General features: G+C 44.6%; 1 protein-coding gene across 5 annotated transcripts; it reads right to left on the reverse strand.

The window, feature by feature from the left end:
* Positions 1-4939: 4939 nt before the first annotated feature.
* On the reverse strand, positions 4940-38819 carry LOC147632928 (uncharacterized). 5 transcript variants are annotated; one of them, XR_015267066.1, is made up of 4 exons: positions 37925-38817; positions 36915-37184; positions 5374-5504; positions 4940-5120 (listed from the first exon to the last, which is right to left on the reverse strand). XR_015267066.1 is itself a non-coding variant. In XM_086805923.1 (3 exons), exons 1-3 carry the CDS (start codon positions 38723-38725, stop codon positions 5499-5501), a joined length of 1077 nt encoding a protein of 358 aa, XP_086662049.1. In that variant the 5' UTR covers positions 38726-38817; the 3' UTR covers positions 4940-5498. The 5 variants fall into 5 exon arrangements, 3 of the variants coding, with proteins under 3 accessions (XP_086662049.1, XP_086662050.1, XP_086662048.1); XR_015267067.1 differs by having other exon boundaries at positions 37052-37184; positions 37925-38816; XM_086805923.1 differs by having other exon boundaries at positions 4940-5504.
* Positions 38820-72089: the final 33270 nt, after the last annotated feature.

Below are 72089 nucleotides of genomic sequence, written 5' to 3' on the forward strand. Positions count from 1 at the left end.
GGACACTGCAAAAACAAGCTCGGACACAAGGAAGAAGAATGTAGACTGAAGAACCAGGAGGGGTGGAGACTTCATCAAGCAAAGAGAATTCTTCGACAAGCATCTCTTCTAAACCAAAGCTACAAAGACAAGCCTCACCACCTTAGCCCATGATTGTTAAAGGTCATTGATGAGAGTAGACCTAGTTCTTTGTATTGTGTTCTCTTATCACACCTGACCACCTGAGAGTAGCAATTTATGCACCCAGGGGGGGTGATGGCATCTTGCATTACCACACTTCACCACCTTGAGTAGCATGTTACACTAAGGGGAAGTGATGGATCTTTTGTAATTCACATCCAACCACCTTGCAGTAGCCTATACATCATGGCACCAAGGGGGGGGGGGGGGGTGTTGAAACTTGTGGTGCCATTGAGGGCAAGGTATGAGAAGAGGACCAAGATCAGGAGCATGCAGCCACATCACACTTGGACATTAGCCCACATGAGCCGCACATATGATAACGTTTCCTGCTCAAACGTTGGGTTTGAGAATGAAGTTGCAATGATTTGGCCCGAGCGTGAATGCATGTCAAGTGCATTCATTATAATTCTAATGCTCATGGACATGCTTATCCTCATCAACAGTAGATATATGGTCAAGATAAGAGGCAGAATATGGTTCGATTTGAGCAGTCTTGGCAACCCAAACGGTTGGGGCACAAGCACCAAAACACGACTTTTTGGACAAAGTTTTGAGGGCTAAAAAGGCAAAATTGACTAAATTACAAATTTCTATCTTTCCCCTATAAGTAGGATCATTAGGCATTCATTAGAAAATATCAAGAGGATCCATTTGCCAGAGTTTGCAAGGCAAAGGACACAGTGGTGGATCAATAGCAAGAGCTTCTCTTGTTCAATTGCAAGTAGAGGACTGCAGGTATCTTTGGTATACATCATGAAGCTGTGAATCAGCAAGATCATTTGCACGAAGCTATGAATCAACAAGATCATTGTATATATAGCATGTTTTGGTAATATACAATAGATTAGGTCTATCTCTCCTCTTCTATGTATCTTCTAAACATAAGATTAGCATTAATCTTCTTTGCTTAGTGTAATCAAGAACACGCTTCCACGATGCATGTCACATTCAGAAGCTCTAGGAGTCTTGATGCAAGAACAATCAACATAGAGAGAGAGAGAGAGAGAGAGAGAGAGAGAGGTGGCTGTGTATTCAGTGTATTCATATAGTACAAAAAGGTACATGTATTGTGGCCCTTGGCCTTCCCAAAAAGGAAACATAATACCTAAATCTAGACTTGCTAACAATGAAGGTACATGTATTGTGGCCCTTGGCCTTCCCAAAAAGGAAACATAATACCTAAATCTAGACTTGCTAACAATGAACAAGGCCAATGCCTTTTATAGGCTCCTGGAACACATAATAACCTGGCCGCCAACTACTACTGGTCAGCCAGGTCCTTTGGACAAATATTGCTAAAAGCTACCGACCACCAGTAAAAGGCTCTCCACACCTGGCTGACTTTATACCTATCCACCTGGATCGGTTTCAGTGCCTGATAAGACTGTAATCATGTCTAAAATTGTGTTTATCTATTGCCCAAATCATGGATTAGCCTAGGGTTAAGCATATCCATGTGCATTCACATGGCATCCCCTTCTGCTAAACTTGATGGCGGTATCCCAACCTTTAACCTTGGATGATTGTCATCATCCCCTGTCTCTACATATGGTCTCCCACATTCGTCATCCTTCCCTTCCTAGTGGCAACCTTTTCACTTAAAACCTTGCCTTAGGTCTCTAAATCCACTCCAAATCTAATGTAGAGATCTGTGCTTCAATTCCACTTTGTCCCCTTGCCTTCTTGCCCTATCTCTGAACATAAACATAAATCCTATTTCTTGAAATTGATCTGGCACCCTTGGCTCCACCCCTTGGATGAACTTCATCCCTTGGAGTGCTCCATAAAAGCTTCTGGGGATCCCGCAACTAACTACCAACTCTCCTGAAACCCTCCCCTTGGGTGTGCCTGACATCAACCAGCTTCTGGGGGTCTTGACACATGCTAAGTTTCTCTCCTTGGACTTGTGCACTTCTTTTGGGACACCAACATCACTTAGCATAGATAAGCCTGATGATGTTGATACAATGTTGCATGGTAACCACACCACCAAAAGATCAAGACCATGGTGATGGTTCCATCCATGCGCGATGCAATAGGGTTGGTGGGACATGGGCAGCAACACTACCTTAGGATCAGCCTCCTGAAGATTTGATACCAATGTCACATACGTCGCAAAGGGTGTTTTTGATTAACACGTGATTCAGAAGATCTAGAGACCGAGCTAGAGAACTTGAAGACCAAATCAGAGAGCTTGGGGAGGATCGATCCAGAAGTGGAGTCTTCAATTCGACCAGAACGAAATCGAGACAAAGGTCTATGAATTACGCCAATGCTCCAAGCTTACTGGGAGGGGATGTCATGCGCATCCGTTTATCCCAATGCTCATGGAAATGCTTATCCTCATCAGCAAATATATGGGCAAGATAAGCGGCAAACTATGGTCCGATTTGAGTAGTCTTGGCAGCACAAATGACGCCCAAAAGTGCCCAAGACATAGCCCAATAGTTGGGACACAAGTTAGACACACTATAAACACAAAATATGACTTTTTTAGATAAAGTTTTGTGGGCTAAAAAGGCAAAATTGACTCAATTACAAATTCCTATTGTTTCCCTATAAATAGATTCACTAGAATCATCATTCAAACATCAAGAGGATCCATTTGTCAGTGTCTACAAGGCAGCAAGGACATAGTGGTGAATCAGCACAAGTGTCTCTTGTCCGATTGTTGCAAGTTGAGGGCTGCCACACACTTAATGTCCCCATGGATTATATCTTGATTTATGAGAATGTATTGCACTTTCACAATTGAACCTAGATGTAGCACATACGACTTTCTTTCACAATTTTGACAATGATCGCTTAGCTTTAGTTTAGTTCTTGTTTCATTTTTAGTTTGTTATTCTATGATTCAATTACTCATGGATTCATTGTAACTTTTGGCCTCATAGACCCTTGCGGTCTATTGCAAACGTTAGTATCTCTCTCTCTCATCAATCTCGAATTCATGAGATCATGGGCTGCCATCGAGGAGCCTCATCCTCACATCAAATTATCGACTTCTCTAGCCATCTTATATCAACCATGATGGGCATCCTGGATGAGCCCTTGCCTAACATACAAGGTTGATTGAGTATTTTTATTAAGGTCTCCCATATGCCATCACTTATTGTACCCTATACCTGGCATAGTCGAATCTAGATTTTTTATCTTGTATAATCTCAATGTCTGAGATCTCAGCTTTTCGTTTTCAAATTTAGCTAACCGTTGCTTTTCTTATTTCATCCATAACAAGACTTCATGGACGCTATGTACACATCATTTTGGTCTCATAGACCTTTGGGGCTTTTGAAGACGCGAATATAACTCTCTCTCTCTCTCTCTCTCTCTCTCTCTCTCTCTCTCTCTCGATACGCGCACACATATATATGTATGTAGGTTTATAATGTATGTGGTTGTGTGTATTTATAGAGAGATCTATTAACATCTACAAAAGACGCGAAGGGCCTATCAAACCATGAATAGTACGACGCCATGGGTATACAGTGCCATTGAAAAACTAAAAAAGAACGTGGATGCTAAAAGTTGACACATGGCTCTACGTGCCTTTTGATGGGAGATGCGACTATGGTGAGAGCATGTCATGTCGTTGAAAAAGCTCATGGATCTATCTATGTCGATGCTCTGGGTCGAGTACATCTAGCACATAAGATGTAGTAGGCTTGCCCACTTAGGACTCCTCTAAGATGCAAATATGGCCCATGTGTATGACTGGTAAGAGCTGATCTTTGATGCGACAGTGTCAGCACAACTAACTGATGTGGATGCTCGTGCCATGAAGAAACCAATGACTGATCTCTCGACGTCTTCTATGAGCTAGCATTGTCTCTCATCCTCTCCATACTACGACCCTATATCCTTTGAGTTCTATCAAGTACATCCCAATACATCTCTAGTCCTCATTCTGGAGATCACATATGTTAGTGGTCTGAAATGCTCTTGAAAGAGTGAGTGAAATATCCCCTATATCTCATAATACGCAAGACATGAACATATAGTGAGCCTCGTCCTCTACCTCCCCTCTGGTGCACACTTTGTGTATCCACCCCCCCTCGCGCGATGTTCTTAGCTCTCCCAATCTCTACTTGGAGGCGATGGGAGGATACTCTGAACTGACCAATCGCGATGTGCATAGCATGTGATGTGGATCTGCATGTACCTCAAAATCTCAAAAGAATCCATCCCTAGTAAGTCTCAAAAAATGCTCCCTATAGAACTCACACTTTGTCTATATCTCTAATGATGGCACACAAGTTTGATGTATGTGTAGGCCGAGTAGATCCAACCAAATGATCATGTTGATCTATTGTGAGAGGTCGTCTGAGGTGTGGGGGGCTTAGGTTGTAATGAAATGGGAAGAGATTATCCATATGCAAACCATCAATAAAATGTTTAGGCGAAATCATTTTTCTCAAAGGGTGTTTAGAAATGTTTCACACATTTCATAGGCTCGAAACGCAATTTTTGTCTCTATGGTCATAGTCAGTGCCATGTCTACAATATAGACTCAGCTCATAAAGATGAACTTGAAACTACGTTAGCATTTATCCAATCTCCACTCCCACGACCATCCGAGCTCATCTTGGGCCCCATTTGGGCCCAGCTATGTCAAGGCAAGGTGTCCAAAAGTTAAGTCTACCTACTCCATTAAGTGTCCAAAACAGTCCATTGCACATCCCATATAAACGTGGGATGATGGGCATGCTGCTCAAACCCTATTTCCCAACCCCCCCCCCCCCCCCAAACAACCTCAAACAAATAACAAGAACTGCTTCAGAACTAGAGATTCTGTTTTCAAACTTCCCACAACTCCAAAGTTCAAAGTCTTAATTGTCAGAGCCACTTCAAAATTTGTTTGATAACCATACTGTATAAGCTTGTGCTCTGTGTGCAACTCTTGTTTAGAAGGCTTTTCTAAGCTTTCAATGTGTCAGCTGTAAAAACATAAACCCCAACCACCTACTCAGTTTCACAAGCAAAAAGCTCAGCTTTTTCAGCAGCCAACCCACCTGTCTACACGTGCAGGCATGCATCCATGTTTACACACATTTGTAAATGAGCACATCCGCACTTATGTATTAGGTACCTAGGCATGTTGTGGGTAGACCAAACTATTTCATGTTTACTCACATCTACCAAACAAATTTGTGCCAAAACCAATGCAAAGCTTCAAACTACCATCCCTACTTGATGGTTGAAAAGCCTTGTGAAGGCTCATCTTCACATGGCTTTAAGATTAAAGCCTGTCCTGCTGACTTCTGTTGTTCAGCCACCTCCCCAAGACCGACAAGTACAATGGTCCTTGAATTACCTCATAGCTGAAAGTATCATGAACAAAATACAAGAGATGAGGACACACACCAACCAATGCTACACAAATGAGATCATGTCTACATTAAATGCATATCACACATGACTTTGAGATCTCAACAATTTTTCTATGAATTTGATATTTCACTTCAAAGTTCTGACATTAAATGAGCAAATTGATGCAGCTATGTCTCACTCCTAGAAGCTCCATTTAAAAAAACTGCCTATGAAGATGGTTGAAGATATAGATAAAGTTGTGAAACCACGCGTGGGTGCCGATGAGACTGTGGCAAACTGAACATCCTTTCAAAGGCAGAACTTTTTTTTTCCTCAGGAAAGAGATCTCCTTCTCCTCCGCCTCTCTTCTCTCCCCCGCCACCTCTCCCCCCTCCGCCTTCTCCTCCGCAGCGCGTCTCTTCCCCTCCGCCTTCTCCCTCTCCTCCCCTTCCGTCTCGCCCCTCCCCCCACCGCTAGCTCCCCCCCGCCTCAGCTCCCCCCTCCCCCCCCCCCCCCCCCCCCCCCCCCCCCCCCCCGCCCCCGCTATCCTGTAGCCCTCCGCCTCTCCTTTTCCTCGCAGGGCTGTGTCCCTCCCGTTGGTGACCCCGGTTTCTGGCCTTTTCCCTCTGGAGGACTCCATGGAAGCCGCTCCGACTACCCCTGCCGATTCCGGTCTCCGTCTGGAGTTCACAGCTGAAGATCTTCAGTTGTTTGTTTCCACAGTATCCGCTCTTGAGGCCTCCTCCTTGGTCTGCAAGATAGTGGGTAGCCGTCCGATGCGGAGAGAGCTTCGCAACCTTCTGCAAGGCAGCCTTGTTGGCGTGCCCGCCAAGATCGTCAGCGTAGATTTTTTGGGACGTGGCTACTACCAGGTGGATTTCGAGTCCCCCCAGGCAGCTCAGATGGTGCTGGCTCGGAGCCCCATTGCCCTCCGCTCATCCCGGGCGTTCCTGGCGCGATGGACTCATGGTTTCGACCCCGCTTCTGACCCGCTAGCAGGCGCGACAGGTTTCCCCGTCACTATCTGCTTTCCTTGACTCCGTAGGGAGTACTTGCCCCTCTTGTCATCCATTGGCAAGGCGTTCGGGCAGGTGGTGGAGACGCCTCAGTCAGCGGCTTCAGTGATTGCTCGGGCAGCAGGACTCCCGGCCATTCGTGTTGTGGTTCCGTCACCGGAGTCCCTCCCGAAGACGATCCTCCTCCCTTGTCTTTCTGGAGGACATCTGATACAGCGCGTGGAGTATTCAGGCCTCCCCGGCCAGTGTTACACATGTCGGGAGATGGGCCATCTCGCACGCGCCTGTCCCCACAAGGGGGCTCTTCCTTCACGCTATGCCGCCTCTGGACCCCCTGCAGGAGACCCAAGGGGTGGCCATCCACCTCAGAGACCGGACATCCCTGGCTCGCCACAGCAGGCGCCATCATCTGACGAGCAGGTCCCGGCGGAGGATGCCGCGCAGACCCAGGAGGCTGGCGGATGGCAGGAGGTTCGCCGGCGGAAACGCCCGGCCCGCAGGGACCGTCGCAGACGCCAGCAGGCAGCACAGGCTGGCGGACAGGCGACTCCGGCTAGCGTACAGGCACCTACCCGCCAGCAGGTCCCACCCCGATGGACGAGGATTCAGACTCGGTGCCCGTTGAGGCCGCTGGTGGAGCCTCCCACGTGGAGACCCCGCTCCCGCCTCCCCCCGCGGGGGCCCCGCCCCCTCCTTGGAGCAGATTCCTGAGGATCCCGGGCCGCACTCTGCGACCCCCGGCTCCCCTTCCCCTCACCCGGAGAGCACTCCTTCCACCCCCCCCTCCCCCCCCAGCCCCCCCCCTCCCGCCTCCCCCGGCGGCCCCCCCTGACACCTATCCTCTGGCAGATGCCTCTCCATCCTCTCCTCGCTCTCCCCCCTCCTCGCCGCGAGCCCCCATCCCTCCCTCGGCCTCTCCAGGATACTTCGCCAGACCACCCTCTGCCCCGGGGCAGCGCAGCTGGGTAGGCCAGAGTTCAGTCCAGCGGCTGTTCCACCGCCACTTCGGGCCGGTGGAGACGGCGATCCTAGCTTCGCTCGCCACAGAGTTCTCTCCAGCCTCCCCTGGGGGGCCCCCGCGAGTGATGGGGCTACCAGTGGATTACGGTTTTTTCAGGTGTCTCCAGCTGGATGCTGGCCCGTTCGAGACACTGGTCGCGCCCTTGCAAGTTTGCGTGGTGTGCCATCCCTCTCGTTCTCCTTCAGTGGTGAGCAGCATGGTGGCCTTCTCCGTTCCTCTCAGTGTTGCCCCAGACAGAGCATGGGATTGCAACTCTATAGAGGAAGTTTTGAGTGATCAGATACTGGAGTTTTCTCACCACTTCAGTGACTTGGGGCTCACGGACCTATTGCGGACCCGATTACACTCAGCCCGCATGAGCTTGTTTGGTATAGGAGACTGGCGGGCGGATCCGGTCCACACCTCAATTGAGGCGGTGCTACTGATTCTCCTCCATGCCGCCCCGAGGGTGCAGCCTACCTTTAGATACATATATGCAGAGGATTGGTCTCACGCCTATGCCCTGGACAGGGCCAAGGCGGAGTGGGGCTGGACACAGAGACAGGTCACCCTCTTTTTGGAGAGACTCCGCACCCAGACAGACAGTGACTATTCTCCCTCCAAGCCGGCGCCCAAGACTCACAGAGTGGAGGGCAGATCATCCGGGCCGGCTGAGAGGGGTGAGCCAGTGGCGGCTGCTTCACTTGCCATAGCTCATCCATGAGGATCCTCTCATGGAACATCCAGGGTCTCGGGACATCGCTGCTACATTGGTCGGGGCAGACTTCGCCAGGAGATCCAGAGGGCTCTCGTTGGAGGACCCATAGATATCCTTTTCATCCAATAGCACCACCTTTCTGCCGGGCGTACCCGCACCTGCGGGAAGATCTTGCCAGGCAGGAGTCACACTTTTTGGTCACCGGCATATGGCTCCCAGGGGAACCAGGGTGGAGTATGCATCTCAGTCAGCGAGCAGCTTCTATCCGAGGTTGTGGACTCTGGCACGCTGGTCCAGGGTCGAGCGCAGTGGATCATCCTTCGGGTTGGGGAAGACCGCATTGGCTTCCTCAACTTCTACGCCCCTAATGGGGCGACCAGGAGAGCCGAGTTCTGGAGCACCATTAGGCAGTCCCTCCCCTTGGCAGACCACTGGTGCCTAGGAGGGGATTGCAACATGCTAGAGGATGCAGAGGACAAGATGGGGGGCAGCCAGGAGACCATTCATGGGCCGGAGCTCGCTGCCTGGGAGGAACTAGTGCTGCAGGTGAGAGGCCAGGATCCGTGGACTCTCCCAGAGTTTGGCAGGTTGCAGGGGAGTCTATCTTTCTCGCGCTCGGATAGACGGGCCACAGGAGTTAACCTTTCCCGCATCGACAGGTTTTACATTGATGAGTGGGCTTGTGATAGAGGTGGCACTGTGGGCATACTTGCAGGCTTCTCGTTTTCAGACCACTTTCCAGTGCTTCTCCAGATCGAGGACCCTACAAGAGGAGAGCGGGGCCAGAGCGTCCGGATTCCAGATTGTCTCATAGAGGAGCCCGAGATTGCGATCAGAGTTGAGCAGGTCTGGCAGGAGCTGCAGTTCAGGAGAGGATCGGCAGCCAGCGATCTTGCCAGTGGCTTGCAGGAGATCAGTCGGATGCTCAGACAGGCTGCCTTGGACCGTCTGGAGGCCTTCAGAGAGCAGGAGAGGAGCCTACGGAGGAGCCTAGCGTCCCTCCAGAGACTCCAGGAGAGGGATCCTACGAGCCCTTGGATCTCAGAGCAGATGGAGTCAGCTCGCACTGAGATCAGATCCATCGAGGAGAGGAGGGTGGAGTTCCGATTCCATGCTCGGGCTTCTTTTTGGACACAGGCTGGAGATAGAGTGACTCGAGATTTCTTTGAGGCGACAGGGCCTCGCTTCAGACGAGAGGGTCTCAGGCGTCTTCGGCAGGCTGATGGCCAGGTTGTGGTGGATCCCCCCAGGGTTCGGGCGATAGCCACAGATTTTTACAGGGATCTTCTCTCTGCTGAGCCAGCAGATGACAGGGTGAGAGGCTCGGGAGGCAGTCTGGAGCTTCACGAGACCGGTTGTGCCGGCCCATTTGCAGCACTCCCTTCTCTCCCCCTTCTCGGATACGGAACTGGAGGAGGCTCTTCAGGCATTACCTCGGGGCAAATGCCCAAGAGAGGACGGTCTCTCGGTGGCTTTCTTATAGAGGTACTGGGGCCTCTTACATAGGGGCTTCAGATTGGCATTCCAGGAGATTATGGAGTCAGGAGTCATGCCGGACAGCATGGCAGAGGGGTTGATTCACTTGATCCCCAAAGAGGGAGGAGACAGACTGGAGATTAGACAGTGGAGACCGATCACCTTGCTAGGCACGGCCTACAAGGTCCTAGCTAAGGCGATCAGCAAGCGGCTTCAGCCTCACCTTCCGGACATCATCCACTCCACGCAGACAGGCTTCATCCAGGATAGGAGCATTCTGGATAACATCTTCTCTTTCTGGGAGGCTACGGCTTTGGCTAGATTTCGGCAGGAGGATCTGGCAGTGCTCCTCGACTTCGAGAAGGCATATGATCGGGTAGACTGGGCCTTCTTGGAAGGCACTATGGAGAGGATGGGCTTCCCCCTTCAGTGGATCCGTGGGGTCTCTGCACTCTACACATCGGCTCATAGTCAGGTGCTGATACAGGGCGTGCGCGGAGAGAGGTTCCAGCTCTCGCGCTCGGTGCGGCAGGGATGCCCCTTGGCGCCCTTTCTTTTTCTTTTTGTGGCGGAGGCCATGAGCACTTTTTTGACGGCGCAGGATACAGGTTTGCGGGGCCTCCAGCTTCCCATCCGCACCTCGGAGGAGCTCCTAGACTCGGAGTTTGCGGATGACACTGTTGTCTATCTTCAGGGAGGTGAGGAGAACCTCCGCCGCTTCGCCTCAGCCATGGACAGGTTTTGCAAAGCTTCGGGCGCTTTGATCAACTGGCACAAGTCGTGTGGGTTGTGGGTCAGTTCTATGCCCCCCCCGACTTGGAGGCCAATTGATGGTTTTCAGTGGCTGCCCCCCGACACTACAGTGCGTTATTTGGGATGCTATGTGGGCATTGACATATCTCCGGAGCAGCAGATAGCCCCCCTTCTTCTGAGCATTCGGAAGAAGCTTCTGTATTGGAGTACCGCTCGTTTATCTCTGGCTGGCCGAGTAGTTGTGGCCAACCAGGTTCTGCTTGCTACCATGTGGTACATCACTTCTTGCTGGGCCTTCTCTCGGGCGTGCATTGGCCAGGTGCAGAGGCTCATCAGGAACTTTCTTTGGTCCGGTGGCGACGGGCGGCCCGCCAGGGCCAAGGTGGCATGGGCTGTGATCACTCAGCCGAGGGAGAGAGGCAGCCTGGGCATTGTTGATCCTATTTGCCAAAGCCGAGCCTTGCTTGGCAAGTTGGTAGTTCGTGGCCTCCTGCCAGGCGCTGAGCCGTGGAAGGAGTTTCTCGTTTCCAGGATGCTTAGCCGCACTCCTTCTCTTAGCGGCCCTTGGACCCCCAGCATCAGGTGGATCTTTACAGAGCAGCGATCCAGAGGAGTGGGCCTTGGCTTCGAGGAGCGTTTTGCAGCTAGCCTTCTGAGGGCCTGGGCGCATCTGAGGCCGTCACTCTTCCAGACTCCCCCGGGCACTGATGAGGAGCGCCTGAGGCAGCCATTGATCTGGAACCCCTTGATTCAACTTCGCAGTGGCCATATGGTTGGATCGCGGTCTCACGTGTCGTGGGGCCCGTTGAGCTCCGGCCCAGCCCAGTCCCTAGACGACTGGATATGTTTTCAGCAGCTGCCTCTAGAGGCTCAGGAGAGGAGACTCAGTGGGATGAGGGGCAGAGAGTTGATGAGACAGGACATTGAGGCGGCCATCTCCCGGGAGTGGCGGACCCCAGTACAGGACCCTCCACCTCCACAGTGGATGGGTGTCTTTACTCGGCATGAGATCCTTCTAGCGGTCTGCGGCACAGCGGAGAGAGTCGCCCCACTCACTTTTGAGGTGGGAGAGGGTGGCCAGCTTCAGAGGACACGACTAGATTTGGATGGGCTCCAGGGTTGTATTCTTCAGAGGGTGCGGGTGGTCGGCTTTCATCAGAGACAGTGGCATGTAGACCCCTCACCGGCCTCGATAGGGGAGGACTGTTCTTGGAGATTATGGGCTTGGGACAGCAGGCCTCTTATTCGCCTTCAGTGGGATCCAGGTGAGTGGTTTTGGCGAGATCCCTACTCGGCCTCTACCAGCCCAGGCATCCCCTTTTTTCAGTACACAGCGAGGCTGGGGCGGTGGATTCAGAGGCACAGGATAGCGAGCACCCCGGCGGCGGCCGAGCATTGGCGGCAACAGGGGCTCTCCCCTGCCTCTCTTAGGGACTTCTGCAGCGCCTTTGGGCCAGCTTCCAGCCCCGGAAGGTGACGCTTTTTCTCTGGCTCACAGCGCATAGAGGACTGGCTGTGGGGGCTTGGCTAGCTTTTGGCAGACACCCAGCGTCCTGCCCTCGGTGCGGCCATGCACAGGAGTCGCAGCGGCACTGCTTATGGGATTGCCCACAGGCACAGCAGGTCTGGTAGCGCGCTCTCAGGATGGTTTTTGCAGGCTCACCAGGTGAGATGCTAGTGACGTGGGGTGCGGTGGCTTGGGCCACGGACAGCGGCCCGGCCCTTGGATATGAGGTCCCTGGCAGTGCGACCATCCAGGTCTCTGACAGGGCGATGGCGGTGGTTCCGACGCCAGACTTCTCTTCGGCAGCCCCTCAGGAGGGGGTCGGCGGGCACAGATGGGAGATGATCAGCAGCATGACGGCTTGGCACATATGGAGAGCCCGATGCAGGGAGGCCATTGACCGCCAGGCGACTCCACCGGCGGAGGTCATACAGGCCCTCTGGGTGGACATCATTCACACCTTGAGAGGACACTGGGGGAAACTCCAGGGCGACTCAGATCGCATGAGAGGGCGCCGCAAGGCTTTCCTCCGCACTTGGCAGCCTGGCCCTTTCCTCACCGCGAGGGGCGAGGATGTCACTTGGCACTATAGGCCTCCAGTTTGGCTTTTCTCACCTCCCACATGTACTACTAGGTAGCCCCCCCCCAGAGAGCGGCCAGCCACGGAGGTAGAGCTCCGGTGTTCACTGTGTTTTTTTCCCTCCTTGCGAGGTGAGCTTTGTAGCCTTATGGCATTTTCTCATTAACTAATAGAAGGATCGTTTTTCCGGGAAAAAAAGAAAACAGCCATGCTGGCTAAATACAAACTCAGCTCCATAATAGAGATAATCAAGAAAACTGAGAAAAAAGGGGGAAGGATGCTCTTCTCCCCCAGGTGGTCGCTATAGGTGGAGAAGGCTCCTCCCCCGGGTGGGTGATCTGGGAGGAGAAGGCTACCTCATACAATGTTGGGGGGGGGGGGGGGGGGACAACCACATAGGTGGTCTATAATGCCAAGTGGGCTCACCACCACTCTTACAGAGAAAGGCCTATAATCCGCAGGAAGGCCTCATAGCGCATCTACATGCGATCGGAGCCACCCTGAAGCTTTTCCCCCAATGTCCACGGAGCCAGATACTCCATATGGACTCCGCTGGCGGGGTGAGGGTGCCCTCAATGGCCTCACAACACCAGGTTCTCCAAATATGCCAAGCAGCAATACTCCTGCAAACCTCCCATCTCTCGTAAGAATCAGGAGTCCAATGATTAGAAGAGGGATCACAACACCAGGTTCTCCAAATATGCCACCGAACAATACTCCTGCAAACCTCCCATCTCTGGTAAGAATCAGGAGTCCAATGATTAGAAGAGGGATCTAGAACTGGAACTACAGAGAGACGGAGATGAGAGACCTACAGGGCAAGGCCCCCACCGTCGTCCTCATATGCCATGGCGGCCTCGGCCTCAATGACCCAAGTAATTGTGCGTGGGGCGCGTGCAGGTGTGGGGGGGGGGGGGTGAAAATGTAGAGAATCCTATGACAAACCTACTGAGCCTTCGGGCAATCCCAAAGGCAATGTCACTGGGACTCCAAAACACGGCCACACCTCGAACAAACTGTTGGCCTACCCAAGCTCCAATGTGCCAACTGTCATAGAAACAGAGCGATCTTTCGTGGCCGAAAATTATCCCATAGCCTCTTCCAAAAATCTGAGAGAAACTGAGGGAAGCCCTGAGACTGCCAGTGCTCCGCTACTCTTGGAGTGCCCTTGATCATGGGCATCTGCACCCTGCAGCCCAACCGTGCAGTGTAAGCAAAGAAAGGGGTGCCGGGAGCCTCCTCTCTATCAAAGGGATCGTGCCATGGCTACTGAAGGGTCGGCCTGAGGTGATCCCAAGCTCGCAGGAGGCTAGCTGCAAATGTGTCCTGAAATGCAGGACTAAAGCCACGAGCCCGCATCTCCGTGAAAATCACTCTCGTACTCTAGGGCAGGGACCTCCCAAAATGAAGGTGCAGGGAGAGATCTGGGCTAGGAAAAAGTCCTTCCAGGGCTCAATATCCGAAAGTAGTCCATGAGCTATCAACTTGGCCAAAAGGGCATGGCTCTAAATAGAGGGGTCGATGATGCCCAAGCCCCTCTGTGTCATGGCTGGATTATCACTCACTAGCCACAACTTGGCTGTCTGTTCAGCGATTGCTCGCATCATCTGCTGGAACATGTCTGTGACACTCAAGCCCGGTGCCTAGCTGGGCTGCCTGGTGCACTCTAGTCCCATGGTTCTTGGTCTCTCTCGTCGTCGAAGCTCGCCATAGCAAGAAAATGCAATTCCTTTCCGGAACGCAATCTGACCATCCACTTTCTGTGTGGGAGACGTCCAGAGGCTTCTAGAAGCTGAAAACCAACCATCCTTCGAGGGACAGGAGTCACTCCGAAAGGGGTAGTCCACCGGCGTCTAAAAACCAACCACACGAGCGAGAAAAAATTCTAGTTTCTTTGCTAAATCCTTGTACTTGAAGTAGGCTCTGATACCACTGTAACATGCGGAAGCTTCGGAGAAGAATCGGTAACTTCAATACTCAGAAATCAACACTCTTTTCGCGACGGATATTAACGCACAAACTAAAAGGAGAAGTGCAGAAAGTAGAGAGAGAAAGAAAGAAAGAAAGAAAGAAAGAAAGATTTTATTAACGTCTTCCAAAAGACCGAACTCGGCCTATGAGACAAATCGGAGTACTTGTATGGGGTATCCTCTGTCATCCCAACAAAATGAAAAAGTATTGAATAAAAAAGCTGAATCTGGGTGTGCAGGGGATGGAGCTCTATTACTAGGAGAATGCAAAGCTATATGCATGGAGTATACAATCATGATATGCAACCTAGCTAGCTCCATCCTGTACCATACTGGGGGTATAAAATGGTATACATGAGTGAAGGGGGTGTCCACAGCTCCCTGAAGAACATGCCTGGGTGTGCTCTGAAGCGAGCCAGTCGCTCCACACTGTCTCTGGTATAGGCGTGGTGTCCGAAAGCCAGGTGTCCTCTGTCTCCTGCGGGCTCTGAGTGTCTCTGCTCTCTGGAGAGTAATTCCCTGCCGTGTAGGGGCTGGGAGGGGTATGGATCTCTGAAAAAAATGTAGTAATCTGTGTCTGTCGCCCCCCCTCTGGAGCTGTCTGAGCCTGTAATAATGTCTCTCTGTGGTGCTGTATGTCTAGAATGTATCTCCCCAGTATGCGCTGGTCTGCTGTCTCAAAGATCTGGCGTAGGGAATGTGGCTCTCTGAATAAAATGGGATATCTCTCTCTGATGGCTATATATGCTCTGCATCTGCATACATAATGCTCCTCACTCTCCACCTCCTCTCTGCACAATCTGCATACCCTCTCCTCTCGGGGGATCCGTGCTGCTCTGCCAGTCTCAATCTCCAATCGGTGTGATGAAACTTTGAGCTGACCAATAGCCACTCGGGAGCCGTGTGGTAAAAAGCCCTCCATGTATCTAGGCCTCTCTATAAATCCATCATCAGTGATACTCATGAAGTGATCTCTGTAGTATAGCATCTTCGGTGGAAGAGGCTGTGTAGGCGATATCCATGTCTCTCGTGTATAGAGCTGCCATAGACCCTTTCTCAATACTCTGTTCCTCTCACTATGAGAGAGACGGATATGTGGTGCATCCCTGTCATACTGGAATGGTGGTAGATGATCCATGTCTAGGCCATGCTGTGAGAACCAATGTGTGACCTGTGCATACCATGATCCTCTGTCTCCTGCCTCAGCCAACTGTCTAGATGCCTGAAAAGCTCTGTATGATAATCTGTCCTGTGGCATCTCTCTGAATCTGTCTAGCAGGCATATAGTCTGAAATATGGCCTCTACCATCATAGGAGGCGCAACAAACTCTGCTCGTATAATGTCATGAGGTACTGACGGTTTGCTGCGTATCATGCGTGCCATCATGAGGGCCTGTGGTCTCTCTATCTGTGTCCACCAATGGGTAGCAAGGCCTGGCGCCCATACTGCTGCTCCATACATCAATGCCGGTGTGACTAATGTGTCAAATAGCCACCCCTTCGTCCGGGGCTCCTGAAAATGCGCCTGGTGGCACTGTCTCTCTAGCATAGCCAATGCTGCATATCCCCGTGTCAATCTAGCTATGGCTGCTGAACCCATGGTAAAGCGTGTGGCTGCTGCAAAGAAGGTAACCCCTAGGTACACGTATGATGTCACCACCTCCACCTGGCATCCTGCGGGAGTGAATATCAGCTGACTCCTGCCCTGTCTCGATGTATGAAAGACCATAACCTTGGTTTTCCGAAGGTTCACAGTAAGACCCCTCTGTGTGCAGAAATCATCGAGTGCATGTAGATGCTGCTGTAGACCACCTGGAGACTCAGACACTAATACAATATCATCAGCATAAAGCATAATATGTACTGAGGTACCTGCTAAATCAACTCCATCTCCGCCTCCCCGTGTAATGAAGTCAGCCACCTCATCAATGTATAACCCAAATAGCGTGGGGGAAAGTGAGCATCCTTGCTTCACACCAATGGTGCTAGCAATAGTCTCGGACATACCTGCTGGACATCTGACTTGCCCAAAAACCTGGTCATATAATGCATAGATCATATCTGTTGGTATGCCAAGAGACTGCAGGCGCTGAAAGAGCCTCTCTCGTGGTACTGTGTCAAATGCCTTGCGGAAATCCACAAAGCAGCAATAGAGCTTTCTCTTCCTCACTCTGGCCTGATCAATCATACATCTCAAAGTGAATACATGGTCAGTGGTAGAGAAAGCTCTCTTGAAGCCTGCCTGCCCTGATGAGCGTAAACCTGCTCGCTCAGCATATAAGCTAAGCTCTTGCTCCAACACTGCACCATAGAGTTTGGCCAGCACGTGGCCAACCATAACCGTCCTGTAGTTGCTCGGATCGAGCATATCCCCTGTTTTGTGAATCGGCACAATGGTGTGCATCGTCCACTCCGCAGGCAAACCCTCTGCTAGTGCCCTGTTAAACAGGTGTGCAAGAAAAGGAGCCAAAGAATCTACTGCATATATGAGATGCTCACCCTGCATGCCCATATGGTCGGCGGCCCGTCCATGCTGTAGGCGGCAGATAGCTTCCTGTACCGAAATACTTCCCCTAGTGTAGAATAATGCATAATCTCCTCTGACAGACAAGTGTATGGCGAGGCTCCTGTCTCCTCCGCCTATGGCATGTCCTCTGTAATGACATAGGAGGATCCTGATGGAGAAAAGTAACATAGAGCTATGTATATAACCTTGTCCTGTGAGAGCTGTAAGCTGATCCACATGTATCTGGCCTCTGGATCCTATGCTACCACTCTCAGTCTCCCCTGTAGCTCCCGTCTGAATAGAACTGCTACTCCCCGCGACCCTCTCGAGGTACCCTGGCGTGTGGTCCTCCTCTATGCTGACTCCCACTGGAATCCCTCTACCCGAGGTAGTCCTCTCTGGGCTCTGATGTGTCTCTGTCAGAAGTATGATGTCTCTCCCCACCATAACATGCTCCAGTCGTCCAGGCTGCACCCATAGTGAACCATTACAGTTCCATACTGCCATGTGTATCTCTGTTAGTGGCTTCGTCTGTGTCCCACAATATTGAGTCCCAATTACCCTCTGTAGGGCCCCCACCACGGATGGTGTATTTGCTTTATTAGAATGATGTGAATCTAAAAAGAAAATACAAATTTCTTGACCTTTCTTGGCTGGGAAATCCATTCCCTTGACCTTCGGTACTCCACCCCTTTAATAAGCAACTCCCTTGGCTTGTCTAGTCCTTGATTTGCTTGAGCTCTTGGTGAATAATGAGATGAAGTAATGGGATTGTGGCCTCCACTATTTATACTACTTCCCAACAGCAGTCGGCCAGTAGATAAACAGGCGGCCAGTTCTAAATGTCTCCCACGACTGAGATAACAGCATTAAATGCTGAAAAAATCACCTAGAATGCTGCACATTATTCCCTAGATGGCTGGGCATCATGCGCCTGCTTCTAGAGTGCTGGGCACAGCCTTTGCCCACATTCCAAGGGCTGGGCTGTCACATGCACTTTGCACTCAGTGCATGGTGACAAGATGGCTCATCATCAGAAGTGCAACATTTGTACAGTATTAGAGCCCAGTAGGATGATATTTGTCCTACGTCGTGACCCCATTGTACATCCTCAGTCCAGGATAAGTCAAGCACGAGCTACGTAGGTCATTCCTCAGCCTTAGCGGGTCAGTCAGTCAGTCAAGTCCCTTAACCCACTTGGAGAGAATCATTCATGCATAAAGAGATAGTAGAAGCCTTAGGGTTTGCATCAGAAAGCACTCTGCATCCTGCATAATATGCATTCATATGCCTGTGCATCATTTAGAACATCCCAGAAGTCTTAGGGAATTTACTAGGATTTATCTCGTATTTTTTCCATATTTTATAGTATTTATTTAGCATTTATTGTCTTTTATAAATATAAACTTTATTAAATGACCAGCCAACTTGACCAACCTCTAGTTAGTATAAATAGGCTTGCATAGGGCTTAGTTTATCATTCAGTCTTCAGTGTGCTAAGAGCTTTCCTCCTCAACCCTAGGAGTTCCCTTGCTTTCAGCACTAGACTAGTCTCATCCAGCCCTTGGAGTGCTTGAGGTTGCTTCAGCCAGCCTTGTTCATCCAACACCTGCAGTTCAGCAGTCCCTACAGCCCTAGGCGCCTGCAACCAGCATCAGTTCAGTCCCTGTACCAGCATACAGCCTGCGTTTTCTGCATGTGAACCAGCCGTACAGTCATCTGCGTTTACAGTTCAGTTCAGCAGCCGTACAGTCACCTGTGTTTCTGTCCAGCAGCAGCACACCTGCGTTTCAGTCCAGCATCATCCCTACAGGTCTGCGTTTCAGTCTACAACAGTTCTCAGCCCTGAATCATCAGTTTACATCAGTATCCAGCCTTCTGTGCATCATCCATACATGCAACAGTCATCTAGTGAAGGTAACACAACATTCATAAGCATTTACAGCATTCTAACATAGTGTAGAACAGTCCACCATCTTCTTTTCTCAGCCTCAGGTGTGCAGCCCTTCCTCATGCCCTTGGGAAGAGTGCATAGGCTCGAGATCAAGTCATCGAGGTGTTTCTACAGCCGTGTACAGTTTAGCCAATCTTCGATATTCCGAGATCTTGCGTTTGGCTTTATCTACAGTCCACAGTCATTCTCTCTAAAGAAATAAAGCAAATACTATCTCGTTATCGGGATAAGGGGCCCTTCAGTGGGTAATTCGAGACCCAATCTGGTGTACAGTTCTCATATCTCTCTCTCATATCTCTTTAAAGTTTGAAGTACTAAAGTGGATTGCTAAACTCACGAAACTCAGGATACAGAAGACGGTGTGAGCATTTGTGTGACAGGATCTTCCAATACAAAGACTTCCGCTGCATATCACATTGGTATCAGATTCAGATTGTCCACACACACCGTATCCACAACTCTGCAGCAGACATAAGCCAATGGAAAGAAAGAAAAATGGACAAGTTCAGAGCTTACCGAATCACCACGTGGTTCTGCACTCGTGAGGCTAATCGTACCAGTTTGTACTTGCAAGAAACTGTCTGTACTTGCCTCCCTGCAACCACTTGACTGATGTACCAACTAAACTCTGGTAAAGCACTGCCTGCAACTGCTACAGCAGGAGATGCACCACCTGCAGTCTGTTCAGGACTGAACGGAAGCCGGTACCTGTCCGTACAGGTCAGCGTATTGTACCTGTCCGTACTATCTCTGCGCCTGCAGCTGATTCCACATGTACCTGCTGGACAGAACCGTACTTGACAGCCTGCACCTATCCGTACAGGTCTGCGCTGTCTATGTCAGCCTGTACCTGTCCGTACAGGTGTCTGTGCTGTCCTGTCAGCTGCGCTTGTACCAGCAGCACAACCTGCAGCACGTACTGTACCTGCTTTCAGCTTCTGTCAGCGCCGCCTGAACCTGCAGCAGTCCGTACATCTATACTTGCTGTCGTACAGCTCTGTACGGCCTGTCTAAACAGCTTGCTCTTCTCACACACAGCAGCAAAACAGTCGACAGTTGTCTTCTCTTCTCTATGCATGAAGCTTGCTTGCACGTATTCCCAAAAAGCTAGAGAGAGAGAGAGAGAGAGATGAGAAAGGCGTGTAACTCCAAAAGTGGAGTGGCCTCTCTCCAAAATTGTCCTAGGGCCCCAACTTTAATATTTATTAAAGTTCCCTAGGGGCCACTAAGGCCTAGGGGCCACCCCAAGGTTAGAACATTAAAAATGTTAATGTTCTTGGTCCCCCTTCACACCTGAGGGTGTCCACACATCATTCTCTTTGTCCGGGCACCCCAAATGTGAATCATTTAATATTTTTGCTCAGCAACCACCATGCCCACACTTGTGCTGTTCCATTTTCACAAGGTCATGACACTAGACAGCGTCACCTCTTCCAACAAGTTGGAGGAATGATTAAGTACATCCCTAGTCAGTATAACCTAGTAGCAGATGTTCTTAGTAGAAAGACCAGCATCCCGACCAGTCAGGAGTCTACCATTCTCAACATCTCTGGAAAAGACTTAGAAGATCAGTATGTCGATTCCGCAGAGTTTTGTACTCAACCCAGTTTGGCCCTCAATTTTGAGCCTGGCCATCATTCAGTTCACAGACAGGCATGTAAGTTTAGACGAGATATCCACTTCAAGGAAGGGGATTGGGTCTCTCAGTGTATCATGAAACAAAGATTGAAACAAGTGGGCAAACATTGTCCCAAGCTTTCATTCCGTAGTTTTGGCCCTTTTCCAATAGTCAAAAAGTTAAGTGATGTCTCCATGAAGTTAAAATTGCCTACCAGTTGAACCATGCATGATGTTTTCCATGTTTCTTGGCTAAAACCATATGTTGGTCCAGAAGTGTTTGATGTTTCAGATGAATAGCAGCCAGACGTGGTAGATGAAGCAGAAGTTATTGAGCTTGAGCAGATCCTTCTTCATCGATGGAAGCATGGTTCCAGTCGACAGATACGTCAGTTCTATACAAAATTCCGAGATCGAGGCACCCACGAAGCCGTATGGTTACACGAGGAGTTCTTCCAGGAGTACCCCCAGTTATTGGCGGACTACTTGGAAGCCATGAACCTGCCGCCAAGCTAAGCAGGAGGGAATGTCACATGCACTCTGCACTCAGTGCATGGTGACAAGATGGCTCATCATCAGAATTGCAACATTTGTACAGTATTAGAACCCAATAGGATGATATTTGTCGTACGCCGTGACCCCATTGTACATCCTCAGTCCAGGATAAGTCAGGCACACGAGCTACGTAGGTCATTCCTCAGCCTTAGCAGGTCAGTCAGTCAGTCAAGTCCCTTAACCCACTTGGAGAGAATCATTCATGAATGTAGAGTCAGTAGAAGCCTTAGGGTTTGCATCAGAAAGCACTCTGCATCTTGCATAATATGCATTCATATGCCTGTGCATCATTTAGAACATCCCAGAAGTCTTAGGGAATTTACTAGGATTTATCTGGTATTTTTTCCAGTATTTATTTAGCATTTATTGTCTTTTATAAATATAAACATTATTAAATGACCAGCCAACTTGACCAACCTCTAGTTAGTATAAATAGGCTTGCATAGAGCTTAGTTTATCATTCAGTCTTCAGTGTGCTAAGAGCTTTCCTCCTCAACCCTAGGAGTTCCCTTGCCTTCAGCACTAGACTAGTCTCATCCAGCCCTTGGAGTGCTTGAGGTTGCTTCAGCCAGCCTTGTTCATCCAACACCTGCAGTTCAGCAGTCCCTACAGCCCTAGGCGCCTACAACCAGCATCAGCTCAGTCCCTGTACCAGCATACAGCTTGCGTTTTCTGCATGTGAACCAACCGTGCAGTCAGCTGCGTTTACACTTCAGTTCAACAGCCGTACAGTCACCTACCTTTCTGTCCAGCAGCAATTTCTGTCCAGCAGCAGCACACCTGCGTTTCAGTCCAGCATCATCCCTACAAGGCTGAGTTTCAGTCTACAGCAGTTCTCAGCCCTGAATCATCAGTTTACATCAGTATCCAGCCTTCTGTGCATCATCCATACATGCAACAGTCATCTGGTGAAGGTAACACAGCATTCATAAGCATTTACAGCATTCTAACATAGTGTAGAACAGTCCACCATCTTCTTTTCTCAACCTCAGGTGTGCATTCATAAGCATTTACAGCATCATCCCTACAAGTTTGCGTTTCAGTCTACAGCGGTTCTCAGCCCTGAATCATCAGTTTACATTAGTATCCAGCCTTCTGTGCATCATCCATACATGCAACAGTCATCTAGTGAAGGTAACACAACATTCATAAGCATTTACAGCATTCTAACATAGTGTAGAACAGTCCACCATCTTCTTTTCTCAGCCTCAGGTGTGCAGCCCTTCTTCATGCCCTTGGGAAGAGTGCATAGGCTCGAGATCAGGTCATCGAGGTGTTTCTACAGCCGTGTATAGTTCAGCCAATCTTCGATCTTCCGAGATCTTGCGTTTGGCTTATCTACAGTCCACAATCATTCTCTCTAAAGAAATAAAGCAAATACTATCTCGTTATCGGGATAAGGGGACCTTCAGTGGGTAATTCGGGACCCAATCTGGTGTACAGTTCTCATCTCTCTCTCTCACATCTCTTTAAAGTTTGAAGTACTAAAGTGGATTGCTAAACTCACGATACTCAGGATACAGAAGACAGGATCTTCCAATACAAAGACTTCCGCTGCATATCACATGGGCAGCCTGTATGGGCTGCCCCATACTTGCCCTACAGCCATGTAAAGGCTGTAAACTCCTGGAATTTGCCTTATTCTTGCCCTAGGGCTGTCCTAGGGCCCCTCCATGGCTGGTGGGTTCAGCCTAGGCCTTCCTGGCCCTCATGGGGATGGTTCCACACCATTCCCATGCCCACACTAAGATCCAGGGTAACCCTATGGGCTGGCCCCTTGTCCTAGACACTAACTACTCAGTGATCTAGCATCCGGTACCATACCCGATACACAGAATCACTGACATCATTCTAGAGGGAGACTCACAGCGCGGACTGGCACTGTTTCATGTGCAGGTTAGTGCACACCTGACCTTAGACTTCTATGCAGGACAATGCACACCTGACCTCGGACAACTGAGATGGATCCCTAGCTGACTCGTCCCGGACTGGGCTCACATGGGACCAGTTCATCCCAGGTCCTGCACCTTCTGTACAGAAATGTCTACGTGGTATCCAAGTGCGGGATGCAAGTGACAGCCGGGATGGCTTGGGTTTTATCCACTACCAGTCGAAAAGCTGAAACATACTCGGGAGCGCATTACCCACCTTACGGATGATGTCGGACCCAAAGTTGATGGGTGCTCCATGCCTTTACCAAACGATGACCGTGGAGTTGTCAAGTAGTTCCAAGAGGCTCGTGATACGTGGGATTCACGTACGAATCCGCACACACATTGGTGGATCCAAGAATGGCTCGATAGTCTCGACAAGATAAATGCATGATGTTTTTTTAAAGCATGGCATGACTTTTTGAACAAAAATGGACTTTTTTTTAGAAAAGCATGGGACCGTTTTTACATGTTTTTCTTTTATGGTGTACTTTGTGGTTGTATACGAGACCTTGTGGTGTACTTGCGAGTTTCGGATGCACGTGTTTCATTCTCAGTTATTAAACTAGCGTGTTATGAGATATGTGTTTATTTTTCTCATGCAAGGAACATGCAAGATAGGGTTTAACACTAAAACAACAGTGTTGTACTGTGTTATGCAAGTACACGTGTTTGTTCTGGAGTACACATGGGAGTTTTTACTCCAAGAACTTTATACACACATACAAGAGTTAGTCATGGCCTTGTACCATGCACATAGTCACATGAAAACGCGTTTCTGGAGTGAGAAACCCCGAAATCCCGAAACGCAAAAAACATTTCGAAACGTTTCAGAAACTCCTGATTTTTTTGGTTTCTCAAAAAAAAATTGTTTCTCAAAATGTTAAAAGTTCCTATCGTTTGGAACTTTAGCAATGCAAAACTATATAGAAAAAAATCCAAAACCTTTGCGTTTCTTAGCCGAAAGCCGAAACGTTTTGCCCCGAAACCTCAAAAACCCCGAAACGTTTCTGGTGACTATGAGGTCCATGCAAGACATAGACCTAATACCCTACAAATATTGGAATGACCATTGTTTTCGTTGTTGGGTTGATAGGCAAGGCTTATCTACACATGTAGGATTGAGGAATAGTTGACTACACATTGACATTGTGGCTACACGGATATTTGATAGAGGGCATCTAGATTAAGTTTACAAGTTGGGATTCGTTGTCAGATTGCATGACAAGACGGTTATGAAATACCCAATATGTACCTTTTTAGCCTTACAGTCCTTAAGGTTTTGATGGTCCTCTAGTTTTATGTCCATATAGCAGGAGTGTGTACAGATATTCACGCTATTCCAAGTATACCCGCCTATTCTTATACCAAGACTATTGAATCATGGTTATTCAATTGCGCTATGCGCATAAGTTTTTGGAAGCAAGTTTTGGTTTCCAAGATTTTCTGGGTTTAGACAGATACCTTGACTGCGATGCTGGTCAAGGTTGTTCTTCTTTGTGTACACAGATATTGTCTAATCTCTGGACCGAATTATGATCACTAGTCTCGTTCGAAGTTCTTCCTTTCGAGAACTTGTTTCAGTTTGTGGCACATGGTCAGCCATTGGCATTTATTGTTTTTGATAAATCGCGACAGATCCACAAACTGGTGTTTTGTAGTAATCATACCACGAGTATGGGGTGTATCATGGTGGTATGGGACGCCATGATCCATCGCATGTTACGGGGCTATGCCAGATTGTGAAGGCTTCTGTGATATGCAGCGGAAGTCTTTGTATTTTGGGTCCCGAATTACCCACTGAGGGGCCCCCTATCCCGATAACGGGATAGTATTTGCTTTATTTCTTTAGAGAGAATGACTGTGGACTATAGATAAACCAAACGCAAGATCTCGGAGGATCGGACCCTAAGGCTTCTACTAACTCTACATGCATGAATGATTCTCTCCAAGTGGGTTAAGGGACTTGACTGACTGACTGACCCGCTAAGGCTAAGGAATGACCTACGTAGCTCGTGCCTGACTTATCCTGGACTGAGGATGTACAATGGGGTCACGGCGTACGACAATTATCATCCTATTGGGTTCTAAAACTGTACAACTGTTGCACTTCTGATGATGAGCCATCTTGTCACCATGCACTGAGTGCAGAGTGCATGTGACATTCCCTCCTGATTAGCTTGGCGGCAGGTTCATGGCTTCCAAGTAGTCCGCCAATAACTGGGGGTACTCCTGGAAGAATTCCTCGTCGAGCCATACGGCTTCGTGGGTGCCTCGATCTCGGAACTTCGTATAGAACTGACGAATTCGTCGACCGGAACCATGCTTCCATCGATGAAGAAGGATCTGCTCAGGCTCAATAACTTCTGCCTCGTCTACCACGTCTGGCTGCTGTTCATCTGAAACATCAAACACTTCTGGACCAACATATGGTTTTAGCCAAGAAACATGGAAAACATCATGCATTGTCCAACTGGCAGGAAACTTTAACTTCATTGAGACATCACTTATCTTCTTAACTATTGGAAAAGGGCCAAAACTACGGAATGAAAGCTTGGGACAACGTTTGCCCACTTGTTTCAATCTCTGCTTCATGATACGCAAATAGACCCAATCCCCTTCCTTGAAGTGGACATCTCGTCTAGACTTATTTGCCTGTCTGCTATATGCTTCCTGAGCTTTGGTCAAGCGGTCCTTGACTGACTCAATGATCTCGGAAAATGCTTCCGTGGTTTTATTAGCCTCTAAAGATGGAGACACCATTCTCGTCAAAAGAGAAGAAAAACGGCAACCAAAGGCTGCTTCATATGGAGTCTGTCCGACACTAGATGAATGCGTGTCGTTCAAGATAGCTTGGACCAATGGAAGATAGTGCTCCCATTTGGACTGCTGGTCATGACAGTATGACTTGAGGACATCAAAGGCCAACTGGTTATAAATTTCTGTCTGGCCATCTGTCTGGGGATGGAATGCACTAGACAACTGCAACTTAGTTCCAAAGTTTTCAAATAATGCCCTCCAGAAATGCGAGGTAAACTTGGAATCTCTATCTGATGTTATGGTGCTAGGCAAACCACAAATTGGATACCAATGCTTGAGAAACAGACGGGCTACGTCCTCGGCTGTGGCCGTATGCTTACATGGGATGAGCATGCAGAACTTACTAAAGTGATCCACAATGGTAAAACACTGAGTGTTACGGGATCCAGTGGATGCTGGTAGAGGCCCTACAAAGTCCATAGATATGTCGATAAAAGGTCCGTCGGGGATAGGCAAAGGTTAAAGTAAACCTGCCTTCTTTGTATGGGGAACCTTGACTTTTTGACAAATCTTACAGGCTTGTACATGTGCATAGACATCACGCCTCATCTCTGGCCAATAAAAGGACCGTTCTAATTTCTCGAGGGTATTGTTGATACCCCTATGTCCTCCAACTAAGGAGTCATGGGCATCGTAGAGAAGAGCGGAACGCTTTTCCCGAGTGACACAGAGACGGTTCTTGTAGAACAACCAACCGTTCTGTACTGAATAGTGGCCAGGCTCAGAAGTGAGGGCCAAACTATACTGAGTACCAAACTCAGGGGAGTCGACATATGCAATGGTCTAGATGGCCTACATGCATATGGAATGAATGCTATGACACATGTGCTGATGCAAACTCTAAGGCTTCTACTGACTCTACATGCATGAATGCATATCTTCAAGTGGGTTAAGGGACTTGAACTGACTAACTGACTGCCTAAGGCGGACTGACTGACTCACTATCTAAGGCTGAGAATGACCTACGTAGCTCGTGCTTGACTTATCTTGGACTGAGGATTACAATGGGATCACAACGTACAACAAATATCATCCTAAAAGGTACTAATAATGTACAATGTTGCACTGATGATGATGAGCCATCTTGTCACCCTGCACTACAGTGCAGAGTGCATGTGACATTCCCTCCTGCTTAGCTTGGCGGCAAGTTCATGGCGTCCAAGTAGTCCGCCAACAACTGGGGGGTACTCTTGAAAGAACTCCTCGTCGAGCCAAACGGCTTCGTGGGTACCTCGATCTCGAAACTTCGTATAGAACTAACGTATCCATCGACCGGAACCATGCTTCCAACAATGAAGAAGGATCTGCTCAGGCTCGATGACTTCGGCTTCGTCTACCACGTCTGGCTGCTGTTCATCTGAAACATCAAAAACTTCTGGTCCAACATATGGTTTTAGCCAAGAAACATGGAAAACATCATGCATTGTCCAACTGTTAGGCAACTTCAACCTCATGGAGACATCACTTATCTTTTTAAGTATTGGGAAAGGTCCAAAACTACGAAATGAAAGCTTGGGACAACGTTTGCCCACTTGTTTCAATCTCTGTTTCATGATGTGCAAATAGACCCAATCCCCTTCCTTGAAGTGGACATCTCGTCTAGACTTATTTGCCTGTCTGCTATAAGCTTCATGTGCTTTGGTCAAGCAGTCCTTGATTGACTCTATGATTTCGGAAAATGCTTTCATCGTATTATTAGCCTCGAGAGATGGAGACACCAATCTCGTCAAAAGAGAAGAGAAATGGTGACCAAAGGCTGCTTCATGCGGAGTCCGTCCAACACTGGATGAATGAGTATCGTTCAAGATGGCTTGGACCAATGGAAGATAATGTTCCCATTTGGACTGCTCATCATGACAATATGACTTGAGAACATCAAAGGCCAACTGGTTATAGATTTCTGTCTGGCCGTCTGTCTGGGGATGGAATGCACTAGACAACTATAACATAGTTCCAAAGTTTTCGAATAATGCCCTCCAGAAATGCGAGGTAAACTTGGAATCTCTGTCTAATGTAATAGTGCTAGGCAAACCACAAATGGGATACCAATGTTTGGGAAAAAGACGGACTACGTCCTCAGCTGTGGCTGTATGCTTGCATGGGATAAGCATGCACAATTTACTGAAGCGATCCACAATGGTAAAACACTGAGTGTTACGGGATCCGGTGGATGCTGGTAGAGGCCCTACAAAGTCCATAGATATGTCGATGAAAGGTCCGTCGATAATAGGCAAAGGTTGAAGTCACCCAGCCTTCTTTGTATGTGGAACCTTAACTTTTTGACAAATCTTACAGACTTGAATATGGGAATATATATCACGCCTCATTTTTGGCCAATAAAAGGACCGTTATAATTTCTCAGGGTACTGTTGCAACCTCTATGTCCTCCAACTAAGGAGTCATGGGCATCATGGAGAAGAGCTAATCGCTTTTCCTGAATGACACAGAGACAGTTCTCGAAGAACAACCAACCGTTTTGCACTAAATAATGGCAAGGCTCAGAAGTGAGGGCCAAATTATACTGAGTACCAAACTCAGGGGAGTCGACATACTAGTCTTTCATGCTATCTAAGTCCTTCCCTGTGATTTCGAGAATGGTAGACTCCTGCACTGCCTGGATGCTGGCCATTCGACTAAGAGCATCTGTAACTAGGATATGCTTACCAAGGATGTACTCAATCATTCCTCCAAATTGTTGGAAGAGTTGGCTCCACCTAGCTTGCCGATCACTCCACTGGACACTTGGCATGTTTTAAAGCCACTTAAGTGCTTGGTGTTCTGTTTTTACTGTGAAGACTTGTCCATATAAGAAAGGCTTCCAATGTCTAAGCGCTGTGATCACACCCAAAAGCTCTTTGTCATAAACAGAATAATTCTTTTCGGCGACATCCAACTTTCGACTATAGTAGGCCACGGGTCTATTGTCCTACTGGAGAACTGCACCTATGGCTACATTACTTACATCGATAATGACCTCAAAAGGTTCATCCCAAGATACTAACTTCAAAACAGGTGCTTCTGAGGCAGTTTTCTGGAGTGCACGAAATGCATCAAGCGCCTTGCCTGTGTGACTGAGACTTTTGTCTACGAGTCTTCACCCCCTTGAGCAAGTCGGTGAGAGGTGCTGCAAGGTTGGAAAACTGGTGAACATGGGTGCTGTAGGCTTGACAAAGATCTACGAAAGAACGGATCTCTTGGGCAGTCTGAGGGATGTCCCAATCCAAGATCTCTTGAACCTTTGAGAGGTCCAATCGAATCCCATCGGAACCGATGATATAGCCCAAGTATTGAACCTCTTTAACGCCGAAGATAGACTTTTTGGCGTTTATTTAGAGTCCATTATCTCGCAAAAGTTGCAAGACTTTCTCCACATCTTTCTCATGCTGCTCCGCAGTGGCAGAGAATACAAGTATGTCATCAAGAAAGATAAAGACACACTTACCAATGAGGACTGCGAAAATCCTGGATATCGTTTTATTGAAGGTTGCGGGTGCATTAGTAAGCCCAAAAGGCATGACTACGAACTCGTAGTGACCACGCTCTATCCGGAAAGTTGTTTTTGGAATGTCAGCATCGAAAATACGGACTTGATAGTAACCACTCTTGAGGTCGATCTTAGTGAAAAAATTTCAACTGTCTAAACGCTCCAAAATGTACTCAATGCTTGGCATAGGAAACTTATTCTTGATGGTGAGTTTATTCAATGCCTTGTAGTCTACACAAAGGCGTCCAGACTTGTCCTTCTTTTGGATAAATAGGATGTTTGCAAGAAATGGTAAGGAAGAAGGCCGAACGAATCCAGCTCGAAGGAGCTCAACTAACTGTCTTTCTAGCTCGCCCTCTAAAGTCTTGGAAAGACGATAGGGGAACCTGCTAGGAGGTTCTGATCCAAGGACCAAATCGATATGATGGTCCTCAGGACGTGATGGAGAGAGACTGGGCAGAAGATCGTCCCTAAGCATAATGTCCTAATGTCTGGACAGGAGGTCTGCTAACTGTGGGACTGAAGATGAGATAGGTGCTACCAATGAGGTAGAGGCTGTCTGAGCACGAACATAAAGTAGTGCTCCTTCCGCTCCCTTCAGGCCTGGAGGTGCGAAATCAATGGGATGCCAAGAATGCTTCTATCCCCACAAATCATGACGAGCTCAAAAAAACCTTTACAGATAGTAAAAGTGTCCTACCCCCAATCGGGAATAGGCTCATATTGACGAAACCGCTGGATTCCTAAGATCATGTCACACCCCAAAAGAGGCTAGACAATGAAATCTCGTTGGAATGAGGCCTTTTGAGCTTCAAAGGCAAACTGCTATGCCTTCTGAGATACGTGGGTGCAGAGACCAGGTGTGAACCCGTCCACATCCAAATGATATGGTACTAATGTGTAGCTCATCTTGTTAGCCAACTGGGGAGAGATGGCGTCCTCAGAACTTCCCATGTCAAACAGGACTACAAACTGCCGGCCCTTGGCAAAGCCGTAATCTCGGATGTGGCTTTTCTGTGCAACATCGCTCTCACCCTCCTGCTTAGCATCAAATACCATGGATGGCATAGGATGCATAGAAGGTAAAAGCTGAACCGCATTTGTGGTAGTAGGCGGGGCTGGAGTAGCTAGAGATGCTGTGGCAACTGTAGCAGAAGGTGCTTTGGAGGCTTGCTCCGCTTGCCATTTGTGGCAATCCTTCTTACCATGCCCTATGATATGACAGAAAAAACATCTGTTTTCTGACTGGTATTTCCTTTGCTCCTCTAGAGAAAAATAACCTCTAGTGATGCCTGTTTAGCCTTTTCCTCAGGGATTTTCTTAGGCTTAAATTCTTTATCCTTCTTACCTCCTGAACTAGAGCTATTATTGTCGTCCTTAGTAGTATCTTTAGAAGATGCATTACCCTCCCCTATGGCTGCGCAACAGATTACTGCTGCTGGGGTTTGGTACTGGACTATGATGATTGTTTGGGCTTACCTCCGTTAATCTTCATTTCTTCATTTTGAGCAAGAGTCAAAGCCCAGTCATATGTACTAGGTTCAAAGTTGCAAACTGTGAACCGGATGTTGGGATCTAATCCACGAATGAATTGATCTATCTTAGCCTGCTCAGATAGCCCTAACTGTTGTGCTAAAGTGATAACCTTTCCGGAAAATTGAAGCACTGCTGACCCGTTCTGTTTGAGTTCATAGAACTCATCTACCAGGCTGGTCATATGCTGGGGCAGGAGCAATCTGGTCTTTAGGTCATAAATAAACGTATCCCAGCTAAAAGCTGTGACACCTGTGGTCTGGTCTATATGAAGACTAGACCAATGTTGCCACCAAGTTATTACCTTTCCTGTAAGCTGGGGAGCCGCTACGTGGACTCTATCTTGAGGATCTGTGATCTTGGTCTTCTTCGATCCTGCGTTGGGCTTCCTCATAGTCCCGTCTATCTGCTTTTTCTTGTTGCTTGCTTGCTTCAACTTCTGCTTTTTCTTCTCTCCGTCTAGCCTCGTCAAGAGTTGGAGGCACTCCATGAGAAGCTGGTTCTGAGCTCTGAGTAGAGCTATGGTGTCTGCTGTAGTCGGAAGAGCAAGGTCTCCTTCTTGCTAGGATACAGTGTGTGTGGACAAGCTGAATCTGATACCAATGTAACATGCAACGGAAGTATTCATAATTTGAGGATCCTGTCACACAAATGCTCACACCGTCTTCTCTCTCCAGAGTTTCGCGAGTTTAGCAATCCACTTTAAGACTTCAAACTTTAAGAGATTTGAGAGAGAGAGAGAGAGAGAGAGAGAAACTGTACACCGTATGGGGTCTCGAATTACCCACTGAAGGGCCCCCTATCCGGTTACCGAAATAGAATTTACTTTATTTCTTTGAAGAGACTGACGGTGGACTGACGATAAGCCAAACGCAAGATCTCAGAAGACCAAGAGTTGGGCTGAATTGTACACGGCTATAGAAACACCAATGATGAGCAATCTCGAGCCTATGAACTCTTCCCAATGGATGTAGGAAGGCCGCAAATCTGAGGCTAAGAGAAGGGGCTGATTGGGACTGTTCTAGACTATGTATGAATGCTGAAAATGAATATGAATGCTGAGTTTTACCTTCACCAAGTGGCTGTAGCAAAACAATGCATATGAGGATGCTGAAAACTGTATGAATGCTGAAAACGCAAGGGGTACTGTAGGCTGAATGCTGTAGATGCTACGTTTTACTGAATGGAAGCTGAATTGCTCAAGCGTTGATGCTCCTAGATGCTGATGAGGAAAATGCTGAAAGCTGATGTACTGAATTCTGCAATCGCTTAAGCTCCTTGTGCTGAAGGCTCCAAGCGTTGAGTGCTTCAAGGCTGATGATGATATGAATGAATGAAAGGACTACATGCTCAACTATTTATATGGACAAGGGATGCTGGTCGGCTGGCTACAGAGCTGGCCAACTGCATTTGTCCTCGTTAAAATAAATAAATGATGTAAAAATGCCCAAAAAAATGCTGTAAATTATGGGAATAATACTAGATAAATTCTGACGAATGCTAGATGATATCTGAAGGTTTCTACAATGGTCTAGATGGCCTACATGCATATGGGATGAATGCTATGCATAAATGCACACATGTCCTAATGCAAACTCTAAGGCTTCTACTGACTCTACATGCATGAATGCATCTCTTCAAGTGGATTAAGAAACTTGGACGGACTGAATGACTGACTGTCTAAGGCTGAGAATGACCTACATAGCTCGTGCCTGACTTATCCTAGACTGAGGATTACAATGGGGTCACGGCAAGTGGGTTAAGGGACTTGGACTGACTCACTGACTATCTAAGGCTGAGAATGACCTACATAGCTCGTGCTTGACTTATCCTGGACTGAGGATTACAATGGGGTCACGGCGTACGACAAATATCATCCTAAAAAGGTGCTAATAATGTACAATGTTGCACTGATGATGATGAGCCATCTTGTCACCATGCACTACAGTGCAGAGTCCATGTGACAAACCATAAATTTAATCCCCAAAAAGTATTGTTTCCATTTGCAAGGAATGAATAACGGCTAATAACTCTTTCTCATAAACCTGCGAATACAATTCTGCATGCTATAGACGGCAGATTTCAAAAGCCACTGCATGCCCCTCTTGATTCAAAACAACCCCCAAACAATCTCCACATGCATCACACTCGACCAAAAAGGGTCTATGCAAATCTGGAATAATAAGAACAGGCCATGAGATAACTTTTGGAAAGCTACTCTTTCTAAATGAGACCAACAGAATACAACTTTCTTCTTCGATAAATCATGCAACAAAGAAGCCAAGAAAGCAAAGTGTCAAATAAATCGACAATAGTAAGAACATAGGCCAATGAAACTCCGGACTTGATGAACATTTTGAAGCTCTGGCCAGTCCTTAATAGCTTGAATCTTTGCAGAATCCACGCGTGCACCCTCTTTCGAAACAATATGCCCCAGATAATGGATCTCTGACAAAAAGAATTCACTCTTCTCTCCATTGATAAAAAGCTTGTGTTTCCTAAGCTCTTCAAACATGTTCCTTATGCTCGGCCTCACTCTTTGAAAAGATAATAATATCATCAAGAAAAGTTTCCGTGAACTTGCGGTGAGGTCTAAAAATTCTATCCATCATTCTGTTGAAAGTGGCGGGAGCATTTGTAAGACCAAATGGCACCACTCATTAAAATTGATTTTAATGCATAAATAAATGCATAAAAGGATTTTTATAAAAGTGTTATTCCCACTGAAGTTGATTTTTATGCATAAATAGATGCGTAAAGAATCTTTATATCAAAATTAGAATTCTCTTATAAAGGATCTCCCCTCATGAAGGAGGCGCCTATTTCACATGTGTGGAGGAGTTTTAAACTCAAAAATAATGAGATATTTTCATCTCTCCTCTCTCTTGTTTCATCTAGATCCAAAAAGTAAGCTAAACTGACCCAAAAATGGTCAAAAATTGACCAAACTGATCTAAAAAATTCTAGAATCAGTTAGCTTGGTTAGAGGCTCACTTTTTCCTATAAATAGAAGCCTCCCCCATTGTAAAAGGTTAATAGTGTTTATACACTGTTACTCTACTCCTACCCAGAGCCAATTTCATCGAACTTTCTTGATAATTCAATTGTTTTTTACTTGATCCTCTCCAAAATAATTGGTGGCCACTCTTGATCCAAATAGGAGTAGAACCCTCAAACCACCAAATATTCATGAGGTCCAAATGATGTCTTGAAAGCAATTTTGTGTACATCTTGAGGTACCACTCTAATTTGATGGTAGCCACTCTTAAGATCAATGCGACTGAAACATTCAACTCCCTCAAGGTTGTCGAGAATATCATCGATTCTAGGAATCGAAAACCTATTCTTGATGGTTATCTTGTTAAGGGCTGTATAACCTTATGCATATGCCCTTATGTATAAGCCCTTATCACTGGGGTTCACTCTTAAGAAAAACCGATATTGGCCATCCTTTTTCTGAACAAGTAATACTGGAGCACAGTAAGGCGAAGAACTAAATCGAATCAACCCTTTCTCAAGAAGGTCATTCACCTGAGCCATAATTTTCTCATGACTTCCTAAAATATGAGAAAATAGATAAAATCCCATAAAATAGAAAAAACACAAATACACTGAGATGCACAATTTCTAACAATAGGGAGTCCTCCCAATGCTAGATGAATGGGTATCATTGAGAATTGCCTCCACCAACCATTGCTTCATGATGCGCAAAAATACCCAATCTCCCTCCTTGTAGTTGAAATATCTGTGAGACTTGTTGGCTTACCTAGTGTATGCTTCCTGTGCTTTGGTTAGGAAGCGCTCCTTAACTGACTCAATGATCTCTGAGAATGTCTCTATGGTCTTGTTGGCCTCCAATGATGCTAACAGCATCCTCATTAGAAGTGTTCTCGTCGTGGTTGGAAGAGAACCTACGAAATCCATACGGATGTCCTAAAAAGGTCCCTCGGGAATACACAAAGGTCGTAGCAACCCAACCTGCTTCAAGTGTGGATGTCATGTGCATGACATGTACATTAACCCCATAGCTAATCCCTGAAGGGGCTACAGATAAAGACAAGATTTAAGACCAGAGTTTTGGAGCTAGAACAACTAAGCATGGACAAGGAAAACACTGGAAAAGACCAAGAGGTTGTCAGCCAGCATTCAATGAGAATTTTCTGTCGGCTGCAGCAATTGGGGATGTTTGTCGAGGGACCTAGCCGACAGTAGGTCGATCAATCCAAATGTGCTTCAAGGGTTTATAAATAGTAATAGGTTGAGCTCTTTGTAAGCATTCATTCCTCTAGGGATTGGATCAATAGGATAGCACTCTTTTGAGTCAAGATCACCTTATGGCTTGCCAAGAATTGTACCTTTTTGTACTATATTGAATATACTAAAACTCAACTATCTCTCTCTCTTATCTCCACCTTTTGTTTGTGTTTTGCATCAAGCATGTCCCAGGAAAGGTGTTTAGGGGTGAAAGAAGACTGCCAAAGCTTCCGCATGTGTCAGTGGAACCTTCACTTTTGATAGATTTGACATACTTGGACATACTGGTAGACATCCTTCGCATTTTTGGCCAATAAAAGAATTGCTCTAGCTTCTCCAAGGTACTGTTGACACCTCGATGACCCCCAACAAGAGTCGTCGACATCATGAAGAATGCTTGTCTTTTCTCCTTGAGTATGTGCAACCGGTTCTTGTAAAACAACCAGCCATCTTGGATGATGTAATGACCCGGTTCTGAATTGAGGGCCAAACTGTATAGAGTCCCGAATTCTACCGACTCTGCATATTTAGCTTTCATGCTATCCAAATCTTTTCCTTGAATCTCTAGAGCAATCAACTCCTATAACATCTGAATGGTTGACTTCGACTAAGAGCGTCAACAACAAGGTTATCCTTGCCAAGGACATATTCTGTCATACCTCCAAATTGTTGGAGGATCTGACTCCACCTAGCTTGCTTGTCACTCCATTAGCGGTGATCACCCCTAAAAGCTCTTTGTCATAAACCGAATAATTCTTTTCGGCGACTTGCAGCTGTAGTAAGCCATTGGTCTACCTTCTTGCTGTAAAACAGCACCAATGGCAAGGTTACTAGCATCAGTGATAAGCTCAAATGGGTCATCACATGATGCCAGCTTTAGGAGTGGTGCTTCTAAGGCCACTTTCTATAATGCATGGAAGGCCCCAAGTGCTTTGCTTGTAATGGACACTTTTTGGCAATGCGTCTTCACAAAGCAAATCTGTAAGAGCTGCAAGGTTGGAAAATTTGTCCATGTGCGTGTTGGTTGTAGACCAAGCAAAGACCCACTTTTTGGCAATGCGTCTTCACAAAGCAAATCTGTAAGAGCTGCAAGGTTGGAAAATTTATCCATGTGCGTGTTGGTTGTAGGCCAAGCAAAGACCCACTTTCCTAGGAAGTCTTAAGTACATACAATCTAATATAGCTTGTACCTTGTCGAGGCCCAAGCAACCACAACTTATCTAGCTTGCACAAGGAGATTCAAGAGAGTATCATGAGGATATGAGATTCTAAGATAACCATGAGCATAGCCTGCAAAAAATGGCATAGTTCGTAGAATTGAGACCCCATAAGAATTCTATTGAAGGCCAACGCCAAATGAAGGTTTGCATGTTGTGACCAACCAATGGAGCCCAATAAATTGACACTCTTCATTGCATGGCATCTTGTCAATGAAAATGGAATTTATAAGCTATAGCAAACACCAGCATGAACACGAGATAAAACATAACCAACAAGATAAGCCAAAGTAAAAGATGAAGACATTATTAGAATGGATTAGCCACAATAAGTCTCAAAGTCAAAGAGCATTTAGGCATAAGACTCCTCTAGGAATCAACCAGGTTTGTTGCTTTTAGATGGGAGAGAAATGGTAATCACTTAAACTGGAAAACTTCGTGAAAAGGAGGCTATCCGATCTACGGTTATTATGGGTGCTTTTGTGGCATTGGTGAGTTACTGAACACATACACCAAGACAGACACGTGTGTACCTTATTCAGCTGTTGAGAGTTGTTGTAATGTCTACCAAGTGTAGCACCCATTGGCGGAGGATGAGCAATAGGAAAATAGCTATCATGGCTATAAGCTACTATTGGTGGACCAGGATTACGGGTATATTCCAACTCACCCTCTTCCAAATCTGCTGAAGCGTCTGTTCTCTGATCCAATGGTTGATCCACTGTTCCAGCTATCGAATACGCTGCTGAATACTGTGGTAAACCCTGGCCTTTTCTTTTAGACTCTTCTTCACTGATAAGAACCTGATTGGAAACAACAAGGAGGTAACTCAAATGCACAATTTCACCTACCACATACATTACAAATGAGCAAACTAAACCTGCTAAAAACACTTCAAAGCCAACACCAACCACAAAAGTCCAGAAACTTTACAATAAATAATTCCTTATGCACAGTGTTATAGTGTATACATTGTCAACTTTTTTCTTGTGTGAATTGTCTGGTTCTTTTCTTTTTTGTGGTTTGGGGGGCGGGGGGTCATGAATTACTTTAGCCACCATCAATCAGCACATGGGAAAAAAATTGGTCTCAGTCGCAGGTAACTTAAAAACAGAAAACAAATCAAGCTCTCACCAGGGATGCCATTTCAAGAACATGAAATAAGCAATGTCATTATCACATGCACATTTTGCCAAAAAGGAACTGTTGACCTCAAATCAACAACAATAGATCAGGCTTCAGCCCCACCTGCTTTAGTATCTGTACAAGCTGGTGTTTTGTTTCTCGCAGCTGTTTTAATTTTTCCTCAAGCTCAGCTTTTCTCTTTGCTTTCCGCGTACATGTGACAGAAGGGGCATGCATTCAAGAAATAACTTGTTATCCACATGGCACAACATGAAAGTTGGTTAAAAAATGAAGATGATGCGATTTTGTGACCATTCAACAAACGTAGTGTATGCCAACCCATCTTATGTGGCATGATATATACTAAGAGCAATATAATGCATTAGGAAAAACCACATGAAAATATAAGCAAACTTACTAGTTCTGTCAGTTTTATACATTCCTCATCTCTGGCTGCTGGCGTACGTGGCGCTTCAAGTCTCTCGGCTTCTTTCTCTTTGCTTCTCTCCTCAGTTGCCATGTCATTTCCCACCTGAGTGCCTCCTTCAATATCATCCCTCCCATGTGTAACATCAACACCTTCTGTCTGTAGTACAACCCTGGATTTTTCCGGTGTGTTAGACATCCCATTAGGCTGAGATGCATGGTCACAATCCATGTCATCACATTTATCATCCAAGGTATCCACAGCCATGCCTTCCACAATCATGGAATCTGTCGCAGAGCCAATTCTAGGATTTCTCTCTCTGACCTTGCACAGATCGTCCTCAGCCATGATGCTACCTACATCTGCGTCCATCCCTGACACATACTCTCTCTTCCTTTTCGTACCTCCATCTTTTGCACCATCTCCATCATGCAGTTCTTTATGACTGTTGTACAGATGATCCGTGTCATCAAATGCTTCCCCATGACGATAGTCTTGCCCTAACTGGCCATTATCAAGTGCCGCAGATGCTGACTGACCTGGACACTGCCGATTCTGCTGCATGCGATGGACAGCTTCTTGCCGTTTGGCTACGGCTTTCTGAAACACTTGTAGAGACATGGAAGGCTTGGAAAGAGCCCATCGCCGTGGAACATCAGGGACCCTGTGAAGGTTTCCTCTGTACAGAGAAATACTCATCTCCTCGGACATCCCGTCTTCAGAAAAATCCACGGCAAAGAAATAATGTTCTCCAAGAAGGGGATCTGCCGATGCGCAGATGAAGAGAACCATGAAAACACATCAAACGCTGGAGGCGAGAGCAGCCTGCTAAGTAGTGTTCACATCATGCAACTTCACAAGCAACCTATATGTGTTAATTAGTGAGTGACCCAAAAATCCCTCTTGCAACTTTTACAAAGCATATCTCATATATTATCTTAAGAAAGAGTTTCACGTTCCATGTGGCAAGAATTTGGAGGTTCGGGAAAAGGAGGAGGAGGTTTGAGGAGGTTTGGGTAGAATTCGATTTTGGAAGCCTCAAAAGACGTGCAAAACACGGGTTGCCAACTAGTGTCATTAATTAGTTTTTTTTAGGTGCTTATTCACTCTAACACATTAATTAGTTTTTTTCTAGGTGCTCGTATTTAATTTTTGGTATAAAACCTTAGGCACACTAAGGTTTGAAGCCTTAGTGATAACCTTACTGTAGGGTAAATTTAAATATGTAATTATTTGCATACAAAAACTAGATACCAAAATGTTTTTTTGCATGTATTATTTTTTAATTAATTCGTCTCGCTAAGGTGGCTACAATCTTTTTGAAAATACGTAATTACAAAGAGTTGGTTTAGGGGATTTTTTTTAGCTGTTGATCTATTTGGTGTGGGGAAGAAGAGGCTTTTCATCTACAGAACGAGAGGAGTCAGGATGATGAAGCTAGAACCCATGGGCCCCAAGGCCATTGCCAAGTGCGACAAGGCTCGGGCCCACCAGAAGCTCGAGTGGTACTACCAGAGCTGCAAGAAGCAATGACGCGAGAATGGATTCAAGTGCCATTGCACTAGCAAGGGCCACCTTCGGGGAGAGCCCGGCGGTCTTCGTGGAAAGCTATTCGGCCATGTTCGAGAGCGCGTTCCTGGAGCACCTGCAGCGGAGCCACTCCCGCACCCGCGTGTCTACCAATGCCGTATAATGAGTACATCGACCACCGCCATCACGTGCACATGAATGCCACCCAATGGTCCTCTCTCACAGAATTCGTCATACACCTGGGAAAGGAGGGCATTTGCAAGGTCGACCAGACTCCCAAGGGCTGTTTCGTTGCGTACCAGGGCAGTACGTAGATTGCCTTTTCATTGTTTTTGTAGTTGCACTTGGTTCTTTCCCCAATCATAAATAAGCATTGTTGTCCTAAGCCATGGTCTTCCCAAATTCACACCAAAAGATCCAAAAGATGGGGGATATATGGGATTTTGGTAAAACTACCAATCGGATCGTATGCCTTGGGAAATCTTTATACTCCATGGGTAATAATTGGAAGCAGGAGTATCAAAATGTATCCCAAAAAAATCCCTCCCCTTATCAATGGATTAAACCATTAAATTTATCGTACCTCCCATACTCAAAGCTAGTGTCTTTTATCGTACCTCCCATACTCAAAGCTAGTGTCTTTTATGGTTAGTGCATTACATTTCTCTCTAGATGAAAATGAACAAACTCCTCTTCAAATACTTTGTATAAGCTCTTATATTTTTACCTATCTTGTGAATGTGGGGAAAAAATACATCCCCTATATGTGTTATTTATGTCTTGCCTATCGTGAGTGTCACCCAAAAAGTCATCTTACATTATTTACAAAGCTTTTACTTTATACATGTTAAGCTCACCCTAACGAGTTATGGGAAGTTACCGATCCGCTGAGCTCGAGTAATGCTCAAGAGCTCCACCGTAGCCGCTCGTCGTCTTCGTCCTCCTGCACTTGTTCTCACATCGAGGCGGTTGCCCTAATCTAACGGATGGTGCAATCTCTCACTCGAAGATCGTGTGGGATCTCTACGGAAGACAATCGCAATGGTAACCTAATCACTCAAGCAAGAGGGAAGCATGAGAGAACAAGTGATTAGCACTAATCACTCCCATACCCTAACCTTAAATACACCACACATGCTATATTAGAGTTACAAGAGAGAGTGAGAGAGAACACTCCACTTCTATTGCACAAATGGGAGAGTGAGTTACAAACAAGAGAAATTGCCTTTTATAGTTCAAAGCCTTTTCCCACTAGGCTGCCCGGGAGTACGTGACCCGAGGTGCCCAAAACATAGTTACAAGGCTTTTCTCCATGGTTTGGCCAACTGACCAAGATTCTCTTATCCATCCTTCGAAGCTCGATACTTGGGAGTGTCTTTAGGGTGTTTCCCTCATCAATTGACGGGATTTACAATATAAAGCGAGCACCCATTACATAAGTGTGCAAACATACTTTTCGTAGGAATGTGTTAACCAATATGTGGTTAACATACTCCCCTTCCTGAACTTGATTGCATCCTCGTGTGATCAGTAAGAGGTTGTCGACGCACGATGGGAAGTATCGCACTTGGTCGGTTCTCCTGTCTCTCCAGAAATGAAAGGGGGTGGGGGAGTTAGTAAGATGGAAAGAAGTTAGTGGAGTACTGGCGATTAAGTATCCAGCTAGTCTTATGTGCTCTTATAAGTTTGCTTTCTTGTACCAGTAGTACTCTTTATTTTGCTTTTGGTGTTTTTTATGTTTTGTCGCTTTTGTGGTGAGACATCCTCTTTAGAGGAGTCAGAGTGCTTGAATAAGTAGATTAGCATGGAATACTTAATGTCCAGTATCCCAGTCGTTGTAGATGGTATGATTAAAGAGGAGTTAGTAAAACAATGGTGCTAGTAAGCAAGTGGTGAGGGGGGAATTCCGGAGAGGGACAAGGAAGCAACTCACATGGAGACTGCTTGCGCTTCGAGATGTTGTACGTCGATGACGATGTACATCAAGCGCTAGCATCTTTGTCCAGACACTGTAATGGGTATCTTGGCTACTATGGATGTTGAGTTATCAGGGTGTAGTGTTCTCTCTTTTTATTTTTGTGGGTTGTCTTTTCTGTCATTGTAGCTCATGGAACTGGGATCCTGTGTTGATAGCAGTGGTGGTTGATGGTGAGGATCCATAGGTGTTGAGCCGAATAAGTTATGGGTAGGAAGGATTAACCATGAAGCATAGTTATTGGGGTGAATTGGGGGTGATTAAGAAGATCTAGGCAATGGGTCAAGGCTTCGTGGGTCGAAAGGGCTAGGCAAATTGAGCTTATCTCAGTGCCCATGGGTTGGGTGTGGTCAAGTCCATAGGATTTAGTTGAGGAAGAGGGGACTTGCTTGCCCGTTGGTCGCCAAACCATATTTGTCGATTGGATGGGTACTGGCTTGGTTGGTGTGGTTTGGGTGAACTGCTGAGGGTTTTGCCATGGGAGCCAAATGATGGAGTTGCCATCATTGAAGCCTCGATCTTCTAAGATGTGCTTGGGCACCCATCGTTTGCCGAGTGATGAAGGTCCGTAGTTGTCGAGGCTCTCGTGTGTTTGGTCGACGAGACCTTGATCTAGAAGTAGGTTGTCGACGCTAAGGATAGGCTTTTGATCGTGGATTTGGGAGCCACATGTGTGTGTTGCCTTCATGAAAGCCTTGAACTTTGAGCACATTGGTAGGCACCCAACGTTGTTGGCTTTGTTGTGCTTGGGGTTGTCTAACCGGTGGTAGTGGGGCCCTTTGTCATAGCTTCCTGAGGAGTTCTTATGGTGGATGAGCACATGCGGCGTTCTTGGTGGTGGGTAGCTAAAGGCAAGTGTTGCCTTCATAGTAGCCTTGTGCTCGTAATAGGGGGTTGGGGACTAGCCAATGTTAAAGTTTTGGCTTAGGGTTGGTTTTGGTTGGCTTAGTTGGCTTTGTTGTGCTTGGGGTTGTCTAACCGGTGGAAGTGGGGCCCTTTGTCGTAGCTTCCTGAGGAGTTCTTATGGTGGATGAGCACATGCGGCGTTCTTGGTGGTGGGTAGCTAAAGGCAAGTGTTGCCTTCATAGTAGCCTTGTGCTCGTAATAGGCGGTTGGGGACTAGCCAATGTTAAAGTTTTGGCTTAGGGTTGGTTTTGGTTAGCTTAGTTGGCTTCTTGCACTTAGGTTTCAAAGATGGTTGTTTGGGGATCTAGAGTTCTAAGTAGCCATCATAGAATCCCTAAGTGGCAAGAATATTCTTGGTCACCCACCATTGATTGTCATGATAAAGGTAAGAGGTTGGGGTACTTTTTAGTGTGGGTGGTCGAGGATGTAGAGTTGAGGGGGATTGTTGATGAGGCTTGATTGTCATTGCTGAAGGGTGTTGACACTGCCTGATCGATCGGATTTGGTGAGGCATGGGGTTTGGTAACAGGGGAGACTATCGATGATAAGGATGGGATGTGAGGGGGAAGGGCAGTCGGGGGTGAAGGTGTGTGTATATTTTCCTCTTGGGGACATAAGAGGACTGTGGCCTTTCTGCCGTTGATTTCCATGGTGGTTGTTTCTTCGCACCACTAATTGATTTGGCAGCAATGAGTGGCATCAATCTACTCTTTTCCAATGATAATCCGGCCTTGGAGTGCTCCTGCATCTATGACATGAAATCTGCACTCCAACTGGTTATTTCCTATAGAAATTTTAGGAATGAAATACCCAACGCTCATTAAATGCATTTCATGTGAAATTTGAATGTAAGTGTTTCTTGTGTAAGTGTGGGTTTTCCAAGAGCTTTCCACGCCTCCAAGAATATGTGATTGGCGTGGACCATAGGATATATGTGGGGTTGCCACCATTTTAGACCATTTTCGGTCGGGAGTCCAATCCATATGCTTGATGGGTTGAGTTCTAGTGGTAGTTCAAGGGCAGTGGTGGACGACTTACCAATTATTGTTGGGGGTGAGAGAGTACCCTTTGTGGAAGCAGTTGGTGGGGGCAGAGGCTCAAATTTGATGGACTCCTCATCCCAGAGGATCATTGTTACCTTGCCGTGTGTGGAAGCTTGAGGGTAGTTGTGCTGTCAGTGGAGTTGATTGTACTTGTAGCATTCTGGACCCAGCTTCCTCCAAAGATGACTGCTTCTTTTGTCTCTTCTATGGAAACCACATAAAACTTGTAAGCCAATGGGTTAGAGATAGTATGTACAGTTTGTGTAAAAGACCCAAGGCTTTGTATACGTTGTCTCCACTAGGCAATTAAATTTTGGCATGGGTAGTTTTAAGAGATGGTTTGCTTACTAGGGAGACCCAGGTTTCCCATAGCAAAAGATTGTGGCTAGTTGTGGGAGATAGCAAGGCACATTTTCTCTGCATATTTATTCCAAATGGGAAATCTGGCCATACCCGAAGGGTGGTCATTTCATGTTGGGGAGTTACACTTACACTCAGGGTGTTAAGCAAGGCAATGGCCTTGTAGGGTTCATGAAGGGACTGGCCGTTGGGGAGCACGAATTGCGTGCCGAGTTTGCGACCAGGGAGGGTATCAAGTGTAGTAAGGATTATGGTCGACTTCGTCACTATTGATAGAAGCAACCATGTGTATGGCACTCACTGTGGATGGCTTCGAGGGTCCTCACTAGGGAACTTGCAAACTACTGACACAAACACTAGGGTTGGGGGAAAGGGAGCATGGATCCTCTCAGGAAAGTATACCCGCCAAGGACGAGTCAAGCTCACTGGCTAGACATGCAAGACCTATGCTCTAGACACTGTCTACCGTGCTCTCTAACCCCCACCTAGCACCATAGTATCCCTACAGGCCTCTCACTCACACCCACCACTGACCACTCACTCACCTCACTCACACAGAGAGAGAAACAGAACACTACAAGAGCATAGCACTGTATATACCAAAATGTCAAAAAGAATGATACAATAGAGACTGTGCTCCAACAGAGAGAATGTCATAGACTAGAGATAGAGTGCTCCCCTTAACTCCTCCTTGGGTGTCCTCCTCCTCAAAGTCCCAACCCCTTATCATGTTGTGTAGAGGGAATATCTTGAAGAGGATCTCCCACTACCTTGGGAAAGGGAGAGGGGTGTTGCCTCCATGAGTGCCCTTGGGTAGTAAGAGGACCTGATGGGTCAGAGATGTCAGAGGGCATTGGTGGTTACAACAGTCGGAGGGAAACAACAGTGACAACGCGGTCGGAGATGTTGGAGGGCACCGACGGTGACGGCGGTTGGAGGTGTTAGAGGGCATAGTGGGAGGAGTTGCTCTTGGGGTGGAGTGTGTAGTACCTCCCTTCGTGTCCACAAGTCGCCCACTAAGACTCAATTCACCGTCCCGATGAATGCCACAAAAAAAACAAGTGGTTCTCTAGCAAGCTAGACTCCAGGCAAAATATCCAACAGGCGGCGGGCTCCCAGGCATACCTTATACAATGATCTTTCCAGGAAAACCTTCTGGAAAGATACGCAACTAATAAAAATGATTCAATTGTGCTCGTAGGCAACTTCATCCAACAAGCTAGTTGTGGAAAAAATTATTGAACTAAGAGCTCCTAGGAACTTCATCTAGCAAGCCATTTTTGTGTATTACCACTGCAGTTGCCTACATCCAGCAAGCTATCATTAGTGGTGTGGGACGACAAGACCTTAGTCTCCCAAGCCCTGTAGGACCGGTGGTGGATGTGGAATGTGGGCGGCCAATAGAACGACACCGCTCGATGAGACATTGGAACTCTGCAATCCTACGGATGAAGCGTGCTAGTGGAGATCGGCTAACTCAAGCTCATGCTACTGGACGAAGCTTTGTAAGAGTGCATTTATGTGTGTCTTGCAAGGTGGCGAGCTTTGTCTTACAAGGTTATCCTACGGATGAAGCCTGCTAGTGGAGATCGGCTAACTCAAGCTCATGCTGCTGGACGAAGCTTTGTAAGAGTGCATTTATGTGTGTCTTGCAAGGTGGCGAGCTTTGTCTCATGCTCCAAATGGAGCGCCTACATCTTGGACTCATGCTACTTGGGTCTCTGCCAAAAGGGTGCGCTCCTACTCCCAAATGGCTGCCATGGCAACCTCATCAAGGATGGGAGATAAATACAGCTCAAACAGCTCCTCACAAAGCCACTAGAGCTCGTCGTCCTGCTGTGCAATGGTCTCAGAATGGCAAAGGACTTTGCCAAAGCATTTATTGTTAAGGTCCCTCCAAAGCCTACACCCTCAAACTTTAAAAGGTTCCAAACCCCGAGAAGTGCTTCATTCTTTCCTCCCCCAAACAAAGAGGCAGCAAGGCCCCATTCAGAATCAAGATGCTGGGAGATTCAGAAGTGAAGGAAGACCCTTCCCTCAGAACACTTTCTCAGGAGCCCCACCTTTCTCAAGGATTCAGAGGGATGAGCTTAGAAGTGAGAACAGGTGTTTTGGGTGTCACGGTTTCGGTCACCAGCTTAAAGACTGCCTGCCGACTCTTGCCCATGTCAAGAGGATAGGGAAGTCAAAGACCCAGAGTGCAGAGACCAGTCCCTTCAGGGTCCATCTCATCGAAAAACCAAAGAGAAAGAGTTCCGCCCCAATCTGCAGCAGCCAGAGTAATTACGATAGCAGAAGTAGTGGAAGAGGAAAGAGGTTAGATTTATGCCGCAATTGAGAACCAAGGGCCAAATCGTCAATTCTTTGTCATCCATCCTCCAGCTGAGTATAAGGGTAAGCCATTTAAGCTTTTAATTGATTCAGGCAGTACTCATTCATTTATTTCCCCGGATGCTTGCGTAAGCTTGGCAATCCAGTCAATTGAGGTGATTGGAGGGTGTGCCTCTATGAGCAAGGAAGAGCCTCCAATAATTAGATTAAGCAATGGTTGGGTGTGTAAGGGGAGATCAAGGCTTCAATTCTTGTGGGTAGAAAAGGAGAGAACAAAAAAAGAAGAAATGATAAAAAAGGGTAAGTCCTCACTACCCTAATCATGATTAGGGTATGTGAAGATGAAGTTAATGATGCTAAAAGAGAGTAGATGAGTAGAGATTAAGCATAAACACTGAGAAGCATGGCTTTGAATTCATGTTGGAAAATCATAGGGGATCAACCATGGAGCTATGGAGGATGAAATCTCTCCATGGTTGTGGAGTGAGAAGAAGAGAGAGAAGAGAAAGCTTGATCACACAAGAGAGAGCAAAATTGGGCACAACACAAGGTGACTAGGTCATTTTGGGTGCTAGTGGCAGTGGTATAGGTATATCAGGTATCCTATACATTCCCCTAGTGGCAGTGGTATATGTACATTCCACTAGTTTTGGGTGCTAGTGGCAGTGGTATATGTACATTAGTCACCCTATACATTCCCCTAGACTAGTTTTGGGTGCTAGTGGCAGTGGTATATGTACATTAGTCACCCTATACATTCCCCTAGACTAGTTTTGCACATTAGATATATGAGCTACCTAAATATTCCCATGGACAAGGGGTATTGGTAATGCCAAAGGCAGTCTTGTAGTCTATTCTAGAAATTGTGATTGTTGTTATGGCCACAAGTACTACCATGTACTAGTATCGTGGTTTTCCAACCGCATAGATTCTCCATCAACATGAGAATGCCCTGCAGAAATGTTAGGCATACCAAGGGGCTCAACCATTTTCTCTTTTCCTTTACGTGATGTACTAATCACATTTGTAGGGCTGGTATTATGATGCAACCTACCACTCCATGGTCTATCAAAATAGACCCACTAGATGAGGACTCTCCTCGTCCACTCAAAGACTGTGATTGCTGACTTGCATTCTGTGCAACCACACTTCCACTCACATCAGCCCCAACAGCTTCTTTTTTAGCAGCATACTAGCTGCTCATCTCATCAAAGACAACATCCCTGCTTACCCTCAACTCACGTGTAGCAGGATTATAACACCTGTATCCCTTTTGCTCAAGGGAATATCCAATAAACACACAATTTTTTGGATCCAGCTTAGTTCTCAGCTCATCTGGCACATGCACATATGCAATGCATCCAAAAACTTTCAGATGAGACAAATCCGGTTTTCTACCAGTAAACCTCTCCTCTGGAGTTACATCATATATGGCTGCAGTTGGAGTCCTATTCATGATGTATACAGCTGTAGAAATAGCCTTAGCCCAATAGCTATACGGCATATTCTTCTCTTCCATCAATGCTCGCGCAATCTCAGCAATGTGCTTGTTTCTCCGCTCAGCAACTCCATTTTGCTGCGGAGTGTATCTGCATGTAAACTGTCTCCGAATACCATTCTTCTTCAAAAATTCAAAGAACTCATTGGAGAAGTACTCTCCCCCTCCATTTGACCTTAGGCACTTTACATATTTCCCTGTTTGCTTTTCAACCAAAACTCTAAAATTCTGAAAGTGAGTGAACACCTCACTCTTCTCCTTTATGAAATATACCCACACTTTCCTTGTGGGTCATCAATGAATGTCACATAATACCTGCAGCCTCCCATAGACATGGTCTTTGTAGGACCCCATACATCTGAATGCACAACATCTAGTGCATTTCTGCTCGCATATTTGTTGCGTGGAAATACATGCTTTGTTTGCTTTCCAAATTCGCATGCTTCACATATTCTCTGCATACCTTCCACTTTAAACTTTGGCAGCCCTGTCACAATTCCTTTAGTCTGCATAGACTTCATTCGCTGCACATTCACATGTCCAATTCTTTTATGCCAAATGTCTGTGTCTGCAACAATTCCAGAACCATTTGCAAACATCGCAGCACTCATTTCGGGCATGTCTACATTCAATGTAAACATTCTGTCCACTTTGTTGCCTTTTGCAACCAACTTGCACTTGTCTTTAAAGTCTTCAACATAACAACCATCAGGGTTACTTGCAAACCCTGCTCAATCATCTGGCCAACTGAAACCAGATTCTTTGTTATGTTCGGTACATGAAGTACATTTGTAAGGTACTTCACTTTGCCATCCTGCATAGACAATGGCACATCTCCAACATGGGCAATTGGATGAGCAGTGTCATCCCCTGTTTCCACAAAACCTGGTCTTTCCAGGTTTTTCATTTCCTTGAATCACTCCCCATGACTTGTCATGTGGTTCGAAGCACCTGAATCCACATACCATACATCATCTTTTTGTGCTGCTTCAACATTTTCAGACATGGCATTCACGACATGCTGCATAACAAACAACCTTTCATTATCCTCATTGTTTCTGCTTGAGGATGCATAGTTGTTCTGCTGTACTTTTCCATTTTGCATGTCAGCCTGCTTCTTATAACATTCTGCCTGCACATGTCTAGGCTTCCCATAATAAAAGCATTCACGTGCATCATTATATTGCCTTTGCCAATTTCCACGTCCTCTTTGACTCCCCCTGCCTCTGAATTTGCCTCTTCCACCTGTGTGTTGATGTTGTTGTGTATTCTGGGACTGTTGTTGCTGCTCTGCTGCTGCTGGCCATAATTCTGATTACCTGTTCGACCACCTCCTTGACCGCGTCCACGGCCTCCTCTACCTCGTCCTCTACCTATACTTGTGTAGAAGGCCTGTTGCTCTGAACTATTTTTGTTTTGTGAAGACTGTTGGTCTTCACCCAAGCTCTTCTCTTCTATAATCAGCATAGACACCAAATCTGTAAAGTTGGGAATGTTTTCCCGAGTCTAAATAAATGTCTTGAACGCCTTGTATTGTGGCCCGAGACCACGTAGACAGACTTCCACCTTATCATCATCATCTACTGACACACCAATAGATGCAAGGGATTCCACAATACCCTTTATCTTCAATGCATAGTCATTCACAGACATGCTCTTTTTCTCCACAGTATGAAGTTCATTTTTCAACTGTATCTTACGTGCCTTGGTATTTGTTTCATAGAGTTTTACCAAGGTGTCCCACGCCTCCTTGGGGGACTTGGTATCCTGAATGTGCCCAATCATGGTGTCATGTATACTAATGGAGAGCCAATACATAACTTTCCTGGCTCCTTGGTTCTAGTCTTTAAACTCTTTCATATCTGCAGCAGTCGCCAGTATCTCTGGTGCCTCTTCATGCTCTTCAGCAATCGAATTTATGTCCAGTATCTCTGGTGCCTCTTCATGCTCACCTTCTATGTAGTCCCAATAGCCCTTTCCCATCAGGAAATTTGTCAACCTGAACCTCCAAGCATGGAAGTTGTTCTTATCTAGCTTCTCAGCCACAATCTAGGTTATGCCATCATTTGACATCTTGCCAGACACACAATTTTACCAGAAACAGCACTCTGGTTTGTCCTGCATAAACTGCTATATTTCTACAGCGGTACTGTAATACTCTCAAATGTCACAACCAGTGACTTCAATATGCATACATACACCCAATGGCAACTGTTGACCTCTTTGCAGCACCCACAGTGTCTACACAGCCAATCTCTCTTCCTGCAATTCTTAAAACAGAGTTCTGCAGAGAATAGATGACTTACCCGCAGTGCTCGAAATCGCCTGCTTTCTGAAAAACGGAGGTCCAGATGCACCCAAAACGCGTTTTTGGCTCGAAAAAATTCTGTCCGATAGGATGATATAGTTGCCCTATAGCTTTACTCCCGCGAAGAAAGCTCCTCAATCAGAGATCGTTTGCCGGTGCCTCCCGTAGAGCTCCCGACAAGGGTGTAGTCACCAACACAAATAGGGAAGAGTAGTTGAAGCTCTTACCCTCATACCGCTTCCTGTGGTCCTCTTGCTTGCAGCTCAGCCCTTAGCACAAACCAGGCTCTGATACCATGAAAAGATGCAGGGGGGGAAGAGAGCTTGAGCTCTTGCAAACACACACATACTCACAAAACCCTAATAGAGAACACACAAGGTGAGAGGCTGAAAATCTTCTTCTTCTTCACTCAACACTCAACACACCATATACAAAGATAAGAGTACACACAATATGAAAGGTACTCAAACAATATGAAAGGTACTCAAACAATACATACAAGGGTTCTCTATAGTGTGAACCCGACTAAATGAGCTGGCGCTATAACTATGCCAGTCTTCTCTAGAATGGCTGTCACACAACCTATCATCCCACTGGCCGCATATCACCCAAGATCTCACCAACCATGCCAGTAGTGTAAGTGTGGGGCCTATCCCCCAGGCGGGTCATCAGTGTCCACCGCCTCACTAGACGAGCTCGATATCTCAACAGTGTGACCATCCACCAAAGTACTTGTACTGTGACCACCCAAAGTACTTATACTATCCTGTTCTAGGAGATAGGGTGTACCTTAATGTTAATAATGACATTACATTACATAGGACCATAACGGGTAGTTGGTCTTGCCCATCTTATCCTCAGCAAAAATCACTACTTGCCATTTAGCCTCCTACAAAAACCAAATCTCTCACACAAAATGCAAAAATTCCTACCTGCTGCCAGGTACTGCCAATGCCCACTAAAGGGCTTCCCAATAGATCACTGACGTAAAAATTCTAACTACTTGTAGCACGGTAGGTACTATCAATGCCCATTGTTTTGGGGTAGAAAGTTGAGCCCACTTGGAGCACATAATTAAAGGCCCTCCTCAACCATTCATCCAAAGTGCTTTAAGACAGTTTTTGCACGGTCTCTAGATAAGTTTATAAGACTTAATCTTAATATTAGCTAAAATAAGTAAGCCTTAATCGTTGTTATACTTAAGTACCTTCTACGAAGCATACAGAGTTGAAAATTATTGTTTCTACCAATTAATAACCAATATGGTCCATACAATAAGTGTATATGATCAGATTGTATGTGTTTTTAATATGATTGGTCATCTCCAGGTGAGCTTTGTACACTCCATATGCTTTGTATATAGCTGTAATGGGCTCTATGTAACCTCTGTATGCTTGATCTTCTCATGGTGTGCTCTATATATTTCATGTGGTTTACATGCCAAAATATTATACTCTACATGTTCCATGTGGTCTTCACATGGTTTGAATGGGTTGGTTAAGATCTTGTCTTTGTCTCAAGATTGTCTTAGATTTGTTATAGTTTTTCTTGCATGAAACGCATTACTCATGCATAGAGAGGGCTTTCTCTTGGTATGCACAAATACATGAGTTGAACATTGCCTTCATGACATAGAGAGGGCTTTCTCTTAGTATGCACAAATACATGAGTTGAACATTGTCTTCATGACAGAACATGTGGGAGACATTGTGCAAATACATATTTTTGTCAAGATGTATGCATGCATGTGTGTGAATATATAAGTACATGTGTGTGAATATATAAGTACATGTAGAAATTTCTTGCTTAGTAATGTGCATGCATGTCCGTGTGACTTTGAGATTGTTTGTCTTCCATGGCATATTAGCAAAAGGGCCATCCACCAACAAACCATAGTGAATTATCAAGGCATTGCATAGGGCAAATATGGTATTGTTTATAGTAGGCAAAACATATTGTTGTTCCAAATATTGTCCTAATGTTAAAATCATCGAAGGTCATTTAATTACAACATGCTCCCTTGAACTTAATAGATTTTAATGTTGATGTAGACCAAGGTTGAAAAAACAATCATGATGCTTTTGTTTTATTATAGGCTTTGTCAGCAAATCAGCACACATCTGAAATACACGGTTGATTATCACAATATAAGGTTATTAGAATGCATGGAACCAAATTCAATTGAGAGAGTAGAGTTTGAATCCATAATGCCTGCAGCAATATATTTGGCTACCATGGAACATAACACCACGGTGTAGATTATCTCTTCGATTACCAAGCCACAGAATCACTCGTGATCATAAACACAAAACTAATAGTGGACCATCTTGAAAAATATTACAACAATATATGTATATTCACACATACATGTAAGCCTATCAATTTGCAAGAAAAACCTAACAATAGCTTGTATAAAGATGAATTGCCTAAGCATAAACTATATTCAAGAGATAAGCCTAATTTAAGCATGACAATTTCTACTCATAGAACCTCATCAATGATTCAACTTAAATCAAAATTTCACTCCTCTCTCTCTCTCTCTCTCTCTCTCTATTTATCCATCTATCTATCTATCTATCTATCTATCTATCTATCTATCTATATATATATATATATATATATATATATATATATATATATATATATATATATAAGGGAAAATCATACAGTGGCTAATTCTCCATGCCCTTGTATAGGTCACAAAACTTTACTTGCATGACTTAATTTATATATGTACTTGAGAGAAATAATTTAACACATCATAACACCCTAAAGAGAATTGAATTTATTTAACAAACTCTAATATTTTAAAGCAAAGAAACACCTAATTATTAACTCAAATCAAATCAACAAAAGTATTAAAAAAGGTCAAGAGATATGTACTTAAGAGAAATAATTTAACACACCATAACACCCTAAAGAGAATTTAATTTATTTAAGAAACTCTAATATTTTTAAGCAAAGAACACCTAATTAACTCAAATCAAATCAACAAAAGTATAAAAAAGGTCAAGAGATAGAGATAAAGGAAGAAACCTTGGTGAAAATAGAGATGGAGATGAAATTTCTCGGTGTGTTGAGAAGATGTTGATAGTTATCCACAGCTTCAATTGATCACCACAACGAGTTTTGTAAAACTTAAATTTGTCCTTACCCAACCTATTTACATAAGACATGCCTTGTGACCACAAATGATGAAGTTGGGCCCTCTACAGTGAACCTAGGTCACACAAGAAGTAAGTTAATTTCTCAATTTTATCCTAGACCAATTTTCTAACAAAGATTTGCATTACTTAACCCATAATACTTATACATCCAAGGAAGTAGGAAGGGTAATGCTCACCTTATAGCGCCATGATCCACTACTCTCGAGTACCACCTATATCTCTGATCTCAATAGAGCAATCAAAAAATAGAGGATCTCAAAATGGCGGGCTAGGGTGACTTGATCTGCACAAAGAGCCTAGGAAAGAAGGTGCTTGAAGGTGAGGACTATCATGTTATCATGTAAAGATAACCTTGGGACTCTTGATAAATAAGGTCTCACCATCTGTAGCTCCATTAAAAAGAGAAACCTAGTAGAATACTGTAAGTTTTGGATTCAAGCTATGCATTATATGATAAAATCACATCTGACTTTGTAAACTCACATCTAAACCTAGCTTAGCTTTGATACCAGTTTGCAAGACTCCTACCCCTCTATCTATTGTAGCAGAATTACAATAACGGTAGAGAAACATCAAAACCTAGCTCCGCTGTAATACTAGTTTACGAGACCCCTACCCCTCTATCTATGGTATAAGAATTACACTAATGGTAGAGAAACTCACTCAAGGCCTCATATCTTAATATCCTAATGTTTGGCTATTCAGTCAACTCCTCTCAATCTAACTAGAATAATCCTTATGCAAGAAATATGAATGATTTCTTTAGGTGTTTTCCCTTCATAATTCTCACAAGTAGGTCACATTGAGAGTAGCTCCCCAAGACTCAACAAAATGTTTGACTCCTCGATTATGAAGATAATTCTTATATCCTTGTTTATAATTACTAAATTAAACTACTTATCCTAGGTTATGAAGGTAATTGTCACAAGTAGGTTACATCGAGCAGCCCCCCCCAAGGCTCAACAACATGTCTAACTCCTCGATTATGAAGGTAATTCTTCTATCCTTGTTTATAATTGCTAAATTAAACTACTTATCCTATGTTTTTCTTGTTTTAAAAATATAATTTGTTTTATTTTAGAAAGTAATTGCTAAATTAAACTACTTATCCTAGGTTTTTCCTGTTCTAAAAACATAATTTTGTTTTATTTTGGAAAGTACCCGTAACTCGAGTCCACTCGACGGCCTTCTTTCTAGTGTTTATTTCTGTTTCTACTCAAACCAAATCCATAGGCTTAGCCTAGCCCCATCCACTCTCGTGGTATGAAATGTTTGAAATTCATCTCTGCTAAAGTGTTAACCTTTAGCAATGGGTTTGACAATAGAAGTGCTATGTACAATGACTTCGGGGTCAACAGATTTAGAATTCGATGCTTTGGCTCTCTTGACCATCATATTATCTTTTAATCGGATGGTATTTGTTTGTGACTTCATCCCATGTAGTGATCCCTCTAATGACTAAGCCATTATATAGATCGCTTCATGTTTAAGCCCATGGATGAACCTATTAACAAGGAATTGATTATCCGAATAGTATTCATGCAGAAGGTAACAAGAGTTCAAATGCTTAAGCCAGCTAATGAAATCTTGTACTCACTCCTCTTCTTCTCTCTTTTCTTTGTCTAAGCTGTGAAGCTACACCCCATAAGACTCCTTCACGCACAAATTACTTCAAGAACAAACTCCTAAGAGTAGTGAAGTTCAAGTGGTTTACCAATCCCCAGCCTTATCATCTAATGTTAGACTAAAGACATTGGTCTTGGCAACCTCATTTCATTCTCCTAGGGCCTCACACACTTGATTGTATCCTAGGATCACCATCCCCAATGAATTTGTGAGTCAGTTTGGCTATCTACACAGCCCTTCCATAGCTATGTTGACCCCCCATCTCTCATTAATAGGCACTATGGTCTTAGCTACCGCTCTTCCCAAGGCTTGTGCAAAAGAAATTGGGTCTATGGGCCGAGCTGGTGCTTACACAATAAGTGTAACAGGTGTGGGTGCAACACGGGGCACTACCTGAGGATACATTAGTCTAAATCTAGGTGGCGCTAGATATCCAACATAAGGCATGTGTCCTACTAGTTCCCCAATAGGTGTTGCAATCATGCAGGCATCAAGTGTAGTCGGTTGGTAGCACATTCACTCTAGGAAATGGATATGTAATGGGTACACTAGAATGAGATGTGATGAATGGTGGATGTGAAGTTGATGATCTCTCAAAATGGCCATAGTAGATGTGCCAAGCATAGGGAGGACTGTGTGGAAAGTGGGGTTGGCTTATACCATGGTGGTGGGCATGTGGCTTAGAGGTAATAATGATGTGGAAAGTGGGGGTGGCTTCTACCATGGTGGTGGGCCTATGGCTTAGAGGTAATAATGATGTGTCAGTTACTACTTGATCAGGCAGTGTGCTAGCAATGTCTTGGGTAGGGTCCGTGTTAGAAATAATACCCAAACATGTACTAAATTTCCTAAGATTGTTTTATCAATTATAGGAGTCATTTAAAAAAATCACGAAGCATAAAAGGGGAAACTCATGAGCATCTAGATTGATTGAGATAATCAAGGAACTAATTTTGTGGAGAAGATTATGGAGGAGGATATGGAACCTACAGATCTAATCGATGATGTAAATAGCTTGAACTTTTTTGCATATATAAAGGCACATCTAATACAAAGAAAACTAAGTGTGTTATGTTTACAATCTTTTTGTCTCATTGTTAATTTTGATCTTGTATCCTTAATCATGTTTACATTATCACCATGAAATATTTAGCTTTTGATCCACCATAGTTTTCAATAATTGGTATCAGAGACAAGCTTGTTACCTTCAACTACTGCAATTATTGTAGCCCTCGCCCGTTTGCACCATTGTCGCTTCACAAATGCCACTGTTGTTTCAATATGTTGTTAAACATTCTTCTTCAGCTATGCTTCTTTTCAGTAGCCCATGCCATCAACAATCAATAAAATCCTCTGAGGCAACACCTTCTCTAGCTAATTCCGCCCTACTGATTCAGTCTAGCTAATTTCGTCCAACTGATTCGGTCCAGCTGATTCCGTCTAGGTGATTTTGACCTACTGATTTTGAACAGTCCATCTGATTCCAAACTCACCTTGACTTTCTTCATGACTTATAAGTATGTCCCACTTGTGGATGAAATCATTAACATTATTCTATCTTCTGAAAGTGAAAACTCATCATTATCTTCAATCAATTGACCCTCCAAATCTCCACCAAACACCTCTAGGAGAGAGAAGTTGCCCATTAGAAGAAGAATTAATAGAGCTTCTAGAAAAAATTGGAATCCAAAGAAACCTTGGTATTATAAAGAAGCCATTAAAATGGGTTTTAGTCTTTCTCTTGCATCAAATCTTTATTTATATGGGACAAGGGATACAAAAAAAAGATATGGGTTATTAACTTTCTTGTGGGGATTACTTTAAGTGGTCATAATTATTTAGTTTAACACGTGTTTTATTCTTCATTGACAAAGTAATTTGAGCTAAACTTGTGAAGCATTAGACACTGCCCTTACTCTTGCAAGAGATAGGACCTTGCTATGGCTTCTAGCGAGGCGAGAGAAACGTTTAGAGGGGAGAACTTTCACACTTGGCAAACCAAGGTGAAGTTTAATCTCATGAAAAAGGGCTTGTGGAAGATTGTTCAAGGGAAAGAGAAAAGACTTACTATTAGAGAGAGTAGTGTACAATAGGATTTAAAGAATGATAAGGTACTAGGCATTATAGGGGAACACTTGGATGACACTTTTGTACATCCCATTTACACTTGTGATACATCTCAAGATACATTGGAAACCCTAGATAAATTATTTGGTGCTACTTGTTGTAAACACTCCAAGATTAGTCTCCTAGTGAAGTTCTTTGGGCTTCAAAAGGACTCCAAACCTACTATTATTTGCCCACATTAATGATTTTAAGAGCATCTTAACACAACTCATAGGAATCAAGAAGGAAATAGAAGATGATGATAAAATTGTTGTGTGTATTAAGAGTGTGTCACATCTTGATAAATATTCAACCCTTGTCACAACTCCTTGAAATCTTCCTACTCCGTCCGTTATCAACATTGAAGCTTCTCTCTTGGAAAGAGAGAAGAGGATTCTAAAGAAGAGTGAGTACCATGTTAATGGTTCTTATTTTGTCAAAGAGGAAAGAGAGAAGAGGATTCTAAAGAAGAGTGAGTACCATGTTAATGGTTCTTATTTTGTCAAAGAGGAAGCTTCATCCTCAAAAGCCACTCCCTAAACCAAGAAGACCTTCAAGTGCACTTTTTGTGGAAAACAAGGACATCTTGAGGAGTTTTGTTTTGCAAAGAAAAAGGCCCAAAAAGCCCATCTTGCCGAAGAGAAGAAAGAAGAAGACTCTCCATCGAAGGTCACCCATGAGGCCAACCTTTGCTTTGATGACTATGATTATGCCTTTTGATGGTCATGGATTTGGCCCATTCTACTCTCATATCTTTTATTTAATTAAGCTTAGATACTCTTTTTATGGCATAAACCAAGAGTTTTTATCTTACGTACCATATTTTACATGGGCATCGAGCTTAATGAGATAGCCACTTTTGTGTATGGAAAACTCATTTTGGTCATCATTATAACCATTGTATCTCCAACTTTGTACCTACCTTTGATTGTGGGAGGGCATTCAAGTTTAGGTCATCTTAGCCTTTTTCAGCTTTACCCATGTTTGGTTCGGGGGAGGTGTTTAGAAATAATGCCCAAACATGTGCTAAATTTCCTAAGGTTGTTTTAGCAATTATAGGAGTCATTTAGTAAAACATTTTCACCAAGCATAAAAGGGGAAACGCATGAGCAAGTAGATTGATTGAGAGAATCAAGGCGCTAATTTTGTGGAGAAGATTATGGAGGAGAATATGGAACCTACAGATCTAATCGATGATGTAAACAACTTGAACCTTTCTGCCTATATAAAGGTGTATCTAATAAAAAGAAAACTAAACGCGTTCAATTTAATGTCTTTTTGTCTCATTGTTTATTTTGATCCTGTATCCCTAATCATGTTTACATTAACACCATGAAATATGTATCTTTTGATCCATAATAGACAGCCCTAGGATCTAAGAATGTGAAGCTCGTGCTAGCATGCTCTTGAGTCCCTACATGGCATTGTGGGAAGAAGATGTAGGTGGGTCCATGGTATAGCTGGTTGATACTACAAAAGTAGGTGGGTCCATGGTATAGCCAGGTGATACTACAAAATAGGATATCTAGTTTAGAAAGAGGTTAAACAACTTGTCAGTGGCTTGATGTGCAAGCCTTATCCCAGGCTATGGAGGAAGGGATTGCCACACTTGGAGCCTATCCTCAAAGATCCTTTAGAGGATCTAGACATGCTCACCCATACAATTATAACAACCCTAAGGGATGAAGCCTCAAACAAGCCACAAGAGAACCAGGGCCAAAGTTGGAGCCTATCCTTGAGAGGATCTAGACATGGTCACCCATAAAACTATAACAACCCTAAGGGGTGAACCCTTGAGAGGATCTAGACATGGTCACCCATAAAACTATAACAACCCTAAGGGGTGAAGCCTTAGACAAGTTACGAGAGAACGAGGGCCAAATTTGATGCTTTGCTTACAGACCCATCATTTGTGGAGGACCACGTGAGAAACGTAATTTTACATGACTATGATATGATATAGAGCCTTCTATTGTAAACATGAAGGGAGTTGGCCATATCCTTACGCCATTGTTGTAAACCCTGTATTGTTACCTCATGAGACACACCCATGAGGTAGGTAGAGGGCTGCTAGGGATTTGGGTATAGCTCTTCAACCATCAAGAAACCGAAAAGCCAAGCCATAAAATGTGGCAAATCTCATGCAAAAGCTTACAAGTGATGGTGATACCATTCAATACATATAAATTTTTAAATTAGTGTGTGTGAAACCTATGGACCTTTGAGCGATCGAACAAAAATACATGCCTTTTCCTTAACTTTGAGCGATCAAGCAAAAAAACATGCCTTTTCCTTAACTTTGGATGGAAAAGCATACCAATGGTATCGATCTCTTAAGCCTAAGTGTACAGCTAACTTCACAAATTTTGCATGAAGTGGGACAAATGGAGTCTAGTGGCTCAATTATAAAACAAAAAATAGAAAGAACATGATGAGGGATTATGTCTCTTGAATAAAGAATCTCAATTCTACGTGTAAACCTAGAGAAATAGTAATTCCTAATGAGTAGTTATCCCATTGCTTCCAAAGAGGGGTACAAGATTCTAAGATGCATGATTACCTATTAATTGCCAAGTTGACATCACTTGACGATAGATGTTATAAATTTGCATTCAATTTTAAGGCCAAAATGTTGGAATTGCCCCAACTAGAGGATTTGTCTACCACAACCTTGGTTGCTTCTTCGCAGGCTTCGAGATGGCATAAGAGCTCAGAGAAAGCTAGAAAATAAATTAAGAATCTGACTCTCGAGGAGCTAAGCACCGCATTGCTGACAAATTAAGGCTAACTCAGACCAAGGAGGGTCTGATGAATCAACATCTCTATACCCAAGTAGAGAATTGGTTTAGTGCTCAATTTATAGGCAACCATACAAGTATAGAATATTCACATCTAAGGCTTCGGCCTTAGAACCATATAAGTTTAAAATGTCCGCAGGTGCATTGATCAAGCCAAAAGCCATGACGCGAAAGGCAAACACTCCAAACTCTGTGATAAATGCTGTTTTAGCTTGGTCCTCGACTACAATTGTGATCTGATTGTAACCCGAGTACCCATCTAAAAAGCTATATGCCTCCTTGCCTGCCACTCTTTCAAGCACATGTTGAGAATATGGCAAGGGGTAATGATCTCTTCTGGTGGTTGCATTAACCTTTTTGAGATCAACGCACACTCTGAGTTTCCCATTCTTCTTTGGTACGATGACTATCGGAGAAACCCATTCTGAGTACTCAATAGGGTATATGAATCCACATTTTACAAGCTTTTCAATTTCCTCTTATACAATCTTTGCGTACTTAGGATTCATTGGGTAGGGATGTTGCTGGACTGGTTTAGCAGTGCTAATCATTGGAATCGTGTGTTGCACCACAGAGGGTGGAACACCCTTCATATCATGATATGTCCAGGCAAATATGTCCTTGAATTCCTTAAGAAGCTTCGTAAGTGCAGCTTCTTCCGCCTTGGTGAGGTCTTGAGCAATAAAAACTGGTTTAGACTCCCCACCCGGATCTGCTAAGTCTATCTCCTTAACTACCGCAGGGCCATCGTAGACACCGCTACTCCCATTGGTAGCGTTCGTTGGGCTTTTGTGTAGACCACTTTACGTTCCCCTGTGTGGTAAATGATTTGAAATGCTCGGGTGCGGGGTGTACGTCTACTGGTTCTTGTTGTGCCAGGCTTTTTTCTTTCAATTCCGCCTCCTTTTGTTCCTGAGCTAACTCTTGGTTTTGCCGCCTTCTGGCAGTACGACTTAGTTTTGGTTTCTCTTCGATTTCTAATTGGGTGACGTCATGAGGTTGCGGAATACACCACATGACACTTTGGAGGTATTGTCCCCAATTATCCGCTATCTTTCGATGAGCGTCAATTGCTCCTACATAACTAAGCCATTCTGCAGTGGATCTCTCTTTGTTTATTGCAGTTCGTACATTAGCTCGATAGCGTTGGCGCTTATGTCTCATTTTCTTCTTACCAAGTTTTTGATTTTTGTTTCTATCAGATTCGGACTCACTTGGTCGATCTTCACTTGTGTCCCCCTTACTTTCGGATGAACTGCAGGAGGTCACCGTCCTAGGCCTTGGGCACCTTGCTTCCCCATTTGGGTGAATATTTGATTCATCCCTCCCATCAGGCTCAGAGTCAGCTTCTTCTTGAGATTCAGATGACTCAGAGTTGCATTGGTCAGAGTCTTCGCTACTGTCATTGTCAAGGGAGTTTGCCACTTTCTCGCCATCAGGAGTCAAGTGCATAACATCTATCATGTTTATTGGCACTAACGGTGGCATATCTTGCCCCTCAGGTGTTACCCAGCTTGTGCCTCTATTCCCCCATGTGTCTATGGTTGCCGCTAGGTGTACCCAATCCACGTTATCCGACTCAGTCATACCCGGTAGGACATCCATTAATATAAGGAGAATCTTTCCCATCATTAGTCTCTTTTTGGCATGTATAGCAATACCTTAATGGGGCGGAGTGAACGGTGGTATCCGATCGTTATCGATGATAACCTTGCTTCCTAAAGGATGCGCACGACCATTCTCAAGATCAACTTGAATGACAGAGTCCTGGAATTGTAGGTAGACATGGTTTTTCGACCAATCATGTACCATTTGTGCTTCCCTCATGAAAGGACGTCCTAAGATCATTTGATATGACATAAGATGCTTGGAGAAATCCATTACAATGAAGGTATGTTTTACCTTGTATCCCAGAACCTTGATCTTAAGGTCCCTTAACATTCCAATAGGTTTAGTTCCATTTGCCATCTTAACCACTATGTTTGTGACTTCGAGGTGAGGTCTCCCCATAGATTCCCAACAATTTTTAGTCACAATGCTCACTCCAGCACCACCATCAAGGATTCCCTTTAGAGTTAATCCCTTGGTAGTAATGGGGAGGGTTGCATTAGATTCGTCACCTTCAAAGTACTGTCCCAACTTGTTAACAGGTATTTCAACGACCGAGTCTTCATCTGGGTTGGGTTGTAGATCCCAATGTTCCCCTTCATCTTGAAGCATGTCGGGTCTATCCATATTTGCAAATTGTGGTAGCCCCGCCTTTAGTTCTCCATTGAGAAATGCCCGAAGAGCTAAGAATAGCTCAGGATCTCCGTATAATTTGGACATGATCGTGGTTCTGATCTCAGAGGACATGAAATCCATTAGCTTGGACACATTCAACGGTGCTTTTCGAGATATCACCCCTTGACTAGGGATTGGTGAAGATGGAATTACTCCCTCTTCGATGGGGTCAGGCATTCCTTCACTAAACATTCTTTCTAGCAAGAAGGGTGTTTGCCCACTTCCTGATGTCCTATCCTCACTTTCTTCCCGAATGATACTAGGTATAGCTAACGGTTTATGGCTCCTGTGAGGCTGAACTTGTGTAGGAAACACTGTGTTTGGAATTTTGATTCTTCTAGGGTCTGCTAGCTCCAATTCTCTTTGTGTTTCTTCCACCAAACCCCTTAAGTGTTGCACTTGTTCAATCTCCTCAACTGGGTTTGGGTAAGTTCCAATCTTTTTCTTGAGGGTCTTTGGCCCACGTGGCTTGTCTTGGGGAGTCTCAGTCAGTTTGGGTGGTCGAGAGGGCATTAACTGACTTGGTTGTGGGGCCGAGGAAGTTTCCTTCTGTTTCCCCTTATTTATGTACTCGCTTGATTCTCCCTCATTGAGCTCCCGAGTGGGGTCCTCCTAAGGTAGTGGCTTTGGTCCCCATGGTTTCTATTGAATCGGAATCATCGTCAGGATCATTCATATACACGGGGTCGTCTCCTGTCCCTATGTTAGTCTTTGAACTAGGCTTGGAGCTCGTGGCATTAAGCGATCTCTTCCGCCGCGTTTTCTTTTTCTTTGCTCGAGCAATTGATGCAGTATCCCTCTCTTCAAGAATGTAGTTTTGATTTTGAAGCATCGATCGTGTAACTACATTCGCGGGTACAACGGGTGTGGTTCCTCATGCCTGGTTGGTGACCTCAACCAAATTCAATGGCGTAATCTTGGGTGCATTAGGATTATGTAGACATTGAGTAATCAAATGATCTATGCCACAACGATTACATGTAAGTACCGGCATTCCCGATGTGCTCCCTTGATTTGGTTACATCTGAGTAGCGATCTTCTGTAACCTATTAGGGCACTCCGCTACACGATGCGGTCCACCACACTCGTAGCATTGAAGAGGTGGTCTCCTCGTCGCCAAGGTATTAAGGTTTTGCCCTCTTGTGGCGAGAGCAGCCGCTTGATATACAGGCTTGACTTGCCCGAATTGATCCTCCATGTAGTACTGGGGAATCATTTCAAACGTATCAATCCCATATGGAGCAGTGGGGTCTATCTCCTCTTCATAATCCCCACACGCACTATGTGACTTACAACCCATCTGGTTTATAGGGGTAATCCTTGGATGTGGAGGTTGTGGTCCTAGCACTAGCGGTGGTAACGGCACAGACTGAACTACATTCGGGTTCCTTGGAACTATGTGCTGTGATGGTTGCTCAACAGGTTGTGCAGGCATTAGCGCGGGTACTTGAGGTGTGTTTGACCAGGCTAGTGGTGCCTGATTTGCCAACATTCGCTTAAGTACTAGGCAATCTTTAGATTGATGGCCATACTTACCACATGCATTGCAATTCCCATTGAATTTGACTCTGAATGTGGGACATTCACTCATGCTATGTGGTCCTAAGCAAACCGAACACCATTGCTGCTCTCTCCTTGGGTACATATGGCTATCCTGGGAAGCTCGATTACCCCTAAAGTATTCTTGGAGAGCCTTAGTAAGGTCGGTCATAGACATTTCAGATATCTTGGGCTCCTTGGCGATAGGTTTCACCATCATTGTCTCGTGCCCAGATACTTGCGAACTAACGGATTTTGTCTCCAAAGACAACTTTTTACCTGCAATCATCAAGTTGTCTTCTAACTGGATTGCATTGGCAGTGACTGCTTCCCATGTTGTAAGACCTCTAATAATGACTAGGCCATTGTATATGTCCTCGTGGCGCAATCCTTGGATAAATCTATCGAGCAGTTGGTTATTATTGAAGCGCTCATCGGGAGTGCAGCGAGAATTTAGATGCTTCAATCGACTTATAAAGTCTCTCACTGACTCCCCTTCCTCGCGTTCAGCTTTTTGGAGTTGAGATGCTACTCCCCAAAGCACACCCGCACGTATGTATTCTTTCAAGAACAATCTTTTGAGAGTGGGGTAGTGAGTGTGCTCTTCAACCCTTAAGGTTCGATACCAATCTCCGGCCTTCCCACTCAAGGTTAAGCCTAAGGCTTTACACTTATGCAGCTCATTGTGCTCTTCCAAGGAATCACACACGTGTTCGAAGACTTCAATGTGCTTCCTAACATCCTTGTTACCACTGAAGTTCTGAGTGAGCTTAGCCACTTGTACTGCCTTGCTTCTAGGTTCTCTCTCAGGCATGCCCCGCATGTTTTCCGCAATAGATCGTCCGATCGTCTGAGCAAACGCTGCGAGATCACCTAGGTGAGCAGGCATAGTTGGTGGAGGCACTTCTGGGATAGCCTGGTTGATAGGAGTTGGCATTGGTCTGGGTATGTTGGCAAATGACGTAGGATATGATGTGACTAGGCCTAGCTCCTCTTGGATAAGGGTTGTGATAAGGCAGTCGTGGAGCATACGCCATTGGCATACTAAGAGGCGTAGGAGCTGCATGAACATGAGTAGCGATAGGTACATATGGTCGATAGGCACTGGCACGCACTGTTGTATGTACTGTTCCACTAGGTAGCGCCGTCGTACTAACTACAGCGGTAACAGGTGCACTTTTTGTTATGCTCATCATTGGGGTAGGCATTGTGGATTCCTTAATGGAAAGTTGAGCCAAGGTTGGAAAGCTAAAGTTACTGCTCGTGGGCTCAACCTGCATTGAGACTCCAGGGCGAAACAACATATGAAGGGTCTATGGGACTCACCAAGGGAGTCTCCAATTGTGATAGGGTTGGTTGTTTGGCCTTGCCTGTATCCAAAAATCTCATAGGGCCAGTGGAACCTAAGTTCACTCCCCTATTTTGCCTCTCAATTTGGATAATTCTATGAATGATCTCACATATCATTTGCTGTTGCTCCTCTAGATTAGTGGCGCTAGATGTAGATTCTAACCAACCTACATGGTATGTGTAGCCCGTGTATAGGTCAGTTAGAGTCTCTGTGTGTAGATCATATTCCCAATTTTCATTGAGAAATATCCCATCAGGACTTGGTGTGCCAAACGGTTCTCTTGAAGTGGACGCAATGTCACTTCTTATGGATTGGCTTCTAGGGACCTCTACTTTAGGAGGCGCGTCGAAAGGTGGTAGCTCAGTAGGGCCGTCATTAAACGAAGTGGGTAGAATATCCACATGGACACTCTTTGGGAGGGTAGGGTCTACATGAGATGTGAATGGCGAATCCACTACCCCTCCTTCTTCATTTACGTCGCTTGTCGCATGTTCAGAGCGTGTAGCTCTACTAAAGGTCTCTATTAGACGACTAAACATGCTAGATCCGGGTTGTGGGGCCCAAACTGGCATGTTTTGGCTTGTCTCCTCAGGGTTCTTAGTAGGGTGCCCTTCCATGGCTTCTGAGTCAGAGGACGAGTCACTATCCACTATTCGTGGATCTTGGGTTGCACTCCCTTGGGTTCGAGCTGAAGGCCAAAATGCCAACGTGGAGGGATGGTGTGAGCCTGCGTAAACTGAAACGCTTTCTAGTGGCTCAGGCTCTAGTACCCGACCAGAGCGTAGATGCATGTGACGTGGGTACTCTACGGGCGTTGGTGACTACCTTTGAAGTCCACACAAGTGGTTTCTTAGGTGTTTCGCACCCTGTTTTTACATGTTTTTATATTGTTTTTAACTCGTTTTTTACCCCCTTACTCATGGTCGAACCTAGACTAGGGCGTGTGATAGCTCGAAACGAGCGTATCGTTTAAAGAGTCCTAACGTGCTTTACAGCACCGTGTTTGCCTATCCAGAGCTCCTGTGGTCCTCAAAATAGTCTGTTTCCTTGTGGGGGAAGGGGTGCAGGCCTATTGGCTTGTGGAGGAAAGGGTGAAGGCTTTATCCCACATGCTCACTTCACTCCTTGGGGGGTGGGCTACATATAGGGCACAACTTCCCATAAGCTCTCACTTGAAAGAAAGCTATGGAGGCTCACTCTCCTATATGTATATATCAATAGACCGAGACCGAGGCCGGGGTCGGGTCAATTGGGGGTTTTTCTTTTCAAAATTTTTTTCTCTAAATAAAAAATCTTTCCTCTTCACACGTTTGGTTTTTTTCTTTTTAAAAAATTAATTTTTATTATTTTTTATTTTTTTGGGGGATAAGTTTTCTAGGGTTTCTTTCTAGGGTTCAGCCTTGGCCGCGGCGCAGTTCGCACACAGCGCAGGCCTGGGGATTCAGAAATCCCCCCTCACACGCAGAAAACTAGAGAACAGAACGCACGCGGAGCGGAAAAATAACAAAAGAAACAGAATTACAGAAGACAGATTGCAGAAACAAATTGCAAAACACGGAAAAACCTCAACAACAAACACACAGTCGCCTTTCCTACAGTGTAAATTTCACTTCACGCAGCAGCCCGAGCTGCAAACTAGAGCTTGGTGTGCAGGGCAACTCCCCGGTAGCGGCGCAAAAAATGTGCGCTTTTGCCGCACAGGTCGTAGCTGGGGACTTGCCGAACACCGTATACGAGCCACGAATGGCTACAAGCATACAACCAGGAAAGCAAGCTCAAACAGAATGCAAAGGTGTGTCACTCACCGCTCTAACCGCCGCCGTGAAGGATTCCCGCGTCGCAGCAGTGAAGGAGGAGCCGCCGTCGCCACTCTATCGCCTCGCCACCGCCGCCGTGCCACTACACAGTGCTGTTCACACATGGACGCCCATACATGGCCGGCTGATCCTAACCCTTATCCTACTGATATTCAAGGTGTGCCTCTCATCGGCGATCACCCAATCCCTTTATCCTTTGCATATGGTGCCGACAAGCCCGGCCCATGACTCAGAATAGTTAAACTAATTACATGACGTAAAACATACTACATCTCAATGTCCGTCTCATAGGTTAACAAATATATAGTTGTGAAAAACATGGGCCCTCTTCTCGTTCCCCATTAGGCAGTAAAGTTCCAACACCATGATATTCACACTGGCATGAACTCAAAAGTTATATATACCTCCATTGCCAAAAAAACATTTCATTAATATGAGCATCCAATGATACAAAAACTAGAGCTCTATTATTAGCTCATATGTTCTTTCTAAATAGTTTGCTTCTGGCATCATTGCCATGCAATATAAATTTTAAAATATCGGGTCGTTCATCTAATGTCAACAACAATACATGCCCGACTTTTTACAGCAATCCAATGCTTTTCTACAACGTGATGCATAGTTGTTTTTGTCTCTTGTTTTTGCAAAAACTATAAAAATGATTAAAAGATGCCAGTGATAAGTGAACAACAGGAATACTATAAAAATGATTAAAAGATGCCAACGATGAGTGAACAACATGAATACTATAAAAATGATTAAAAGATGCCAGTGATGAGTGAACAACAGGAATACTAAACAGCAATGGTACATAGCTAGGTGCCCTACATCATCTCTTAAGGAAAATTAATGAAGAATAGACAGACATAGCCCTCTAATTGTCACTCGCAACCCTGAATGCATTCTCTCTTTTGCAGCTGAATGCGAAGCCCTTGTTGCATCGAACTGAACCTTTCTACTTCCAATCAGTGTGTCTACTACATTTCTTTCTCTAAAAGTATATCACGAGATATTGCATGCATGGTCATTACATTCTCGTGTTCGATGCTGCTAATGACCAATTCATGTGCAAATAAAATCCACCCTTGATTTATTTTGAATTGCCTATTTTTAAAGCATTCTTCTTTGTCTAGCAATATTACGACGTTTGTGTGTTAAATCCAATAATCTCCTCCGACCAAGATGTGGCAAATACGAAACACTACCCCATTCCAATCATCTATCTTTTCTTCTTTCAACCATATTCTGTTTACAAATACAACTAAGTCCCAAAGACATTAATCTCATAAGATCTCTCTCTCTATATGTGTGTGTGTGTGTGTGTGTGTGTGTGTATTTTTATAGACACACACACACACATATATATATGTATGTATGTATTTTTATACACACACATACACGTGAGCGCGCGCGCGCACACACACACACATGTACGAATGTGAATGTATGCATCTATCTATACACGTGTACTTAATGTAGTTTATTAACACTTAAATACTTAAATAAGTTAATTAAAGCTAAAAAAAGATAATATGTTTTTGAATACATAATGATGATCAAAGCTTTTCAAATGTGCAATTCATAAGCTGTTCAAAGCTATTCTAAGGTTGGTTATTTCATAACCTAAGATTGCAACATGACCATCTAATGTGTCATGTTGCTCCTTCATAACATCAATAGCATTTTTTATAATCCACATCACAAAGACCTAGTCAATCCAAAAAACTTTAAAACGAATCTAACATACGGAGGTGCACCGCTTCCACAATCTCCTTAATTTGATGATAATTGCTAGTTACAATAGAAGCAATACCTTCTCTCACAAACTACTTTCACCATGATGTGACCACACAAGCCACCAATCATACTGTCCACATTAGACATATGGGAGTTGGTGTCACCAATGAAATGCAGTAGTTTTTTTGAAGTTGGAGAGACACTCTTCTTCACATGGCGTTGTAGACCTTTTCAAGTCCTTCTATATTGCCCATATGCAACAAAATTCGTTGCGAGCAAAATGCCTATCTTAGATCACCTCACCTTGTTAAGGTTTTGCACACTCTAGAGTAAGGCCCCTTGCCACTAATGCTTCACAATATGCGAACAATTAAGTATGTATGTTCAAAATTTTATTTAATCCTTAGCAATCTTTATTTTATGTGCACTTGAAAGGTTGTACATAAATAAAAGAAAAAATAAATATGATAATATATGAAATAAAACTTTATTAACATGTAAAATATCAATGTATCAATATTTTTAAAAACTTTTTATTAGTCCTTATTAATTTTTGTACTATCTGTATTAATATTTATGTATGCTATTAAAATTAATATTTACATGTACTAAATATTAATCTCTATTAATTCTAAAAACCTATATTAGTCCTTATTAATGTATCTATATACACACTAAATATAATATTTATAAATTAATATATCTATACTAATATATTTAGTAATATGTATTAGTTACAATGTATCTATTTATATTTATCTATACTATTAATATTAATATTTACATATACTAATATTAATCTATAAATCCTTTTTTGTGTGTGTGTGTGTGTGTGTACGCGCGTGTTCATAAGGTAATGTATCATGTGTACGCGTGTCTTCATAAGGTAATGTATCATGTGCGACCAACATCATGTGTTTGCTATATTGGTCTTACATGCACTTGAAAGCATATACAAACTCATATCCATAAACATCCACCTAATTGTATGCACATTGCGAATACACATGGATAAGCATACCCACACAAACACACTCTCAAGCGCATTGTTTTACAATTATATACAAATTTTAAGCCACATAAAATAAAACAAAAAACATTAAAAAACAAATTCTACTCCTCTATCTTTCTCTCCCTTCTCTCATTTCCCACATCTCTGTGTGGTAGATTGGCTAGTGTAATTGCCCTTGGGATGACTTGAACCCACCTGGGTTCAAGTCTCTCCATCGATTGGTCTCTCTAGATTAAAAAAAAATCGACATTAAGCAGTCTTGTCGTCTCTCTCTCTCTCTCTCTCTCTCTCTCTCTCTCTCTCTCTCTCTCTCTCTCTCTCTCTTTGTCTACATGCAATTATTTACGTTCTCTCTCTCCACACATGGGTCTTCAATTGATCTCTCTCAGCCTTCACATGGTGCAGGCGGGTTCTCTCTTTGAGGGTGACCTCGGGGCATGCTCTCCCTCATAATATGGTAGGCATATACAAAATGTGTTGCCCCAAAAGGGAGTTGATAGGTAAGTTGTATGTTCACTATTATTCTTGTCCCTCCAGCCTAGTAGATGTGCATGAAAGCAAGCTTATCTATCTTCTCATCCATAAATCAAGTGGATGGGTATGAGGAATGTAGCTTAGTTTCATGAAGATTTTAATTCCCTCAATTACGGGATGGATTCCTTTGAAAAGAAGGATTTGAATTAGTTATAGTGTTGTATATTAATGATTTTTTCCCCTTATTTTTTACTGTTATGAAGAAAGGATGAGAAGAAGTGCACTACGTGGTGTGTGTGTTGGGTTATACTCTCTAGTTGGGAATGCCATCCTAAGCTTTTGTTTGCCTTTGGTATTTTTTTTCATATCATATTGAGAGGAGGAGGACAAATGCCTCCTCCAATTATTCAAAAAATAGTAGTAAGTGGATGAAATTATAAAGAAAATGCTTATTCAAAATCACCTTTTGCTCTTCAACCGATGGTGAGAAGGATTCATATCAGGTTCACTATTTTCTTTTTTTCGATTGTACACAAGGGGAATATAGTTTGGACATGTGGGGACCTCCCCAATGCCCATGTAAATGAAACATTCTTTTTTACGTATGTTTTGATTGTCTTCTTTAACAATATAAGAAAATGGCATGCATACACGTTGGATCTAGTTGGTGTAGCCATTTGGTTCTCAAGAAGAGAGAACCCTAACCAATAAAGCAATATAAATTAAGCAACCATTGCTAGGAAAAAAAGAAATATTAAAATATTCCTTTTTTTAGATTCTACTTAGCATCATAGTTCTTTTTTGTGATACATTGAGTGTCTTCGTTAATAATATAAAAGTAGTTTCTTTTTTAGATACTACTTATTATCATAGCTTCTTTTGGGATGAGGCATGTTTTGCTCGAGAGAGATCTATCGATACTGATCATCTTGGTGCGATGTAGATTCTTGTATTACCTTCACTTTTAGTTATGAAATGTTGGATGGTGTCAAGAAAGTTCTTCTCCAGTAATAGACATTTATTCAAGGACGATTTTCCCTTTTTGCTCCCTTTTTGTACATCAAAAACCTGCACTTGTAGAAATAGAAGAACATATACATGTGAATCATAGAAGAACGTATAGGAGTGGCATGTGATATCATCAATAATATTGCCACAAAACCATCGCAATTAAGATTTGGATGTCTCAACATTGAAGTCATCCCCTAGCATGATTGTAGCAACCTCACTAGCTGTGTGGGCACGAAGTACTATCTAGAGGTAGAAATCTAGAGGTAGAGCGGCTGCTCTCGCAAATTATATCTTCAAAGTCTATATGCAAATTGCTTCTCATACTTCCCCCACCAACGTTGGCAATGCATGGGCATATGGATTGCATGCATGCATCATTTTCTATAACAATCCTAAAATACCACGATCCAAACTAGACATGGCATTCAAACTATTTTGTAGTTCATGCTCTATGTCATACAATTTATAATTGTGCAAAACATGGGCCTTCTTCTCGTGCCCCATTAGGCAGTAAAGTTCCAACACCATGATATTCACATGGCATGAACTCGAAAGTTATATATACCTCCGTTGCCAAAAACATTTCATCAATATGAGCACCCGCTATTATTAGCTCGTATGTTCTTTCTAAATAGTTGCTTCTGGCATCATTGCCATGCAATATAAATTTTACAATATCGGGTGGTTCATGTAATGGCAACAACGATACATGCCCGACTTTTTATAGCAATCAAATGCTTTTCTACCACTTGATGCGTAGTTGTTTTTGTCTCTTGTTTCCACAATTAAGCATGGCAAAAACTATAAAAATGATTAAAAGATGCCGGTGCTAAGTGAACAACATGAATACTAAGCACCAATGGTACATAGCTAGGTGCCCTACATCCTCTCTTAAGGGAAATTATTGAAGAATAGAGAGACATATAACTCTACTTTGATGCAAAGAATGCATTCTCTCTTTGACAGCTGAATGCGGCTAGAAGTCCTTGTTGTATCGAACTAAACCTTTCTACTTCTAATCAATGTGTCTACTACATTTCTTCTAGCAGCTGAATGCGGCTAGAAGTCCTTGTTGTATCGAACTGAACCTTTCTACTTCTAATCAATGTGTCTACTACATTTCTTTCTCCAAAATTATATCATGAGATATTGCATTCATGGTCATTATATTCTTGCGTTCGATGCTACTAATGACCAATTCATGTGCTAATAAAATTCACCATTGCTTTATTTTGAATTGCCTATTTTTTAACATTCTTCTTTGTCTAGCAATATTACGACGTG

This window comes from Cibotium barometz, chromosome 12, assembly GCF_041138505.1.
Source record: "Cibotium barometz isolate CiBa-2024 chromosome 12, ASM4113850v1, whole genome shotgun sequence".
Lineage (NCBI taxonomy): Eukaryota > Viridiplantae > Streptophyta > Polypodiopsida > Cyatheales > Cibotiaceae > Cibotium > Cibotium barometz.

Bases quoted from the DNA above. Each gene is read 5' to 3' on its own strand.
- LOC147632928 (XM_086805922.1), bottom strand. From the start codon at position 38,725: ATGGTTCTCTTCATCTGCGCATCGGCAGATCCCCTTCTTGGAGAACAT. The intron at 37,185-37,924 runs GTAAGTTTGCTT...GTTTCCAATCAG, and splicing joins GTATAAAACTGACAGAACTA to GTTCTTATCAGTGAAGAAGA.